Source organism: Colossoma macropomum, unplaced genomic scaffold (assembly GCF_904425465.1).
Source record: "Colossoma macropomum unplaced genomic scaffold, Colossoma_macropomum, whole genome shotgun sequence".
Taxonomy (NCBI): Eukaryota; Metazoa; Chordata; class Actinopteri; order Characiformes; family Serrasalmidae; genus Colossoma; species Colossoma macropomum.
Window position 1 is genome coordinate 36,618,407 of NW_023494790.1, and position 71,294 is coordinate 36,689,700.

A 71,294-nucleotide genomic window follows, 5' to 3' on the forward strand; every position below is an offset into this window, starting at 1 on the left:
TATCATTCCATACACAATTTTCTTGTTCAGTATTTGCCTGAGGGTGAACTCATCAACATTGACACTAGCCAGTGTAAGAGAGGCCTTCAGATCCTTAGATGTTATCCTGGGTTTCTGTGTGATCTCCCAGATAATTATATGCCTTGCTCTGCTTTTTGTTCAAAAACCGCTCCTCTGGAGAGGAACAGTGGTGATGGATTTTCTTCACTTGTGCACTGACAAACATCAACGAATGTTGTTTCCGAGGTCCTCAGAAATCTTCTTTGACTGAGACAAGAAGTGCATTCACAAATATATGTGGTGAAAACCAAAGGTTCAATCACGCAATTGATTGAACTTTTTGACATTTGGCATTTAATGTTGGATCTCTTTGTTCAGAAAATAAAAGAAAGACAGTATAACTGTTTGTGTAGTTTTACTGAATATTCATCAGCAATTTAATTGAACCCTGCTACATAATGTTGACATAACCATATCATAAACATATCATAGCATAAGTCATGTGCTGCCATGCCAGATTTTGTTAAATTAATATAACAATATAACAATGTTTTGTTACCATTACAGGTAATTGTCATAACAGATACCATAACATTTAATGTCATAACAGCTTATATCACATGCTAATTTATGCCGTGCACCTTAAATATTATATTAGTCACATGACACTGTTATACTACTGGACATAATCCGTCATGACAGCTCATGACCACATATGACGTCTGCTATGACATTTATGGCATGGTTATGTCAACGTAGTTGCAACGTTCAAGGAAAGTCTTACCAGGTTCTTTTTATCTATTCTTATGATCTCCTACTTATGCAGAAATTGACAGAATGCTGAAAGGTTCACAAAATGTATAGTATGACTGTAGTGCTTTATCAAATGGCAAAAATTAAGAAATTAAATACAGAATTTGCCTGGGAATTAGACCTAGCGTTAGCGTATGAATTCATTGACTATAAGAATTTCTAATTACACAGCTGGATTTTCACATGGAATGTGGAACTGACAACATCTGCATCGACAACCTTAAAGTGGATTTCAACTTTTCTGGGTAAGGTCATTATTGATAATCTGCACACGTGACTTTTCTAGTGTTATTTTATTGTTAAGTATGCTATTGTTCTGTACACACACCGTATTAATGCTGTTGATTCGAAGTATTTCATTGACTCAGCAGATTTTGTTAGATCTTTGAGTCACTAATAGCGATTCCATTTAAAAAAATACTGCTTTACTTTATTCATATTTGTTTCAGATACATAGAAGCTGGAATAATGCAGGATATGAACATGACAGTCTTTGTGGAGAACAGAGGAGAAAACTCTTATGGCAGTCATGTCAAGGTCACGTATCCCTTTGGGCTTTCCTTCAGGAAAGTCACCAGCAAACAGGTAAGACCAGTGCTGTGAACTTTAAGGTCCAATGTCCAGAAAGGAAGGAAACACAACAATGTAGTTTAACAATGTGGTTTTTAACAGAGGAAAGAAATCTCTTGCCGGCCCGAGATCATGCGGGTGCCACGAGTGAGTGGAGAGCAAGTTCTCCTCGGTTCAGTCTTGGTTTGTCTCAAAGTTGACTGATACTGACTGATACAAACTCATATGAGTTTAAGAGTCAGCTCCAAGACAAAGGGTCACTATCAAGCTTTCCTGTAGTCCCAACTTTAGACTTTTCAACCAGGTACAGACCACCTCACATACACCACCACCTAATTCAGGCCACCTCACATACACCATCACCAATATTTGGATGTTGACATAGTTGTTGGTACACAGCGTACTGGAGTTGGAATGAAATAATGAGTATGAGCTTAATGTGCAGACTTTATAAATGACAAACTGAGAATCATTAATTAATTTGTCATTTTAGTACTTGGTTGGAAATCATTTGCATTCAATGACTGCTTGGACCCACAGACATCACCAGACACCGAGCTTCCAGGTCCTGAATTCCTAACCAATGGGAAAGCCAACTTAGCTGCAGCTACCTAGTTAACACATAAAATAAATTAATTGTGCATTTTAAAATTTTAACCCTTTTGTTTCCAATTTAAACTTAATAATGAAATGGAGGACAATGAATTTTTACTGTACAACAAGCAACAAGAAATACAACAAGCAGATTATATTACATAGATTCATCAAATAAAAAGGAACAAGAGATTACAGACATGTACTTTTTAGTTAACAGAAATCATTCGGGCTCCTCTGAAGGCCATGAGGGTTCTTCACTGACCTGTGCACTACTAGACTGGGCTATTTCTCTACATGAGCAGATCACAGAGATGTTTACTGTATGATTTTTTTTCTTTATGATACATTATCAGGGCAGAGTGGGGTGCGTATCTGTGGACAGTGATCAAAAAATGACATTGGGGATAACGACCTGCTACATTAATAAACCCATCTTCAGGGCGAATTCGTCGGTGAGTCACAACATCATTATTTATTTGGACAGACTCATCAACGGTTGCGCACTTAGCAAATTATGTATTAAAATTCAGTTGACGAATGTAGATAAGGCATCATTAGATGTTTGATTACTTCAATTTGAGATTGACTTACTTACAAAGAATGTTATCTCTGCACGTGGCTTCATGGATACGCATGGTAATCTCGTTTCTGTGCTCCTGTTTTAGGCTGTCTTTGAGATCACATATAGCACAAACAACGAAAGTAACTTTGACAGGATGGTAAGCTTCACTGCTACTGCTCGCAGGTATGACCTGATGTTATACTGATACACATATTATATTATCTGCATTACCTTATGAAATAAAAAAAAATCTAATTCTGGGCTACTTGTAATGGACCAGTGCCTAAGCGCTGTTGTCTAAGCACTTAGGTCGGCCCTGTTATCTAACACTTCTCATCAGGAGATTGCAAGCTTGATCCCCAGTGAGGTGAAAGAACACCTCTGGCCACTGGGTGGGTAGGATGGCCTGCCAGCAGCCAAAAAGATGTGGTGGCACTTCATATGACTTCAGAGGAATTTTGTGTTTGCCTTCGCCCTCCTAGCGCTGGTGGTGTTGTGTGATTAGGGGAGTCCTTACTAGTGAATGGAATTGGATACGACTAAATTGGGGTGAAAATTGGCCATGAGAGAGAGGATGGGATAAAGAGGGAAAGAGGGGGAGACAGAAAAAGAATGACGCCTCAACTTACAGGGGAGGTTTAACCAAAACTAAATTCAGTCCACTTCTAGTTTTGTACTGGAATCATCCGGTTTCCATGTAAATACATTATATGGTCAAAAGTATGTGGACACCGGATCATCACACATATATGGGCTTTCCCATTTCAAAACCATGGGCATTAATATTTGCGAGATCAGGTACTGATGTTGGATAAGATGGCCTGGCTCTCAATCAGCATTCAAATTCTAGTTCAATGGGGTTCAGGTTTGGGTTCTGTGCAGACCACTAGAGTTTCTCCACACCAGACTCGTCAAACCATGTCTTTATGGAGCTCACTTTGTGCACAGGGGCTCAGTCATGCTGGAAGGGTCTTCCCCAACTGCTGCCACAAAGCTGGAAGCATATAATTTTGCAAAACCTCTATGTGTGCTGTAGCATTAACAGGACTAGTTACGTCCACTTTGTAATGAAACAGTCAGTAAGTCAGTGTTCTGTGAGTACTGACAATATCCACAATATACTCTGAAAAGCATAGTATCACGATGACAATAAAATACGGTCATGTCCACCTCTAGGGTGAAGGCTAGCACATGCTTCCCCCGGAACAAGTGATCTTTTCAGACCGCAGCTATTGCAGCATTGGAGCACAACGCAACAGCTAATTCTGTTGTCAGCCAGTAGACATCTATGGCTAGCATCATGCTGAGTGATGGAGGAAGGGGGAGGATCATCCTCGATGACAGGGAGATGCTCCAATTAAATTTTTATTGAAGTCCCAACATATAGATGCAGTTTAACATGGGAACACAATGTATTTAAGCCTTTTCACATTTACCTACGTCTATTTACTGACTTACGTTTCCCAAACCTTACAGTGGCAATGATGAACACACAGCTGACAGCGAACTGTCCATAAATAAAACCGTCGGTGAGAAGTACGCCATCTACGTCACTCTAATAAGGTCAGTTCTCCCTGTTTACCCTCCTGTGTTCTTACTGCTGTTAGTTTTCTACTAACTCAGTCATCACCAGCTCCCAGTACAGTAGAGCTGTTTAGCCCCGTGTGACTGAGCTGTGGTGTCTCTGTCTGGTTGAAAGTCTCTCTGTAGCACCATTCAGTCCTCTCGATATCAGCTCAGTGACTGTTAATAACCTCCTTTTACTGATTTTGTAAAGGTACGGGAATTCCAGAATCCGCTTTAACATCACTGCAATGAAGAACAACCTTGAGAAACCTGTCAATCAAATATTCAAGGTATGAGGAACAAAGAACTGTGGAAGCCCATTCTCACCATGTGGAGGATTTTTGTATGTCAAAATATTCACTTTGTATATAGAAACAATGACTTTTTTTTTCTTAAAATATTTACTTAGTTTCTAATTATGACTAATTTATTTTCTCGAATTATGCAGTCAGTATCTCAAAATAATGACTTGTTGTTCTGAAATATTGACTTTATATCTCAAAATATGATTTAAAATTTTGACTTTATTTTGACTGTATTTTGAAATAATTATTTTCTTGAAATATTCATGTAATTCTAGATAAGTTAATTTCTAAATATTTTGAGATACTATTATAGTTCGATAAATTAATTTAAGAAAATAACTATTACTATTTTGGGATAATAATAAAATGTCTTTACTGTAAGATGCTTAATAATTATTTTGACGTAGTAAGTCAATATTTAAAGAACCTAAGTCATTATTTTGAGTCAAGTCAATATTTTGAGAAAATAAATCATTATTTTATGATATTTTATATGAAACTGCCACTGGGGTGGTACGCTTAAGGCTACATCTTCAGTACCTTTAGTTAGGGAATGTAATTGTACCACGTTCTATTACAATATTATTTTATTGTTCTGCTTTAAAAAATGAGTTTGTGAAAAGGTACAAATACATACTGACCCCATTTTGGGGGCAAACCCCATTTTACAAAAAGTTGGGACATTTTGTAGAATGCCATAAAAACAAGAATGTGTGATTTGTTAATTCTCTTGAAACTTTATTTAACTAATAAAAGTAAAAAATAAAAAGTCTGGAGATGAGATGGGGTGTGTGGAGTCGATAAAACTTAGAGAAAATAATTCCATTATCATTTTTGCACAGTTATGTTCCCTGACTAAAGGTACTGAGAGGGGAACTGCCCCAGTGACAGTTTCTTACCTTTATTTCTGAGAGTGCACAGTACTTTGTCTGATAGTTTAAGTCACTGCTTTGTGATTTTACTGCTGGAAACAGAATAAAATCAGTTTTTTCTCCTCTACCTGACAGAAATGGATTTTCATTAAAATGCTTTGGTATCAAAAAACAATGTATTTTTCAAATAAAAGAACAGTAGGGATATTCTGTTTTTGTTCTCTATCGCTCTGTCAGGTGGAGAATGACCTGAGGGATGTAAACCTCACGATTCTCATCAGAGTACCAATAAAACTCGGAGAGAAGGACATCTGGGCCAATAAGAACTTGCAGGTACAGTAGCATTATTAACAAAGACACACGGGGCAGATTAACTGATATGTGGTGGTCTTAACTAGATCTCTGTCTTATAACTTACATTACTTAGTGTTTTAAAGGGAACAAATGTCTGTCTCTTTAATTTAAAGCCCCTCGTCTCAATACTTTGTCATTTACTTCATAAGACAACTTATATCGGCTTGTGATTTCTGGAACAAGCTGTTCATATATATTAGAGTTTGCTTTATAATATGTTATTCAGTACATTTACTTGTGTTTACAGTCTCATTGTAGGCAGCCTTCAGGTAAAGTGTTACCCTTTAGTTTAAGGGCTCTTCTGTCAGTACAGTGTAACGTTCTGGGTCTACACCCCCCACCAAACAGTGTCCTTTACCTTATAAAAGTGAAATACTGACAGACGCTGTTCATAAACTGCTCTATGCCCTGTGCTGTGTTTTTAGATTCCAGACTGTAGCATAGACAGAGACGAGAAACCCACAATCCCTGATTTTGTGGAGGCACTAAAGAAACATCAGTCGGTGGTGAGTAACTGTTACACCTTTAGGCATCAGTATTCTTACCAGTCAGTTGTGTAATAAAAGCTTTGCAAATTCAATATTATAAACAGTTCCTTTATTGTGTGTGGAGTAATGTAACCAGTGGAAACTCTCTCTGTTGGGTGCAGAACTGCTCTGTGGCTGTGTGCAGACTGTTCAGGTGTAGTGCAAATCTCAAGAGACATGACCTGAAATTCTACAATATCTCTGCTAATGTCAGCTCTGGCTGGATTGAACAGGTACATTTATTTGAATGCATTACATATCTATCTATCTATCTATCTATCTGTCTGTCTGTCTCTCTGTCTATGTCTATATCTACATATCTGTTGCTAGATCTATCTATCTGTATAGTTATTTTCACTTATAAAATCAACAAAACATAATTTGACAGGGAGTATTCAAACTTTGGCAAATGACTGTTTATAAAGGTTAACACATTCTTTACAGAGGACACACTTACATTTGACATTTATTCAGCAAATTTAGTGCACAATTTCTATTTATTATTCTATTACAGCTTTGACACAGGCCATATTTTATGTCTTATTGTTTTTTTTTCTTCAATATATTAAACTCAGCAAATAAGCAGTAATTGTGCATTAAAATGTGTTTTCTCTGTAGAGGACATGTGAACTTATTTTCAGTTAGAAAATCAACCGCACATGGAATTTGAACAACTTATGTATGCCATATGCATGAATAGATAATATATATTTATACATTTCTTGTATCCTCTCTTAGACTGGACTCCGATCGGCAGTTTTTGAGCTGGTCAGCACAGCATCTCTGGAATATGACAAAAATAAATACTACTATTTTGATTCTCTCGACACTGCACATTTTGAGAAGGTAAGTGAACAGGCATAACCTTGTATTTAACTTAGCCATTCTCATAGACTTATTTCTGGAAGATTATTTGAAAGTGTGCTATGTAACAACTTTAATGACGTGTTGAGGAAGGACGCCAGGGAGCTTTTATCATTTATACACAACGCAAAACCCACTCGGCTTTTCAGCCCACAGATAAATTAAGACAAGGCGATCGCTGGGACTTTTCAGTCCTTTTTTTCTTTCTTGCTCAGCGCAGCTCAGCTCAATTCAATTCAACTCCGCTCTCACGCCTTCACGGGTCTCTCTCGGGGCTCTGCCACCTACCAAAGGAAGAGATGACTATAAGTAGGCTGGCAGAAACAAGGCACAGGTGAACAACATCATTAAACCAGTTCAGAGTGGGAAGGGGGAAGAGGTAGTGAGTGATGTGTTCACAAGCCTAATGGCCTTTGAATAGAAACTGTTTGTCAGTCTTGTAGTCTTGTAGGACTTCACACTCCTGTAGCGTTTGCCTGAAGGTAGGAGTGTGAAGAGTCTGTGCTGGGGGTGTGTACTCTCCCTGATTATGTTGTGGGCCCTCCTGATGACCCTGGTGTGATAAATGTCCTGTAGTGAGGGGAAGGCTGCTCCTGAGATGGACTGTGCAGTTTTGATCACACGCTGGAGAGTCTTTCTGTCCTGAGCAGTGCAGTTTCCATACCAGACTGTGATGGAGCTGGTAAGAACACTCTCGATCATACTCCTGTAGAAGGTGCTGAGAATTTTGGCTGGCATGCCAAATTTCCTCAGCCTTCTCAGAAAGTACAGTTGCTGCTGGGACTTCCTGATGATGAGGTGTGTGTTGTGAGACCAGGTGAGATCCTCACTGATGTGAACGCCAAGGAATTTGAAGGTTTTCACCCGTCTCCACCTCTGTCTCACCTATGTGTGTGCGCAGCTCCCGCTTCCTCCTTGGATCAACAATCATTTCCTTAGTTTTGTCTGCATTCAACAAAAGATTGTTGTCATGACACCAGGCCACCAGCTCAGCCACCTCCTTCCTGTACGCTGTCTCTTCCCCACCAGTGATCAGTCCAATGACAGTAGTATCATCAGCAAACTTGATGATGCTGGTGTTGTTCTGGGAGGCCACGCAGTCGTACGTGAAGAGCGTGTACAGAAGGTGGCTCAGCACACAGCCCTGGGGGACCCGTGCTCACTGTTCTTGTGCTGGATGTGTGGCTGCCGACTCTGACTGACTGGGGTCTGTCTGTTAGAAAATTCAGCACCCAGTTGCAGTGGGCGGGTGTCAGTCCGAGGGTGAGGAGCTTTTCTGCGAGTTTGTGTGGGATGACCGTGTTAAATGCTGAGCTGTAGTCAATAAAGAGCATTCTGACATACATGTCCTTGCCCTCCAGGTGTGTGAGGGCTGTGTGAAGGGCAGTGTTGACTGCGTCGTCTGTGGATCTGTTCCGACGGTATGCAAACTGAAGAGGATCTATAGTGTTCGGAATGGTCTCCTGGATATGAGTCCCAAAGCACTTCATCACGATTGGGGTGAGTGCAACGGGGCGATCAAAACGCTTGTCTTTGGGAGGGGCATGATGGTGGTGGTCTTGAAGCAGGATGGCACAAAAGCTTGCCCGAGTGACAGATTGAATATGTCCACAGTTCTGATGAGCAAACCCTGAGTGCACGCCCAGGGATGTTGTCTGGGCCGGCTGCTCTCCGTGGGTTTAGTCTCTTCAAGTTCCTGCGCACATCTACTAATGTCACAGTGAGCGATGTGTTCTGTGTGCTCTCCTTGGCCGTAACGTCTCTCAGTCGGCCAGGGCTGAGGGCCTCAAAGCGAGCATAGAACTCATTCAACTCATCAGGTAGTGTAGAGTGACTTGTTGTGACCACCCTGCTCGCCTGTTGGTAGTTGGTGATGTGCTGCAGTCCTTGCCATATGCGGATCAACAGTACCATCCTCTCTCACAGCAGCAGTTCTGAACACATCCCAGTTTGTACTGTCAAAGCAGTCCTCAAGCACTAAATCAGTTTCTTCATTCCACAGTTTGATAGTTTTACTCACTGGAATTGCTTGCTTGAGGAGTTGTCTGTGTGCTGGGTAGATGAACACGGAGATGTGGTCGGACTCTCCGAAGTACAGTCAAGACGGCTCTGTAGGCCCCCCTCACGTTGCTGTAGACTTGGTCGAGTGTGTTGCTCTCCCTCGTCACAAAGCTCACGTGCTGATGATACTTGGGGAGGACAGTCCTCAGGTTGCAGTGGTTGAAGTCGCCGGCAACAATGAACACAGCGTCCGGGTGTGTGGTCTCTTGTTTACTAATGGCGTCATGCAGCAGCCCCAGCGCCGTGGCCGAGTTCGCGCGTGGTGGAATGTAAGCAGCCAGAATAAACACAGCGCTGAACTCTCTTGGCAGATAGAGGAGTCTGCACTTCACCATCAGCAGCTCTAAGTCAGCTGAACAGTGTTTTTCAACAGTCTTTACGTCTGAACACCACCTGTTGTTCACGTAGATGCAGACACCGCCGCCTTTGTTCTACCCCGACGCTGCCGTGTGGTCCCCGCGGTAGACAGAGTGCGTTTCTAACTGGATCACTGATTCTGGCATGCTGTCTGAGAGCCAGGTTTCCGTGAGAATAAGAGCACAGCACTCTCTGATCTCACGCTGTGTTGTTATTCTGGTTCTCAGCTCATCCAGCTTGTTTTCGAGGGAGCGAACATTAGCTAGCAACAGGCTAGGTAGTGATGGTCGCGTAGCCCTAGCCTTTAGCCTAGCATGTAGCCCACCACTCTTGCCCTGCTTCCGCTTTGGCTGCTCTGTTTGTCGGCTGCGCCGCTCACCCGAGGCCGGTACTGCTGGGCCTTGCTGGCTGGTGCTGGTGGAGTATGAGCGTAAAAGAAAGTTGAAGACAGAAAGGCTTAAGATAAGTTCTTGATGAACTTTACCGATATCCAGGAGTGCCTCTCTACTGTAACTAACTGTTCCGTAGGTATACTGCACATTTAAAATAAATACTAAAGTTAAAATAAATAATAAATAGCGTTGGTTGAAGGAGGAACACACAAAGACGTCTGCCACGGTGGGCGCCATCTTACTGATGAGCCCCCGGCCTGTGAATCACTTCAAATCTAAAGAGTTGGAGAGCTAGATTACCAACAAGTGATTCTGGAGTTGGAGTCCTTCATGCAGTGGAGCCACTGGAGAGGGGCGTGGTCGGAACAGAAGGGTGAAAGGGTACCCCAATAGGTAATGGCAGAGGGTGAGGACCGCCCATTTGATGGCGATTTTTTTTTCAATGGTGCTGTACTTAGTCACCCGAGGCGATAATTTTCGACTTATGTACAGCATGGGGCGATCCTCCCCGTGCAGCAGCGGGCCCCCACAGAGAGCCGCCTTAACACGGTTTATAGCCTGTTGGCACTGCTCCATCCACTGGACTGGATCTGGTCCTCCCTTTTTAGTGAGATCAGTCAGCAGGCTGGTGACGTCCAAATAATTAGGTATGAACCTACGATAATAGCCACAATTGCTGCCGTCTTATCAATTTGGGGACACACCTGTCCATGACCCAAGTGGAAGCCCAGATACCGTACCTCCACCCATCCAATCGCACACTTCTTTGGATTAGCCATAAGCCCCGCCCAGCCTCAGCGATCTCAGAATCTCCCCTCAAATGTTGCATGTGCCACTGCCAATCATTGCTGTATATGATAACATCATCTAAATAGGCAGCAGCATAAGCACAGTGGGAGCGGAGAATTCTATCCATGAGTCGCTGAAATGTGGCCAGTGCTCCAAATAACCCAAAAGGGAGGGTGACGAATTGGTGTAACCCAAACAGAGTGGAGAAAGCTGTTTTTTCTCGGGATACTGGAGTCAAGGAGATCTGCCAGTAGCCCTTGGTCATATCCAGTGTCGAGTAAAAAACCGAGCAGCACCTAACCGATCGAGCAGTTCATCAATACGTGGCATTGGATAGGCATTGACCTCAAAGGGTCCTTGCCATTTGGCAAGCAATTTGGAGTTCGATGTGGGGAGTAAAACGAGTACTTTGTCTCCCGGTGAAAACCTATGCAGCTGAGTGCCCCTGTTGTCGGTGCGGCTCTGACATTCTTGAGCCTGGAGCAAATTCTCCTGAGTTAAGTGCCCCAGTGCTTGGAGTTTTGCTCTCAGGTCAAGAATGTACTGGATTTCATTTTTGCTGTTTGAAGGTCCCTCCTCCCAGTACTCTTTAATAACGTCTAGGATGCCCCTGGCTCTCCTCCTATACAATAATTGAAAAGGAGAAAACCCGAAGGGGCTTGTGGGACCTCTCGCATTACAAACAACAGGGGTTCTAGCCAATTATCCCAATTTTTAGCATCCTTGTGAACGAACACCCGAATCATAATTTTAAGGGTTTGGTTGAAGCGTTCGACCAGTCCATCTGTTTGGGGGTGATAAACACTGGTACAAATCGATTTAATGCCCAACAATTCGTATAGTTCACGTAAAGTCTGCGACATGAACGTTGTGCCCTGATTAGTCAAGATCTCTTTCGGGATCCCAGCTCGGGAGATCACTTTGAAGAGTGCCTCTGCAACGGTACGTGCTGAAATGTTGCGAAGAGGCACCGCCTCTGGATGTCGCGTTGCATAATCTACTAAAACCAATACAAAGCGATACCCATGTGCGCTTCGATCCAATGGTCCGACGAGGTCTATGCCAATTCTTTCGAATAGGACCTCGATTAATGGGAGGGGGCGCAAAGGCGCTTTTGGGATGGCCGGAGGGTTTACGAGCTGGCCAGCAGAAGCGGACCATTAGACGATTAAGTGTCTTCACTTGTCCCAGATGCCCTGCCATGGGATTATTATGAGCCGCATGGAATAACATTTCCCTACGGCTTTTCGGTACTAAAACTGGGTTGAAACCTTTGATGTTTGAGTGTCTCAAGTCACTCTGTATAGTCTATCTTTAATGAGTGAAAAATGTGGATATGACAGGGGCTATCCCGGCTCAAGCAACTGACCATCAATAACTTTCACTTGGTCAAAGGCGTGCTTCAGTGAATCGTCACGTGACTGCTCCAGAGGGAAATCCCCAAGGGGAGCCAGGTGGGTAACCCCGGAGGCGCGGCCACACTCTTGCCCCCCCCTCGCTCAGAAGCTGTCACAGATGGATGCGGAAGCCTGCCTGACTCGAGTGCGGCACGTGCCCCCTTCCTTATAGTACTGTATGACCCATCCTCTACCAAAGCCTTCACTAACACCCCAAACTGCGGCCAATTTGTCCCCAAAATCAGAATACTCACTGGTATGCGGTATGCTCCAGCTTAATCAGGGGAGGTGGGTGGCGACGTGGGAACCCGGACCAATGTTCCGACCTCCATGTGGTGGCACTGGTCCTGGAAATGTCCGGGCTCCCCACATCGCCAACACACCTGCACAGGCTTCACCCCAGCTCTTGTGGGCTCAGCTGTTGCCCCATGAGCAGAGAGAGAAGGTAGACCATGAGTAGCTGCAGGGGGGGTGCGGGAGGTAGAAAAGAGAGGGGTTGTGGGTAGGGCGAGAGCGGGGAAAGGGTTTGGGGGCTAGAGCTCCCTTCTTTCTGGGAGCAGGAATAGGGAGCGAGAGAGAAGGAGAGAGAGATATTGGCCGGGTGGGGGTTCCTGCCCCTGAATACGCCATCATGTGCGCCTCTGCCAGCTTTGTGGCCTCTGCCAGCTTTGTGGCCTCGTCCAGCAATTCCCGTTGGTGGCAATGGACCCAAGCTGCCGTGTCCTTGGGTAAGCAGGCGATGAACTGCTCCAGCACCACCAGGTCGAGTCCCTCTTTGGAATCGCGTTCTTCTGACAAGAGCCACCTCCTGCAGGAATCACGGAGCCATTGAGCCAGCACAAAGGGCGAGCCAGCACAAAGGACGCTCTCGGGAGCGTCAGTGTGCGGAACCGCTGACGGTGTTGCTCCAGAGTTCGACCAACCCTCTGGAGGACGGCCTTTTTCAGCTCATCACACTCCAGCTGTGACTGAGTGGGGAGTTGTTGGGCGGCAAACTGGGCTTCCCCTGTGAGCAGTGGCAGCAGTCGGATGGCCCAGTCCTTTTCCGGCCACCCCAGTCTTCCGCCGCTCTCTCAAAGAGCTCCACAAATGCTTCTGGGTCGTCTTGTGGAGTCATCTTCAAGATGGTTGTGTCTGCTGCAGGAGGGAGAGTGTCTTAACTATCTCTCCAAGCGGTGAGGACTCCTTAGCGACGTTCGTCCAGTCCATACGGGTTTCGGCACCACTGTAACAACTTTAATGATGTGTTGAGAAAGGACGCTGGGGTCAGGTGTGAAGACAGAGAGCTTTTATCATATATACACAATGCAAAACTCACTCGGCTTTTCAGCCCACAGATAAATTAAGGCAAGACGTTCGCTGGGACTTTTCAGTCCGGTTTTTTCTTTCTTGCTCAGCTCAGCTCAGCTCAGTTCAATTCAATACAATTCAACTCGGCTCTCACGCCTTCACGGGTCTCCTTCTTTCTCGGGGCTCTGCCACCTACTGAAGGAAGAGATGACTATAAGTAGGCTGGCAGAAACAAGGCACAGGAGTACATCAACTACTTAGCCCGCTGGTTCAGCCAGACCGGCTTCTCCATCCCACATTCGACGCTCGGCCAAGCCCCCTTCTCCACAGCTATATTTTCTTGTAGTGTTGGTCTTTAAAGCTATAGTCAGGGTGTTTTACAAACATAAATAATCACTGTCTGCATGTTTTAAGTCGTTTAATGTTTCATATATTATGACTGTGTACTAATATTTCATTTAATATATTACGGTTAAAAAATCAGTCATCTGAATCTCTGTACTGCAATATGCCCAGAATGAAGAAGTGACAGTTGATGTTGACAAATATAGGCAAAAGCCCAAAAAACATGCTGATTAGAACTTTAAGAACATACTATTTAAGGTAAGCTCTGATTGTGATCATGATGACTAGGTTGGGCACTGTGTTCTGTAAATGATGTTGAAATTCAGCTAAATAAAGTTAATTTTAGATTAGAAGTGGTACTTCTGTACTGCACCACTGCTGCTTGCACAGTGTTCCAGTAGTACCTGTTCCTGTCTTTACATGCACACCAGTGGCTTGATATTAGTGTAACTTATGTTTTTTTTTTTCAGCACAGAACGGTTACCAGTCTGTACCCAATCTATCTGTCTTGAGCACCTGTGTCTGTTTCTCTTCGCATAAGCCAACTGGGAAATCAACAGAGTTCTCTTTAGTTCATGTGGTCACATGATTTCTAAGGCATCTAGCATAAAACACAAAAAAGTAGCACCAACAGAAGAACTTTTCACTTTACTCTGCATTTGGTTTTATGTGAGAATCAGAGACAGCTATTCCGTCTTGCCAGTTGTTTGTGCTAGATGGAGTTGTTTGACTACAGTGACACCACATGTAGGTTCTGTTTGAGAAAAAGGTGGTTTTGTAATGGGGCTCACCCTGAGGTGGATTAGAAACCAGGCCTCTAGGTGTGGGACACGTGAGCTTTACTATTTCGGGTCCAAAATATATCAAGCTGGAACCCAAGACTGTTCCTCAGGGCCATACCTTACCCTGTCCTGCTCCAGACCCAGCGTGAGTCTAGAATGCACCTGACTGTATATGTAGGCAGCATCCAAATGCAGACCTGGGAGTTGTACAGTAGGTAAAAAGGACTATACAGTACTGGCTTCAGTTAGGAAACAGAAAATGTCAGGTTTACCAGCGTAGACCTGGAGAAAAGTAGCCTGAGCACTTTGAAGAGCCCCACATACTGGGGAGCCCGCTTCCTGGCAGATCCTTGGAAGACAGCCACATACCAAACTGGCATGTGATATCCCCGACTATGGGTACTATAAAGTGTTGTTGGCATAGTTAGTCCACAGCAAGTGCTCAGACCAAGAAGAGGGGTTGGACAGTGCCAGGCAGTGCAGAGTTCAAGAGCAGCATGGCTTCCAGTAGCCTTGGAGAAGCAGGCAACTACAAATAACTCTATTGTATTCCTTTGAGATCCTGGCAGTTTTTTTATGAAGTCCAAGGACAGATGTGTGACTCTTGTTCTGCTCACCCCTGAATGCCCAGTTAACTGTGACATGTGCCCCCATTGCAGTACCTTGGCCCTGGAATTTCTCAAGTGGTCCCTTTTCTGGATCAGACACACACTGGAGGGTCTCCTGAATAGCAGCATCAAGGTCCAAGGTCAATTGATGGGGGCTAGAATTGGTGTGGCTGGAAGGATGGGTTTGAGACTAGATTCAGAAGCAGGGGGTTCCCACTGTTGAGTGAGGACATTGGGCTTAAGGCTCTTGGTCCTCGGTTGATAAGATATAATAAAATCAAACTATTTGAAGAACAGAGCTCACCTGTTTTCTTGTACCAGACACTTAGCGTTCTGATTATAAGCCTTGTTTTTGTGGTTGGCCCAGACCATAAACTGATGTTTGGCCCTTTCCAGCCAGTGTCTCCACTCTTCCAAGACAAGCTTTATGGCTAGCAATTTCTGATTCTGAATGAGAGTAAAAGGCACAGGGATGGTACCAGATTTTTGCAAGAGAATAACTCCCACTCCCACATCAGAGGCATCCACTTCCACAATAAAAGGTACATTAGGATCTGGTAATCAGAGCCCCGGCACTGAGGTGAGCCTATGCAGAGGTCACTGACCCTGGGACTTTTGTGAGGTTGGTTAGAGGGGAGAAATTGCTAGAAGTAACCGGCAAAGCCCAGAAACTGTTGGACCAACGTGACAGAGGTGGGACAGGGCCAGTCCATAACAGCCTTGACTTTTGCAAGATCCCTATGCGTACTTCCCTTGCTCCTGTTGTGAGGTGGAAGGCTGTATGAAGCTTAAAGCCAGAGCTTAGGCGTCCTCACAGGTTTGCACTATTTGTGACTCCACCCATACATTCTTGCTTGGTACGCTTGGTACCCAAGAAAAGAGAAGCAACCAAATATGTGGTAAAATCCATCACTATCTTACTTAGTATTACAGCACATTACAGCTGGTTTGAGATGAACAGATGTCTAAGATTTTGAATTCATTAGCCAAAAAATTACATGTTTTGTGGTCATTTTATATTGTGTGCATGTGTGTGTACAGATTAATACCCAGGTGGAGGTGTATGAGGAGAGGAACCTGCTTCTGGAGATTATTGGAGGAGCAATAGGAGGGCTGCTGCTTTTGGCTCTCATCACCACTGGCCTCCTCAAGGTCAGTGTAGTTATCATTATCATTCACTACTCCCACCTCATTGTTTCCAGTATTAGAAGGCTCTGCTGGGCTCTACATAACAGGGCTTGTCTTATCACCTCTAGGTCGGCTTCTTCAACAGCCAGTATACACTGATATTGGAGAAACCTGAGGCCCCTGCAGAGTGACTACTCTAATTCTAAGCATATATTACCCATCTATATGAGTATGTAACGAAGCTTACGCCCAATTCATGCTATTAACATTTACAAAGAGTTTATACAGGAAATAACACACATGGACACTTTACATGGTCTTAAAACTCTTATGTTGACTCCACAGACCACCGCTTGACTGCTGTGATGCAGAACAAACACACCCATATCAGGAACTTTGCAAAACAACTGTGAACTGTTTTAATCATCTTATATCATTCAGGGTGGCCAGGCTGGATATGTAGATAATCACTGCATGTGCATTTTAACTGTAATAATCCTGGTTATCCCTTGAATTTTATGCTCTTGCATGATTAACTACACAATCACTACTATTAAAAAAAATGTTATATTCATTAAACAATGTACAAGTGATAAGCTAAACAAGATGTGTGGTTGAAAATTGTGAACTTATTGAGATATTAAGTTACCTCTAATTGGTATTTTTTTTCTTTTTTTTTGTTTTTATCATTTGAGTTCATTATTTACTTATGGTACTGTGCATCTGTCACTGGACTTTGAGAAAAATAAATAACCATCATTGCATCACAGCTTCCTGGTCCTGAGTCAGTTTGTCAGCCACCTCTCAGGTATCCTTAAACAGGGTGAGAGACAAATTTGTGAGATTTTGTTATTAGGATATGGTGAATTTTTGTCTCAGGTCATGAAAGGGCAGTGGGATTGTGGGAGCAGCAGTGGACTGAAGCAGGCGATGAGAGACAAAATATCATTGATAATTTTGTATTCATTTTTGAATTCATGGAACAATCTCAGAAGAATTACATGAACACAACCACTAACCAGTAAGAACAAGGAACAGCATAAAATAAATAAATAAAGATTTCAAATAAGGTTTTTCACATAGACTCAATATGTACTCTAAATGTGTTCTGAATATGTGGCTTTATGTATTGCAATGGAGAACACTACTGAATACATTTCAGACAGTGCACTCAGTATTCAGCCATCAGCCTGTTCGTAACTAGCTTACCATAGCAAACTCTTCACAAAGAAACACTTATAAAAAAACAGCAATCGACACATAAACATACCATTCTAGTTTACAGTTTGATGCTCTTATTGGTGATGTAATAGTGTTATAGTATGTAAAGTAATAGTGTGTAATAGTGACTTTATCTTCACATGGAAGAGTAAAGATGTCACTGTATTGTAGTTGGCTCAGCTCTAAGTGTTGTCAAAAACAGAGGACAGCACCCTCAGTTACCATTAGGTCATTGTGTGACAATCTAAAGTACTGAACTGAAGGCCAAAAGAAACAGCACAGTTCCTGTTTCCTGTTGCCAAAGGTTCCAGTTGTTTGTGCAGTGAAAAAACACCCTTACAGTGCTTCAGGGCCTGTAAAGGGTTAAAGGTTCCATATCTGAGTTTCTACTTTTTTTTTAAGATAAGATTTTGATGTCGTTTGTAAACATTGTTAAAGTTTCAAAACACACTGTTCACTCCTCAGTCTACATATGGAGACCTAGCAGCCCATTTTGAATGTATCGTTTTGTGATGACCAGCCTATTCAGCCATCATTCCACTGATTTGACAAATTTCTTTACAGTGGTGGTGATAGGAACCAGGGGTCGCCATGACTACAACACTAATATAGTCATTTTATTTACTATCCAGAACCACCAGTGAACCTACAGGAGTCTTCTGAGCTTATATGGAATGTTGATGATGGGAAAATTTGATAAGTTTTAGGCCAAAACCTTCACAAAACTATCATGAAACTGTCCCAGATGAAAGGAAATTCGTCTTGTAGGATTGGAGAAGGTCAGATAGGAAGGAGCAAGATTGTTCAGAGCTTTGTAAGTGAGAAGGATCTTAAACTGAATACTGTAGTTTATGGGAAGCCAACGGAGGTTTTGGAGAACAGGTATAAGATGGTGATGTGACCGGAGGTAAGTGAGGAGATGAGCAGCAGAGTTTTGACCTGTCTGAAGTTTGTGAAGTAATGAGGAGCTGATGCCTGCAAGGAGAGAACTGCAAAGAGAATCTTTCCTGTACAAAGCTTTTCTACAAGCACACCAAGTTCATTAATCACCTTATGTCTGTATGTCAGAGCAGAGCGTCCTGACCTGCAAGTGCATTTGTTTTGGCAGCCACGTCTTTCTCAGTCTCCTGTTTTCCCACATGACAGCTACTCTGCATTTTGCTCTCAGAAATCTTGTTTATCTCTGTAGTGGCCAACCACCAGCTATGTCTGCTTCTGAGTGTATAAAGATGCCCTTCTCTCCTGAAAATAAATGAGTGTGTCTCTGAACATCGATGAGTGTGTCTCTTGTTCTAGCGCACTCCCGGAGCTCCGACAGAGAACATCCAGATAGAGGGAGGTTAAGGTGGGACCAGAGAAAAGGACAAAGGAAACCGTTTCTCACACCAGACACCAGGCAGCGTATTCATAACCATAAGGTGAGGGAGCTTTTAGAGGTGGACGTCTGGTTCCTATCACCACCACTGTGAACAATTCTGACTCAGTAAGTTTCTCTAGAACAGAGCGTTTCACACCAAACCACTCTGAACCACTCTGTTTACACCTAAACGATAAATTATGCAGAGATTGTGAAAGTGATATAGTATAAAAATAAAAAAGTACTAACTTGCATATACGAGTACTGTTACAATTCTAAATTAATATCTATGGTCTCTTTCGTGCATCAGTCAAACAGTCAAACACAAAGACAGTGACCGCTGCCATGTTCTCTTCATATGAAGAAGCAGAACACAAGTAGTACAGAGAGCAGGAACAGAGATGAGGAAGATGATGCTGCACTTTGTGATCTGGTGGTCTCTTGAATAGAGGGTGCTGAGGTAGACTTTGGCATGTAGAGATGAAGATCAGTTACAGTTCTCTGGAGGAAGTCTCCAAACTCAGAGACCCTGGAGAAGACCTGCATTCCGGACTCTCGAACGGAATTCCCTTCCGAAACAGACATGATCACGCCGACCTGCTGCCAGGACAGACCGGACTTACACGTTAACACGCTTCCTAAATCTCCCTGCAGGAAACAGAAGAGGAGAGACAGCTGATTGAAGCATAACATAAAAGAGCTTATGTAGGTAATAGCATACAGTACTGTGAGAAAGTCTGAGACCCCCTTCATTTATTTAATCTGTAGGCAAAAGTACAAGTTATTTGTTTTTAGGCGATATTTCTGAGGAGATCAGATATAAGATAATCCCTTTAAATATGAAAGGTGAAAGTAAGTGGAAACACAGGAGTCTCCAAAACTGGACTTCAAAAAATGCTACAGAGAAAACTGATCTCCTAACAATCACCTGGAAGACCTGGTAGACCCCAAAACAGACCCCTTCAGATAAACAGCACTTAAAGCTTTCATCTTTGAGAGAGAGGAGAAAATCAAGCTGCTTCAGATCTGAAAACATCCACAGGTGTTTCTGTCCATCCTTCCACTGTGAGAAGACGACTCAGCGCTATGGGTCTGAAAGGATGTGTAGCTGTCAAGAAGCCCTTCACTGCTGTGTCTGATCTACTCGTACCAGCGCAACACATACTAACACACCACCGCCACATCAGTGTTACTGCAGTGCTGAGAATGATCCACCACCCAAATAGTACCTGCTCTGTGGGGGTCCTGTGGGGATCCTGACCACTGAAGAACAAGGTAACATAGTATGCAGAGAAACAGATGGACTACAGTCCTACAAAGTGCTCTTATATGGTCAGTGGAGCTGGTAAAATGGACAATGTAGAAACAAGGGGGTGGTTTTAATGTTATGGCTGATTGGTGTGTATCAGCTGCTGTTGGAATGATTCCACATGTGGCCAGAAAGTCAGAAACATGTTACCTCTTCTGTAGACAGTGCTTCAGTGCAGATGTGCTCAGAGGACGACTGGTTTCCACCACAGTCTACCAGAGTCGTCTGCTGCTCTTCCAACTCAAGACCAGCTGGAGACAGAGCAGAGCATCATATTACAGTGAATTTTAAACCAGTACAAGTAATCTGTGTTAATTTTATGCTCAGGAAGCTACAAAAATGACCTACACTTTTTCCTCTCATACTGCAAAGAGCTATTGTTATGATCTCTTAATGAAGCTCCATGAAGGTGCCTTCTTGCAGAAGAACTTACTAGCATTGCCATCCCTGTAGCCAGTGACCCAGCAGGTTAAGCCCGGAGGAAAGCTCCTCTGGTTGTCCGGGTCCACACATACAGGCTGGATGAGGTCACTCAACTCCACCGGCTCCTCCAGCTGCAGCACCGCAATGTTGGGCACATGGGTCAGGTTGCTGAGGGTGATGGCCACCACAGCCACAGAGTGCAGGAAAGTGTCTGAGCCGTTTCTGTCAGACCGATAGCCCAGAGACACTGTCCAGCTGCTGGCATTCTGGGGAGAACTACAACAAAGAGGGAAGGACGTCAGCCAATGTTGGTATGTATGTTTGTTAATATTTCGTTTCGTCGCAGTCCAAACGAAAACAACTATCTGCATTTTTGTGATTTTTAGTTTTCTTCATTATTTGACCTCAGCTGTCCTTTACGTTATGTTACAATTTTGTGATGATTGGACCAATAGAAATGCTCCAAATTTGCTTTGAATAAAATATAAACTTTCATTGAAAGTGAAGAAAGTTTTTGTCCTCTCCTGTAAAGTTACCATTGTGGAGATTCTTGTTTTTCTTTGGACAGAGACGATTTGTTCTAAAGAGGCTATTATAATTAGTATCACAGTTTGGACATGTGTGACCTGCTGCTCCTGAAGGGGAAAACTTTGCAAGTAGTTACCCGCTATGCATGTATGTTTTTTGAGTATTTTGTATCAAAATGTTGCTGAAATTGAAAAAAGATCATGAATTTTAAGGCATTACATTTAAAAAACGGCCCTTTCCTGTTAAAGTCGGTGGGTCTTCACCATGGTCAGCAACAGAATATACCACACTCTCTGACGAAAGGTAGAAGTCTAGCTTGCAAGACTGCTTTTTGACCCAGAACCACATTTTGAGTTTTATTCATCTGTGTAAAGAGTCTCAGCTTGCAGTGATGCCGATATTATTTTTGTACTCCAATATTAGATATCATAATATTTAACTCTCATCAAAAATGATGTACAACACACTCACTTAAGCAGATAAATGTGCAAGTGTCTCACTGCTGTATTTCACTGCTGTCGTATCTCCATTCTTCAGTTTTTGACATAATTTGAAAATGCCTGTTGCCCTTTACATTGTGTGTACAATTCTTGAAGAATGGATTAAAAGAAAAGCCCAAAATTACTTGGAAAGACATCTGGTTCCATTGACTTACATTAAAAGTAAAATAGGTTTTTTCCTTCTCCTGTAAAATTATCATTTCAGAGATACAAGGTTTTCTTCCGACAACGTATATTTACCCAAACTGTCCACTTATTAGCTAGGCCCGCTATCATATAATGCTACCAGGCTGTGAAAGTGAAGGCAAGCATGTTCTTCCTCTGAGCCACGTGAAGCTCCACCACATCATTTCAAACTACCGCTAGCATAACATCATTGGACAGCTCAACACGCTTGGAGGAGAACACTAACTGCTAATTCTGTCAACTAACAGACACGTGCATTGGCTAGCATTGATCTGAGTGATAGGGGGAGAGGGAGGACCATCCTGCCCCCCCAGAGAGAGAGAGGGGGGACAGTAATGCTGCCTCTGCCACAGATGGCTGTGACCTACAACCTCCTGGTGATACGGCCAACTCTTAGACTGAGTGTTTGAGTTTGAACTCTAGCTTCTACACAAATCACTGTGATGTTCAAAATGTAAGAAAGCGTTCACATCTTACTCTGATAAGCACAGCGCAGTCGTCATGACAAACTCTGCGCTTATTAGAGTGCCCGAACACATGTGCTGTCCATCCCACTGTAGGCTGACCATCCAGGGCCAGGTCCCATCTATGGTGGAGGTGTTTCCTCTGCTGCGAGAGTTGAGTGGGGCTTCACCACACACGTGCCGCTGTGGTGCTCTGGAGGTTGTTAATGAAGCGGTGGTGGGGCAGGTGTAGGTGCTGTCAGGATCAGCTCCACTGGAGAGGAACTGGACGAAGCCTGGAGGGTCACTGCTGATGTGAGAGCTGATCCAGGTTTGATAGCGAGACACTCTGGCGTAAACTCCGGGAAGCTCAGGCTGAGCGCAACCAAACCCAAAACTGACCACGCCCGCCTGAACCCACACCGAGTTCTGCTTGCTCACCATCGGACCTCCTGAATCCCCCTGGAAGCAGAGTTAAAATGTGTAATTTACGAATAACTTTTATGTTAATTTGTTTATGCCCAAGAAAGTACTAAACTGGAAAAGGACCATAGACCTCTGAAGTCATGTGATATTCTGAGGTCAGTATTATGCCCATATTAGGAACCTCAAGGCTAAGCAGATTTCTCTATGGGAGAAATGAATGGCATTTTTGAAAACTGCTGCAGACGCACCCTGTGATCAACCAAACAGATCCAGACCTGAAACATATCGTCCTACATACATCCCAGAACATCACTGGATCCTCTGAACTAGGGGGTGGTTTAGCAGTTGAAATACAAATTATAGCACACATTATAAGCAGCTCAGGCCCAGAGCTCCTAATATGCACATGACACTGACCAGGACTGCATTTCCCCAAAGCATCTTTGAGCAACCACCATGGTACCTGTGGAGAGAGAGTGTTCAAAATGAATGTCCCTCTATCATTTCACCTCAAACTGCAAACTGGTTGAGCTATTCTTAGGTTACAGAAGTGTGTAATAAGCTTGGGGCACGCTGGTGGGCCCTGACCATTTAAGGGGGTAACTATGGTAGTTGTTCAATGATGCTTTTGGAAAACACACCCCAGGTACATTTCTACATGTTTACCATCATAACGATGGCAAAGATATTTGAATGTGGATGGCAGAGGTGGGGACAAGTCACTAAGTTGCAAGTAACAAGTCTCAAGGTCTTGACACTCGAGTTCCAAGTCAAGTCCTGTCAAAATAAAATATCTAAAATAAAATAAGCCGAGCGTAACAGACATTTGAGGACATTGCTGTGCGTCAAATTTAGGTCAGAAAACAAATCCATTCCCATGAAAAGTAAGCGGCTGTGTAGAGTCCCATCTGCAGCCAAACACCTCTCCACATTTGTCGAATCAGGTGTCAAGTCATTAAATTTGTGACTTGAGTCGGAATCGAGTCTAAGTCATATGACTTAAGTCCCCAACTCTGGTGTTTGGTTACGCAAATTGGAAATGACCATTTCTTACTCCAGTCGAAGCCTCACCCCTTTCCCCACCACCGTGATTATACATGCTATTACTTTTAATGTGCTACACAATTACAATATGGCAAGAGGCAACACTGACCAAACGGTCATATCATATCTGTCAAAAAATACCGCAGTGTTTAAATTTGGAGTTAGTTTTTACTAGATAACATTATTTGCCTCAGTGAAACTTAAACTACCTAGCTAGCTAATGTTACTGACAGCAAGCAGCGAGTCTGGCCAATGTCGTTATCATGTTATTATTCTGTAATTAGAATAATTTAGTGTACTGCACCATAATATTTGAAATGTGAGTTGATATGTAACACCCCACCAATTCTGTGATATGAATGTCTCTGGATGAATCAGGGAGTCATGTGATCTGTGACTAAATTGGAAATGGCTATTTATTAGATGTAAAATTCACTATTGAGATGGTGAAGTTGTCATTTAAGGACTTGCATAGTGCACTTCACTAAGAGGAGGGAACCATTTGAGATTCAGGCTCTGCTTTCAAAAATGTCAAAATGTGAAATTGTTGCTGTGTGTAATAAATGTAACCGGTCAACCACCAATCTATATGATAATAATAGCCATGCAGGAGGAGTTAATCCATTTACAAAGCAGGAGGTCAGCAATAACTACATGGCAATTCTAAACATGTGAAGTACAATAATGACCAATATAAAAGAGTGATTATATCCTGTACCTGGCAGGAGTCTTTGCCCCCTTCTAGTAGGCCAGCACAGATCATGTTGTTTGTGATTGCTCCAGTGTAGAGGCAGTTACACTGCCTGTTTCCTATTACTGGGATATCAACTTCCTGCAGGGTTTGAGGAGACGGAAGGGGCACTGAGAGAAAATGAGAGCAGAGAGAAAGTGAAAGAGTGAGAGACACTAAAGTGGAGAAAGTGGAGAAAGACCATGAACGTCACCCTGACAGCCAGTGTCATTTGAGTAGGGCAGGGGTGTCAAACTCAACCACTGAAAGGGCCATATTAAACAATCTAAACAAATCAGAGGGCCAAAATCAACAAATACACACACACACACCTTCTAAGCCATTCATCCTTCTGAAATATTACATGAAAACTTGAAATATTAAAAAAAAAGTCCTCAGGAGTCTTTTGAATGTACCTGTGTATTTGAATTAGCACACATTACATTGCAATGCATGTTGGGGATTGTAGTACAGCGCATTATGAAATGGGTAAAACTGTCTAATATTAATATAAAATCGAAATAATTTTGCGGGCCAGATAAGACCGTGGGCCTGATCTGGCCCACGGGCCTTGTGTTTGACATATAGGGACTAGGGGGCACCCAAACTGTTGCATATGACTGTATAACAGATATGGGTCATTCTACAGAAACGTCCACTTTTCTATCTCTCCATAGGAGTCACTGGTGTTACTGATCCTCACTGGTGTTACAGATAATAAAGGAACACCAGAGACTTTTTTAATGAACAATGCATTTTACAGAACAGCTGCTACAGAACATCAAACCACATGTTTGTCCATCATGGAATATCCACTAAAATATGTAATTTAATTCATTTGTATTCTATTTTTTCACAGTTTCCTCAGAATAAAGTCGGTCACACCAGTGACTTCAGCTAAAAGCTTCATATGAAATCATGAGCTGAATGAGAAAATCTCTGATAACTGAAAGACACAGTGGACTCACCATGTGCTTTTCTTCATAGATCCTCAGAAAACAGGTAAAAGGAAGTCAAGTGATGTCATCAGTGTGACTTTTATTTCAAAATAAGAGATTTTTTGTTTTTTTATGTCATTTAAATCATATATTTCATAGTCATGTATAGATTATTGTAGTTAAAATTGCAAAAAAATGTGTTTTTTACATCAAAATATGGCCTCACCGTTTACACATGACTGTGATGAGCCCAACTTAGTTTTATTTTAAAATATACATAAATGTTAACCTTAACATGTATTTTTTTTAATTGTAATATATCTGTAAACGCTAGGGACACAAACATGGACGTTTCTGTAGAATGACCCATATAAATTTGAGCATGGCAAAGGTTTGAAATTCAATTTTTATCATTTTCAGCAAAAAAGAGACAAAATGCTTGTACGTCACTCACAACACCCCAGGAATACTGAATACCATGGTAATGTTTGGAGACAAAAGGGGGACGCTGCCCAACTCACAGTCATCTACAGAAACACAGGTTTCGCGTGTTGTTTGCTGGATACAGCAACTGCCAGTTGGCTTCCACTGTAAGTGCTTATTGAGTCGACACACTTTCTGTTCCTGAGTGCTCCCTTAAGGCTCATCCACAAGGCGAAGTATGAGGCAAACTCACCGCCTTGGCTGACGTCCCCCCAGCCTGTGACCCAGCTGGCCGTGCCTGTGTTGAAAACACTATCTTCTGCTGCCAGACACACAGGCCTGACATAGTCAGTGAAGGAAACTGGAGCGTCCAGCTTGACGAGAGCCACGTCGTTCTCTTTTACATCACTGTTGTAATTGGGGTGCAAAACTATCACTGAGACGTTTCTGGACACTTCATTGGGGTTGCTGCCCTCTTGGCTCTGTCGACCCAGATACACAGTCCACTCAAACGTGCTGGAGCTGAGGAGAGACAACAGCTATTAGACAAACACATAAGATTCTCTGTAAATTCATATTTTATTTCACTTCAGCTGTGAAAGCTTTTACACTGACCCCTCGAAGCAGTGAGCAGCAGACAGCACCCAGTCTTTATTGATGAGGGAACCTCCACAAGCATGTGCTTCAAAGAGATGCAGACTCGCCTGCCAAGGCCAACTTCCAGCTGTAGCATCATGACCTCCGACTATCCTGGAGCTGAAGAACGTGGTGCCGCACACTGTGGAGTGGAGAACAAAGATGTGGACAAGATAAACCATAACTCTCCAGTTGAGTTACTTGTTTGGAAATACAAATTTTTCTTTGAAATAGCCACAGAACAAATGTGTATATATATATATATATATCTGCTGTCAGAACAAAACCTTGTATCTCTGTTTTTCAGTTTTTGATATCATTTGAAAATGCCTGTTGCCTTTTACATTATATTTAAAGTTTATGATCAAAGGACCAGAAGAAACGGACCAAAATTACATCAAAAAAAAGTCTGGTTCCATTGACATTAAAGGTAAAGTATGTTTTTCCCTTCTGTATAGTTACCATTTTGGAGATACAAGGTTTAGTTCCAACAGCAGCGAGATATATATATATATATATATATATATATAAAACCCTCCATTTTTGTTGTTTTTCAGTTTTTGACATTATCTGAAAATGCCTTTTGTCCTTTACAATGTATGTAAATTTCAGGATGAATGGACCAAAAGAAATGGCCTAAAATGTCTTGGAAAAAATTCTGGTTCCATTGACTTACATTGAAAGTAAAGAATGTTTTTTCCTTCTCCTGTAAAGTTACCATTTTGGAGATACAATTTGCATTGCATTGCAAATGGTTCTTCAGGTTAATGATGGAGAATGTGTGGCATATGGTTCTCTATGGATCCTTTTTCGAAAAGGGTTCTACATAGCACCAGAAAGCATTCTCTTATTATTACGATACAAGTTTGTTACAGTAGAAGAACCGATCGAAAAATTATATATAAAAATTCAATATAAAATTAGGGCACTAGAAGAAATATTTTATGATGCAAAGAACCCGTTAATCATGCAAAGGGTCCTTTGAGTTTTCATGCCCTATATAGAACCATTTTCTTTACTAAATAACCCTCACAGCTGTGTATATATATATATATAAACACACACACACACACACACACACACATATATATATATATATATATATATAGAGAGAGAGAGAGAGAGAGAGAGAGAGAGCTGAATTGAATTTAACAGACTTTTTTTTCCTCCAACATGTGAAATTCAGCAAATATACAGTATCTGTGCATTAAAGTGTGTGCTGGAGCGTCTCTGTAGAGGATGTGTTCACTTATTTACACTTAGAAAATCACTATGATCCCGTTCTTGCTACAGCAATGGAGATGCCAAATCTGCACAACTAAGCTGTACATGTGGATTGTGAGAATATTGATATATATATTGATCTCATCATGGATGTTGATTTCACACACAGCACATGTTATTAATGACAGTATTGACCTTATGATTTCTAACAGTGTACCTTCAGCAGAGGAACTGGAAGAGGAGTTCGTTTTACTGGAGTTTTCAGGTCCGGTGGTCACTGACAGTGGCAGGGCAGGGCAGGTGTAGGTGCTGTCAGGATCAGCTCCACTGGAGAGGAACTGGACGAAGCCTGGAGGGTCACTGCTGATGTGAGAGCTGATCCAGGTTTGATAGCGAGACACTCTGGCGTAAACTCCGGGAAGCTCAGGCTGAGCGCAACCAGTCCCGAAACTGACCACGCCCGCCTGAACCCACACCGAGTTCTGCTTGCTCACCATCGGACCTCCTGAATCCCCCTGGAAACGAGGAGTTTACCAGTCAGTTAGTGAAATTGAAGAAGTTGATGACGTAAAGATTTCAAATCACAAATCTGTTTTTTACAGATATTTACAGGCGGCAGTCTTATTACACACTTCTATAACCTGGGAATATCTCAGCCAGTTTGCGTTGAAGTGCCTGTAGTTACTCAATAATAAGCCTTAGTGTGTAATAAGACTGAGATTTTAAGCGGTTAATTAAATTTACAGGTGTTTAAGTGACTCTGTCCAAACTGTAAAATGCAATCTCTACATCTGTTGTAAACACACCTGCCCACCTACCACAGTGGTGCTGTATAGACTGTAGAGAGAGATTTTATAGGTTAAAGAATAGGACTGCCCCCTTTCTGGTGATGTATCTTGAAGGTGGGATGGGCTTTAGACAAACTACAAGCTCGTTTTGAGATACTCTGAGGGGGGCTTTTTTGTTTCTGTGTGTTGTTCTGGCCCACAAATGCATGAAGGAAGCCAGGTCGATGATGGTGCTGCTAGGAAGCCAAATGTCTGTACTGATTAGCCTCTACATTTCTTTGTTGCAATCGTGGGGATTCTCAGTGGTTATACGATGTGTTTGCATGATGCATGCTGGGTATTGTAGTGAGAGAACACATGGGACAGGATGCAAAACTGAATTCTGTCAAACCGAAGAGGAAATAACACATTAGATGCTAGTTTTAGGCCAAAACGAGCCTTTAATGCAAGTTTTACTTATTACAGTAATGAAATGTATGTGTGAATGTATCTCGTACCTGGCATGAGTCCTTGCCTCCTTCTAGTAGACCAGCACAGATCATGTTGTTTGTGATTTCTTCAACACTATACAGGCACCTACACTGTCTGTTTCCTATCACTGGAACCTTGACTTCCTGTAGAGTCTGAGGCAGTGGAAGAGACACTGAGAGAAAGAGAAAGAAGAGTATTTTCTGCCTCATTTTCTTACAGAGAGCACTGGTGAATTCATTTCAATCCAATTCCATTAGCTTCTGCCTTTACTCTCACCTCCCTCATTAACGTCCCCCCATCCAGTGACCCAGCTGTCTGTTCCACTGTGAAAAACACTGTTATTAGCTGCCAGGCATGCCGGCCTGATGTAGCTGGTAAAACTGACCGGAGTGCCCAGTTTGAGTAGAGCGACGTCGTTATCGTTAGAGTTACTGTCATAATCAGGGTGCAGGATTATCGTAGAGACTCCTCTGGAAACTTCGTTTGGGTTGTCGCCTTCCTGATTCTGCCGGCCCAGATACACGGTCCAGCTGGACGTGCTGGAACTTTTGACCAAGGGGAACAAAAATAGACACAGGGATTATGTACAGTTGTATGGAAAACTTTGAACAGTTACAGCTTTTGTTGAAAAATGAGCTCAGCTCAGGTTTAACCGTCTAGGGACTTTGTGGATTTGTGCATATCTTCTTAAACTCTCCATTAAAGGCTCTTCATATAACATGATACTCATATCGCTGTTGTTGGAAGAAAACCTCGTATCTCCAAAATGGTAACTTTACAGGAGAAGGAAAAAACATACTTTACTTTTAATGTAAGTCAATGGAACCAGACTTTTTTCCAAGTCATTTTGGGTCGTTTCTTTTACACCATTCATCATGAAACTTACATACAATACAAGGGGGAACAGGTCATTTGAAATTATGTCAAAAACTGAAAAACGTCAAAAACGGACATACAAGGTTTTCTTCCAATAACAGCAACATGTTATATATCAAAACGCTCCATTATCTTCATCACTACTTTCCAAAACCGCTGTAAACTCTCTGCACGCCATTTCACATGTGTCTCTGATTTGGACTGAATGAAGAACGAAGGGTTTCCGGCGTGATGGTCAGTTCTTAGTGATTTCCTAAATGTCCATTGGTCAGTTTCACACAGAATGTAGACGGACACACGAATCCACCAGTTCCACACGGTGAGAGGCAGATGACGTGTATCTCAGCCCCTCTTCATAGGCTCATAACTCCGGATGTGAGTATTGAATGATCTCGTGATAAGATGGAATGGAAAGGTCGACTCTACAGATTCAAGAAATGATTGAACCGTCTTTCTATTCATTTGCTGATGAATAATTATTATTATTTGCAATGAAATGCAGGCTGTAAACCACACCAGGCAGTTTTTTTAAAAGCTGCCTTATCTGATAGCAAAATGTTTGTTGATTGACATGCAAAATGACTAATCACAGATACATGTGCACAACAAAAACTTTTGTTAAATAAACTGGAGAACCAGCCTTCTTACTTACTCACTGCCACAGTTTTGAACATAATTCAGGAATAACGTCTTCAAATGCAATGGTGTGAAGGATTCTTCATACAATGAGGCCTATATTTCACTCTGAATGGCTTACTGGTGAGTAGAGATGCGACCGCTTGCTACTAGCAAATCTACGGCGACTCATATTTAACAGTCAGACTGATAAAACCAGTGCACGAAGCACTGAAGCAGGTATAACTTCTCTATGAGAGGTGAGATTCTGAGAGCTGTGGTGATTTTAGCCTTCAGTTTACATCAGACAGTCTGTGTACTTCTGTGTGCAGAGTGCCTGAGACTGAAACTTACTGACATACAACAAAAACTCTTCTGCAGTGCACAAACTGCAGCGTCCACCTCTAGAACCATCCCTATTAGCAAGCCTGGAACACATTTTTTCTAATATGGTAATGTCGACTAGTCAGCTATTGTTGACTGACTAGTCACTCAGAGAAATGTAGTAGTCCAGCCTTCAGTTCAGTTGCAGATAAACACGTATGACTTTATTGAGATCTCGACCAAAACCCATGTGAGGTTACTGACAGCAGGAAAGACTGGAGCAACAGTCTCCTTTGTCCTTCCATCTGATCTAACTGAGTGTGTTTACATGCACTTAATTATCCGATAACTGCAGAAAATCAGATTTTGTCAGTAATCCGATCAACATGTTTACATGCACTTCAGTAATCAGATAATGTGGAAACTCTAGGTCTACATGAGTCAGACAGTAATCAGATTTCTGCTTTACAACCAGCCAATAAACTCACAGAAGAAGACCAGACGTGAACGTACCGTAAAACTCAAACTTCATGTCGCGGCTTTTTTTTAAACATCGCCCACTTTACCTGAAAATATGAACAAACATCATCTAGAAGATGAAGAATATTTAAATCCTTTTTGTCAAGCATGTATTTGGTTTCAGCATCGCTCCAAAAGTGTTCTGCTGCGTCTCACGGCAACACTGCTCACTTATTTCCGGTACCACAGTCTGTTTTCACACAGACTGAGAAATCCGAAAGAAATCAGAGTAAGGGTCTACAGCACTGAGAAATCTGATTACTGAGCTAAAATCCAGCTCAGATCAGATTTCTTAATCAGATTTGTAGACCTTACTCCGATCTAAGAAATCAGAGTGTGCTGTTTACACAACTGTTTGAATATATCAGATAACTGCAGAAATATGAATATGATCAGATTATTGAACGCATGTAAACACACTCATTGTTGTCTAGGAGAAATGACTGAGATGTTAAGGAGAGTTCTGATTTTTCTTCTAGAAGCCTCAACAGCTTCCATTCTATTCAGGAGATTCACTTCCAGAAATTTGATATTACGTTTAAAGATAAACAGCCCTTTGTTGGCCACATGAGACTGAACCCGAGTAAAAATGTTGTGCGGAACACTGACATTAACCAACGATGTTCATCAGTGTTTTAACTGCGTTCACAGCGTTAGCTCAGTTAGGAACAAACCTCGTGAAGAAAAAGCAGTGAGCAGCAGACAGCACCCATTCTTTATTGATGAGGGAACCTCCACAAACATGTCTTCCAAAGAAATGCAGACTCGCCTGCCAAGGCCAATTTCCTGCTGGAGCATCATGACCTCCGACTATCCTGGAGTTGAAGAACGTGGTGCCGCACACTGAGACAGAAGAGAAATGGACAGTGGTAAATAGTAGTCAGTATGTTTGAAATGGTTGGAGTTGTGGTGTATACTGGAGAACAATGACCACTTACCATCCAACTGACCATAAGAGCCTAAAATCAATGAGAGGAAAACATGAGTCAGTTTACATCTCTATAAACAAATACAATACAAATTACATCATTTTCATTCCAGTCATTCAGTCCAGTTTTCTGGGGAATACCATTTACTCATACATGTGAAAAGTATCTTTTAATTAAACTGTATTCCTGAACAGGGAATACACCATAAAATCCAACAAACCCTGCTTAATGTTGCTCCATTTCTCTTCTCTGGACTCGAGCTCATCTGAATGGATATTGTGTTCTCTGGGCCAAAGAAGAAAAAGACCATCCAGGATGTTACCAGAGTAAAGCTAATAGTCAGAGTTTGGGGGTGTTGGGTAGGTGCCATTAATGCTGAAAGACACACTATATAGCCAAAAGTAGCTTCTGGGAAGCTTTCTACAAATTTTGGAGAGTCTGTGGGAATTCTTGCCCATTCATCCAGAAGAGCATCTGTGAGGTCAGACACTGATGTTGGACGAGAGGGTCTGGATCACAATCTCCATTCTAGTTCATCCCAAAGGTGTTGGATGGGGTTGAGGTCAGGGCTCTGTGAGGGCCAGTCAAGTTCTTCCAAACCAAACTCACCCAGTCAGGCCTTTATGGAGCTGCTTTGTGCTCTGGGTCTCAGTCATGGTGGAACAGGAAAGGTTCTTCCCCAAACTGTTCACACAAAGTTGGTAGTGTACACTTGTCCAAAATGTCTTGATCTGCTGAAGCATTAAGATTTCCCTTCACTGGAACTGAGGGTTCTAGACCGACCCCTGAAAAACAGCCCCATATCATCATCCCTCCTCCACCAAACTTTACAGTTGGCACAGTGCAGTCAGGCAGGTAACGTTCTCCTGGCATTCGCCAAACCCAGACTCCTCTGTCAGACTGACAGATAGAGAAGCTGATTCACTCCACAGAATACGTTTCCACTGCTCCAGAGTCCAGTGATGGCGCTTTACTCCACTCCATTTGTACATAGGTAAAACATCAAATATTGTGTTTTTGTACCATTTTCAGTTTAATACAGGTCAAACTTAATTTACTAATCACTACTTTCTGTTTTCATTAGCATCTCACATACTGTCTTAACAGCATGCAACAGAGTGGTCCATATAAGATTATTCCATGAAAAGGGCAGTAGTTTTTAATAATGTTTTATTGCTGAATTTTGTAAATGTATATATATATATCAAATAACTCACCGAGTGAAAGAAGACTAGCCAGTATCAGCACATAAACCCAATCCATTTCAGTCACTGTAACCCGATGAAGCGTTTACGAAGCAAAACGTCTTATAAATTAACTGTCCGTCTGCCTGACTTTATAACCGGCCCACAGACACTGCCCTCTCACACCTCTTTAAACAGCTCCAGTGCTTTTTACACTGATTTACTTCCTTGTTCATTCAAGGTTCATATTTAAGCTGGGTGCGTGTCGTTAAACATAGAACCGCTCCATGTCCATCTATTGCTTAATAAACCACTAGAGTGAATGAAAGCCTCACAGTACCTACATACACAGTCAGAGGTGCGGCTCATATGAGACACTTCATCCTAGAACACAGAAACACAGACAGCAGAACATTTAGGCCCTTTGTTGGTATGTGTGCTCACATTTACTGACGTTTGACATGACTTATATCCCTCTCTGCAGTGCATCAGGAAAAGAAGGGGATAAAAAAAAGAAGTAAAACCCAAATCTTTCATCTAATCAGCACAGCTGGCCTTGAAATAACTGCCTTTGTTTAATTACTTAAAGTACTATTTTTTTAAAATTTCTGCATAATTAAATAGTGAAGATGTAAACAAAGTCGTTCAGAGCGGTTTGGTGTGAAATGGTTCAGATGTCTTTACAGTGGTGGTGATAGGAACCAGGGGTCGCCATGACTACAACACAAATATAGACATTTTATTTACTATCCAAAACCACCAGTGAACCTACACGAGTCTTCTGAGTTTATATGGAATGTTGATGATGGAAAATAGTGAAAAATCTGAAATAATAAGTCTTCTTTGGGGACTATTTGGCCTTATTACACCCTGTATGTACATATGTACCTCTCCACCATGAATGCATTAAAAATATGTTTCAGACCAAAACCATTGTAAAACAGTGTCTCAGTCATCAGGCAGTGAATTCATAACCATTTCATGTAGTAACTTTCTCTGTTTCTGGTTCCCATCACCACCACTGTGAACAATTCTGACTCTGTAAGTCAGAGTTTCACACCAAACCACTCTGAATGGCTCTGTTTATATCTAAACAGATTAATTATGTAGAAGATTTTGAAAAATCAGTGGAAGACTCCTTTAACCAAGCCATTGTTTCATTACACACACAAAACACTGAGCCAGTTAACCTTTAACCACGATAAAAGAATCATTATGTCCTTAAATCATTAATTCAAGCAGGGTGCTTCACTGAGCTCCGGAAAAGTGCTGCTCATCAGGCTTTCACATGACCAGAAACATCAATAATTAAATAACAATGATATTTTCACCTGTTTTGTATCTGTTATTGTATGTCTAGTGTTCTATTTCAGTGCTCGGACCACCCAGACATCGACCTTCGTCCTGTGAGTCAGGAAATTATAGTGAGGAATGGCAACATTTTCCTGAGGCAAATAAAACTGTCTGTAGTGACGCCACTGCACTACACCCTTACAAATAAAATGGCTTTTCAAGGTTACATTGGTAAAGGTGGTGGTCACAGAGCTGTAAAGACTCAAAGAACCATTTGAATAAATACGGCTGTCTCAAAGATGAACCACCTGCTGTATATGGCTGTTTAAAGAGCCCATATCATGGCAAACTGTGTTTTTTGACTGTATATCTAGTACTATAAGTGGAACCCCTGGGATACGAAAGAACTAGAAAAATGTAGGACACGGGCCCTTTAAAGAGTTTTTCAAAATGGTTCTTTCTAACAAATATAAATAATAATAATCATAGTATGTCAGGGGGTCGCAACCCAAATGTTAAGAAGAGCCCTTTCAGTAAAATTCAGTCCACCTTAATATAACCATAATATAAACAAAAACGCAGACTCACTTTGCTCTGCTTTAAGCTTTAGCTCAGCTATAGCCACTTTTCTCACATCTCTGATAGGAAACCTTTCCTCAAAAGTAGAAGTTTCTTGTAAAATGTCTCTCAACGTTCGACTTTTTATGAATCAAAGTCGCTTCTTGTTCAAATTTTCCTATTCCACCTTAAATGGTGTCTGAGGCCCCAGAATGTCACTGCTGCACCATTTAAGGTGGAACGGGAAAATTCAAACAAGAAACTGACTTCAGCTTTGTAACTTTTTAGTTATAGAGTGATTATAAACACAAATAAGTCCATTAATCTCTAAATTATGGATGTTCGTCTTAAATCTCTCTCTTTGCCGTTTCGTTAGCTACTAGCTAGGCGAGATTGTTGTCTGCGTTGCTATGGTGACCAGCAGTCTGCGCTGATCTTCAGGGTTAAAGGGTTAATTAGCAGTTCTACATTAACTCCAGAGTTTAAGACCATTTATTGTTAAACTGTGTTGAACGATCAGCAGAGCTTTATTTTACTGTAAAGGAGGATTATTTTATTTTTACCTACAAATCTAATGTTGCTGCATGTTGCCGACCCCTGAACTATGTAGAACCCTTTTTGATAAGAATAAACCTTCCATTACTCACTCCAGTAAGGTTTGCATTGTTTACCATGTTATTATCTAATGATAAGCCTAAGCAAGTAGCTTAGACATGAAAAGGGTTAACAAAACATTTTGCATCATGTTAGCTATAAAAAAAATCACCTGCTAAATTTGTGATACACTACACTGTAATTACTAACATTAAAAGATCCTGAAATAATAATAACAATAAAAATAATAATAATAATAATAATAAAAATAATAATAATAATACATGATCAACAGTGTGCAAAACATCAGCATGCAGCACTTAAAAGCTTCTCTCTCTTCTTCATTTACCTTCACAGACAGGTTTGATTGATTTTTATTGGCTCCACTCTGAACCTGCCTGTTGCTGGCTGTGTAAGAGGCTGTGAGTGATGACCATGATGGACTGCAGTGTTAATGACCTCAAACATCATGCCCTCTCTCCTCTATCAGCACTGAGGACTTTAAATAACCTGAAGTACAAACTGCAGCCCTTCATCTTACATGTGAGTGATCAGGAGACAAAGGCCCTCTCAGAGTCTGAGAGCTTACATAACCACTCATACATCACATTCAGTACGACTGACTGACTCTAATAATACAGGTGCTGTAACTGAAGAAGCTCACGGTTAGTGTTTCGTAAAAAAGCAGCATCTTTCACAATTTTAACAGGTTCATTGTGAGATACCAGATCATAAGTGTGAAGAGGAAAAAGGCATGGCGACAGCACCGAGCCCTGAGGCACACCTGTGCTAAGTGACAAACACTGTGACGTTAAATTATTGAATTTTGACAGTGTTTCCTTCCGCTTAAAAAGGCATAAAGCTGGGTTAATTTAAATCCAATACCTTTTGAAAGCACTTGGTGAGATTTGTTTCCTTATTTAAGGAGTGAGGAGTAAATGCTTTGTTTTAAAACCTTAACAATGTCCATATGCTACATCAAAATCTTTCATTTTAAAAAATCAATGATATAGTCCATTTAAAGAAATATCTCAGAATCTCATGCACAGTGGCTCATATTTTGTCCTACCTTTAGCACAATGCTAGTGGAAATAAGTGAATAACTGATATGGATTTGATCATTTGATGCTTTTTTTCCCTCTAGTGTCATTAGAGTTTCTAATTCATTATAAAATAAATACTAATTACTGAATTTTCAGAAAGAATTTCTAATGTTCGTGCCCTCTAAAGTGAAGTGCTGAATTATTCAGCCTTTTTAATCATTCTTTACCAAAATGGCCCTCATTCTTTAGGCCCCACGAGGCCGGAGGTGAATGATAAGAGCAACATGACTAATAAAGAAACCAGACTTTCTCAACATCATACGCAACCGGACCCGTTCACTGCTGCTGTTGTTCCTAACAGCAAAAACAATAACTGTAAAAGTATGAAGAATGTTTTCTTGAACAGAAGTGTTTCTGTGTTTTATGTCACAAAGACGTTCTCATTCATCGACTCACATGACACTCTCTATAAAGTCGGGCGTGTGACGTGGGATCCAGAGAAAGTTCATGTTCCAGATAAAAGGACAAAACTTTTCCTTCTTCCTGGAAAATCACTACAAACTCTCCTCGTTTTCTTTCCTCTCTGTGACAATGAAGGTGTGAGACGCCTCTTTCAAAGCTCTGCATTGTTATTACTACAAAAGAGTAACAGGTGTTTCCTGATTAGATTATACAGGCCTGTGTTCACCTGTAGTGTGCCTGTACACAGCCACATGCGAAAGTTTTAACACCCTCCAGGCATATTACACGGTTTGTTGGAAATCAGTGAAACTTTGTTAACTCACCCATTTCAGAGAGCACACTTAAATTATTAGTTATTATTAGTATTTTTTTATTTTACTTCTAGTTATTTGCTGAGTTTGACCAAAGATTATAGATTATATAAGGTAAACCAATATGGCGCATGCCTATCGGGCAAAAAGGGGTTCGGTCAAAGCTGGTTTATGAGGAGTCTGGCCTCTTCCTATTTCCCCCTTTATATCAAAAACATGACTGCAAAACACCAGAGGGCGCCCGCGAGCGAGTCCTCAATGAGTGTGGTGAATGGAGCTAAATGGCTAAAAACGAAAAGTTAAAATGGTTTTTAATGGACTACTGTAGTCGTGCGTCATTCTGTAGTCCTCATTATGCCCATATTAGGAGCTCCGGGTCTGAGCTCCATTTCTCTATGGCCAGAATGAAGAGGGTTTTCAAAAAATCGCCTCTAGCGCCCCCTGTGTTAAATAAACACGTTCAGAACCCGATACGTTTTGTCCTGTGAACATTCTTCTCTTGAACATCACTGGATCCTCTGAATTATGAGGTCGTTAAAGAGCTGAAATATGAATATTGCTCCATGTGAGCTAAAGCTACTGCGCACTGAATTCACATCATTAGACTGTCAGCCTCCTTAAGCAGGTTTAGGCAGCGTACATTTCCATGTTCAGACTGAGGGCAGATGAAAAGGAGTCCGAACAAAATCAGCAGGTTTCCCTGCAGTTCTCTGTTCTTCACCTGATGCTCAGTGAAACCCGATAGATCTTTCCTTTTAGCTTGATTTGAAAAGCTCTATAAATGAACCTGAACTCAGCTTAATATCACTGCCCACCCTGATAAACTGATTTAGGCTCTCAGAATATCCTCATTATTATTTTAATGCTGGAAACATTTTCTGAGGACATTTTCTCAGGACATTCGCCAGGCGAAAAAGAAGCTGAGTTCAGCTTCATGGAGCTTCATAAGGTCTGATATGAGGAGGTTTCTCTATTTCCGCTGAACAGCTGAGTAACATTAAATCATTTTTGCCGTTTCACAGAACTAACAGGGTCAGTATTTTGTCTCGTTTGCTAATGTTTGTGATAGCTAGTCACAGCTGCTGCACTATTTAAGGTGGAACGGGGACATTCAAACAAGAAGCTGCGAAAAAAGAAGCTGAATTCAGCCTCGTAGTTTTCATACTGGTAGTATTTTTGATAAGGAGTTTTACACTATCAAAATATCCCACCCAGAGGTTTTATTTACGGGTATACCTGTAAATATGCGCTACGGTAGAACATTTCGATAAGGTAGCACAGCTGGTCAGAGCACCGCCACATCCCGTCTTAGTGTCGTGTAGCTTAGGCTACGTTTACACAGCAGGTAAAAGTGGCCCAAATCCGATCTTTTTCCTCATACGTGACACAGATGTGTCTGTGTGTCAGTGTGAACAGCAAAACACGCACTGAATCTGACATTTTCAATTCCGATTTGAGACGCTTTCATATGTGGTACTGAAATCCGATACGTATCCGATCTGCGGCAATGCGACTCGTCTGAACAGCCAGATCGGAATTCATGCGACTTTTACTTCAATCCATTTCGGCATTCGTCATAATTTCGCGCTGCTGAGACTCATAAACATTTAGTCTGATGTTTCTGTACTAAAACATTAGAAGAGACTCATCAGACCACTCCGTGCTCGAATAACGGGCCCTTTTTACGGCGAACTCGAACACATTCTGGGTGATGAGCCCAGCTGGAACCACTGAGACTTTATAATCGCTCCTGTGATGCTGGCGGAGACGAGACTGAAAGCTCCAGGAGCGACTGGCGTTCACTGGCTGTCGTGATTGTTTTCCTTTGGATGAGCCACGTGAAGCACTGTTCTTTTGCGCGTGTGGGTCAGTTTAGGAGCTGATCTGTCAGAGAACTTTTAGAGAGGAGAATGTCCACTCTGCAATGTCTTCCGGTTTTCTCAAACGCTAGAGGGCACTCCCGAGCCAGTCCAAAATGAATGGGGTTGATATGGAGCATTTGAGCAAAATCATAGTTTATAAATGATTAAACATTTTTAATGTAAAATAATACATTAATTTCCTGAACACAGAGCAGCATAAAACATTTTAACACTACTGTTATATTTTTCAGAGCTTTTAAACTCGAGTTATAGGAGATTAAAACAGCGCCTCATGTATATTAATGACGTCAGTGAGCGCGAACAGCCAATGAGCTGCTCCGCTCGCCAACCAATCATCACGCTCTAGCAGTAAAGCCCGCCTCCTGCTGCCCAAAACCCGTTTGCTGTAGAATAAAGGAAACATACAGGTGAGATTTCTTTGTTTATTTCGTGAAATCCATCCTTCTACTGTCTAAAACTAAAGGAAAGTTCTGGTTCAGTGATTAGAAACTATTTCAACTTTTCGTTTTTATCCGTTGAGCTCCATTCACTCCCATTCATTGAGGACTCACTCGCTGGCGCCCTCTGCTGTTCAGAAGTCCTGTTTCTGATATAAGGGGGGAAATAGGGAGTGGCCAGACTCCTCATAAACCGGCTCTGGATCTGTTCAGACTGATGTCGCATACAGATCGCATTTAAAAGATAATGTGAACAGCCAAACAAAAAAATCGGATTTGGTGAGAAAATCAGATTTGGGCCACTTTTACCTGCTGTGTAAACGTAGCCTTAGTGACATCAAATTGATGCGCAGTAGCTTTAGCTCGCATGTAGCAATATTAGTATTATAGCTCTTTAACAACCTCGTAATTCAGAGGATCCAGTGGTATGATATTCGGGTTCTGAACATTTTTATTTAACACAGGGGGCGATAGATAGACCCAGAGTTCCTAATATGGGCATAACGAGGACTACAGAACGACGCACGACCACAGTGGTCTATAACTGCCTGACGACGTTGCCAAGGTGGCCGCCGAGTGAGCAGACTTTGCTGTAAAGACTTTCTCTTGTCTTCATATATCTCTGCTATAACATATTAGAGATATAAAATGTGCCATAATTTTTGCACAGGCCAATTTTTTATGCTTTACTTTTTTCCTAATATGTCAAATTCAAAAAACAAACAGTAATTGTGTGTTGAAGTGGGCTGAAGTGTGTTCTCTGTACATGATGTATAACTTATTTACACTTAGCAAAATAAACAACACATCATTTGACTAGGGGCGCCCAAACTTATGCATATGACTGTACATGTAAAGGGGACAGAGACGAATGAGCCCTCACTACACTTTATCTGCCAGTACTGCTCTCTGTTTATGGATCACTGCCCCCTCTTGTGGCCTGAGATACGCATTACAGGCGTTTAGATGTGATGAGTTTCTCAAGTCCAAAACTGTCCAAAAGTCTCCAGACTCCAGCGTTTCTTATGAAATGAAGGTGTTAATAGTGAGTTTGTGCTGCAGTACCAGCCTCTACTCTTCTGGAAAGGCTTTACACTAGATGTTGGAACATTGCTGTGACGATTTGATTGATGTTGGATGGTCAGTTCTGGATCACTCCAACTCATCCCAAAAGTGTTGGATGGAGCTCAATCACTCCAGCAGGGGGCGCCACAGTTTATCATGCAGCTGCTTTGTGAATGCTGAGCCTTGTTTTGGAGAGGGACACATCACTGAGCATTCAGCCACGCTTTGACTGAAGCCGTCTTCATTTAACCACCCTATTATTTGTTTTATTATGATTTATTCACCAGAAGTCCTTACTGCCCTCTCGTATAATGACCCGCTCTATAATGTGTTTCACTATCAATGAAAGGTCTGCATGACCGTTCAAAAGTTTGGACTCACTAATAATGGTTGCAATATTATAAAACAGTATGGTGGCAGATAATGTATGAAATGATTCTAATTTCAACTTTTTTAAAATTATAATGAATACAGCTGTATATATATATATATATATATATATATATATATATATATTATATATGCACTGTGTCCACTCACTGTCCACTCTATTAGACACTCCTACCTTGTCAGTCCACCTTGTAGATGTAAAGTCAGAGACGATAGCTCATCTGCTGCTGCACAGTTTGTGTTGGTCATCCTCTAGTCCTTCATCAGTGGTCACAGGACGCTGCCCACAGGACGCTGTTGGCTGGATATTTTTGGTTGGTGGACTATTCTCAGTCCAGCAGCGACACTGAGGTGTTTAAAAACTCCAGCAGCACTGCTGTGTCTGATCCACTCGTACCAGCACAACACACACTAACACACCACCACCACGTCAGTGTTACTGCAGTGCTGAGATTGACCCACCACCCCAATAGGACCTGTTCTGTGAGGGTCCATGGGGGTCCTGACCACTGAAGAACAGGGTAAAAGGGGGCTAACAAAGTATCAGAGAAACAGATGGACTACAGTCTGTAACTGTAGAACTACAAAGTGCACCTATATAGTAAGTGGAGCTGATAAAATGGACAATGAGCGTAGAAACAAGGAGGTGGTCAAAATGTTATGCCTGATCGGTGTATATATATATATATATATATATATGTGTGTGTGTGTGTGTTTGTTAGAGCTGTAGATGTTTCTCAAATGGTGGTAATAAAATGTAATATCCATAATTCCTTGTATTGAGTTAATTCTCATGGTGGATAACTCGTGGTGGATAACTCGTGGCGATATGGTGAACAATATGGCAAAAATCTATGAGAAAACAGAACCAGTAGTGGTACATTTAAAAAAATGCTATCAAAAACTGTGAACACAGTCATTTTTATTCAATATTTGCCACTAAATCCAGTTAAACGGTGCCAACTTTGCAGTCTTTATAAAGAAACATGCAATGTTCTACACACTGGGTAGAACACTCTATAATATGGTTCTTTAAGGGTTCTTTAGTAAAGAAAATTGTTCTATATAGAACAAAGAACGCTTTGCATGATTAAAAGGTTCTTTGCATCTTGAAGTGGTTCTTCAGACTCATGGAGAATGTGCTGTAGATGGTTCTATATAGCACCTTTTTGTTCTAGTGTAACAAGCCTGACATCATAACAATAGAAGAACCCTTTTGGTGCTATATAGAACCCTAATCATGCGAAGGGTTATTTGAATGTTCATTTTCTTTACTAATGAACCCTTAAAGAACCCTTTAAGTGTGTACAGGTACTGATTATAGCCATGATATGTTCAGAAAAGCATAATGTATTGTACTAATCATTAATTACAGTTTATTTATCATTTAATAACATTTTGTAGTTCCCAAAATATTATAAAAACTATGTTTTGTTTTCTAGAGTATTTACATCTATACTGAAAAACATAAATGAATAATATTAAAATGTGATTCTAAACTTCTGAATGTTAGTGTTTATTGGTTTCCTGAAAAGCCAGTCGGCTTATTTCTGCCTCTTTTCATTATTACTACTATTTCATTATCATTTTCACCATCACTGAAAATACCTTCACACATCAGACTAGTTTATATGAGGTATTTGTGCTGCTTCAGCCGTATATCAGCAGCATATACACCAACACGAAGACATCAAGAACCAACAAGAAGGCTTTACTGTTGTAGTAAGTCTTTAATTAAGTAGGCAAAATAGTCAACTTATCACATCGTTTGTGCTTCTGTGTAACAATCTGACAGGCGAAGGATGCCGAACACTGCACAGCTTATCGTGTGGTACCATTTCAAACAGCTACAGTTCACATACATTATAAAAAATCACATCAGCTTTGACATTATACCCAATGCCCCTGTTGGTCTTAGCAGCTCCCATTAAAGGGCCCATACCCTTCACATATCAAGAACAGTCATAATTCATTTTTTCAACCTCTCTTTATCCCTTACACTGTTAGAAATAAAGGTTCTGTTCAGGAACATTTTCCATTCATCAAGGTACAAACAGTGTAAATGTTCCCTCAAAGCTCCAACAGTGGTTCTAAGGTCTGATTGTGAACCTTAAATAAGTTTTTCCACTCCATAAAAGTTCGTATTTGTACCTTTTCATAACCGAATGTTTTAAACAGAACAGTAAAATAAAAGCCTGGAGACGAGACGGGGTGTGTGGAGTCAGTACAGCTTAGAACATATCATTTCAGTGGATTATGGTTCAGTTGACAGTTTAGTACCTTTATTTCTAAGAGTGTAAAATTACTCAGGCTGTACCTTTAAGACTGATATATGTTAATGAGCTCTGTTCTGATAGGCTGGCCTGTACTGTATCACATTCTGAAAGCAATCTAGGTTAAAACCCTCCTTACAGCCTCAGCATGGATGATGGGGCTAAACAGCTGTAGGCTGAACAGGTGTATACATGCAAATGTGATGTTTTTTGTGACATCACAAAAGTAGAGAATTTAAAGGTTTAAAATGTTTTTGCAGCTTAGTTCCCATATATATAGACTGTATGTACTGGGAAGTAAATGGTACATTTAAAACCTTAAATTTTGAAAAGTCATGCAGTTTAAACTCTGTTTGAACTCTGTTCTCCACCAGAGGGCAGTCTAGAGCCTGCATCTGACGGCTTCTTATCTGTTTATTACAAAGAAGAGAGCATAGAAAGGTGACCACACACCTGCTGAGAAGCTCCATACTAGCTGCATCAGGTAGTACAAAGCATTTTTAAAAAAAATATATTATTATTGTTTCTTTTTTTAGAATAATGCCTTACATCCTATATTAAACTCTTATTTTAAAAACGTGAGGTAAAGTCAGTTTTTTAATGATATGGGCCCTTTAAGAGAGGCGTGACTCACACAGCGGGAGACCCCTCAGCCGGTCTTGTCTTTCTGAAGCCCTGTTCTTCTCTTCATGTTGGTGTACAGCAGAGCGAAGTTGATAATGTACGTTGAGACGCAAACCACGCAGAAATCACCAAGAACAAACGCCAGAATAGCAGCCAGATATACGGAGCCGGCTACTGACACCCAGGACATCATCACCAGGACCTGAGCTGCTGTACTGGACGCCATCTGACCTGCAAAAACACGAAACACCACCAAAGCACATTTTACTTCACTCAGAGGGGAACACTCGGGGCCTTCTATGACCTCAGAGAAGGTTTCTTTAGATCATTTTTATTTAATGGAATCTCCATGCTTGTTTTATTTAAAGGGGCCGGTTATGCACATTTTATTTTTGGGGTCTACTAAAATAGATTTACATGCTTCAGTTTTTTTCATTTTTCTTGTACTGTTCATCTCTATTCACTGAAGCACACTCCTGCGTCTTTAAGCCCCGCCTCCCAATGAGCCCAGTGTGCTCTGATTGGTCAGCCCATCAACTCTGTTCTGATTGGTCAACCTCAAGAGCAATCCGCCCCTGTCCTGCAGACAGACCCTTCTCTCCTGAGCAGCTGTAACTCCGCTGTGACAGTTTCTCCCGTGGCGTCGGTTCTGCCGGATTAGTTTGATCCAGAGTGGATCCTGAAAGTCCAGTCAGCGTCTCCACACAGATACAGCACTGAACACACTCTTCCTCCTCCAGTAGCCGCTGTGCACTGTGTGAGGGGGCCGAGCTCACCGGTAGGCAGGCAATAAGGACTGTGTTACGAGATGATGTCATCTTGTAACAAAGCAAAGGCAGGCAGCTGAGAAAAGTGGACTATGTGGGAGAGAGTTTCTCCCTCTGGAGGGAACGCTGAGCTTTGGGACTTTGCAGAACATTTACATGCAGAAAAAGACACAACACACTGAAGGGCAGAGACTAGAAAGGCATAATAGGCCCCCTTTAAACTGTGGAAGTATTGTAGGAATTCTCTTTTTCACTGTCATGTTTTGGTTGAAAAAAGTGTCAAAATCTTGAACCACCATACAGAAAACTATCCAATCAGGATTGTTTTCTCTGTAGTATTTAGGTAGATACAGCCAAGCTGCTCTCCCAATGGTTATGACTTCAGGAGCTGGACTGAAGGCCTAGTATAATTAGGAAGTGACAGAGGAATCAACCAATCATGCTTTGATTTACAATGGGTGAAAATTACAAACATGAGCAAGACCTGCATCTTTTAGTTCTCTCTTATACACTATGTGATATGGACAGTATTGATACTGTGGAAAATGAGTGTTGGTATCATTTGAGAATCAATATGTACTGAAAAAATCATTTTTGACAACACTAACTTGCACACAGGCTGATGAAACTGACTCAACACTCACCCAGGCCCAGCTGCAGGCTGTAGAAAACGATGCCCAGCAAACTGTTAGGCTGGTTAAGTGCACTGTCCTTGGCAACAACAAGCTGGACAAGTCCAAATCCACGTCCCCACCTGGCCAAAACCGTATAAAACATCACATATACTCGACATACTGTTTCTTCTTCACAGCAAAGAAGTGTTTGCTGTTCAAAAGGGAACAATTTGTTCATAATTTTTATCTGCACTGCACAGGGCTGGGCAATTAATCCTACTTTATTGTCAATTATGATTTTAGCTTCCAATAATTATGAAAACAAAATAATGGAGGTAAAATAATTATTGTTCTGTATTCCGCTTTGCAATGATGCTTTATTTTTTTCTTGTGTTATAAATCCAACACACCTCTTTCCTTTACAGCAATGTGTCACCCCTCCTAAAAAACCCAAACTCATCTAATTTATTTTGCTCTCATTTATTTATATTTATCACTTTCATGTATGTTAAGTGGGTGCAGTGTGTAGCGCTGTTGCCTCACAGTAAGAAGGACCTGGGTTCGATTCCCCGGCCGGGCAACCAGAGTCCATTTGTGTGGAGTTTGCATGTTCTCCCCGTGTCTGTGTGGGTTTCCTCATGCAGTCAGATGAGTTGGAGATGCTAAATTGCCCCTAGGTGTGTGTGTGCCTGCCCCGCGACCTGTCCAGTGTGTTTCCTGCCTTCTGCCTAATGAGCGCTCAGATAGGCTCCAGCGCCCCCTACAACCCAGATGATAAGCAGCTTAGATGGTGAGTGTATGTTTATTAGTTTTCAGTAAGTTGTGGGAATGCATTACAACATATTTGACTTTATTTTTATTTATTATTATTTATTATTGTTATTATTTTAAGTTCAATAAAAGCATAATGTTTCTAAGGTCAATAAGTAATCATGTTAAATAATCATGATCTCACTTTTGGCCAAAATAATTGTGATTATAAATTTCGACATAATCGAGCAGCCCGAGCACTGCATAAGACATTAGTATGCGTTATTTTATATACAATAACAACTTATACACTGTGGATTAAAATCTTGAATTATTATATAACAGCGGTCTCCAAACTTTTTGTCTTTTGGGGCCAAAGAAAAATATTTTCCGAAAAGACAAAAAAAATCTAATACTACACTATAATTATATATATATATATATATATATATATATATATATATATATATACACATATGTAAAAGTACAAGTAAGAATGTAATATAAAAATGTTCTCTCATTGAGTGAGGCAGTGGGGTTAGCTCTGTTTTACTCTATAAATTCTATAATTATCAATTTGTGATATTTTTGTCGTCATCTACCTCAATCAACACCTTTTAAAAACGAGACATTCTGAATATTTATTTTATTAGACTCATTTTCAGTCATTTTAAAACCATCTACAGCTCTGCTCATCTAACCTTTCTTTATTTGGTTAAAACTTCTCAGCTTAATATTAATTATCTGAAATCTGTGGTGCCCAGGACGAGCATACTGAGCTCATTTGGTACATTTATCTGAAACCAGTTTGTTTCTATCATTAAAAACACTTCTGTTTGTTTATATAAGGTGCGCTCAAGCATTATGGGAAATTACTGTGGTGAATTAATGGGCCTATTTAGACTGCACCGTTTCTGTTGGCTTATGACTGTCAGCTTAGAGCCCCCATAAAACCTGAGTCCACCCTGTAGTTATTTCTGAAAAGTCCAGCCTTTCGTTGTTACACGTGGCATCCAACTAGTGGGCTTTTGGATTGTTTTGACTGCTTTGCCTACAGCTTCTTGTTCGAATTCTCCGTTCCACCTTAAATAGCACTGCAGTTACATTCCAGCGCCTGTGGCGTTAGAACGCTGCTGCTGACCCATTTAAGGTGGACCGGAAAATTCAAATAAGAAGCTTCACAGCAGCGGAAAAAGGAGAAACATTGCTAAAAACACTTTGGACATCAGTGTCGATGCACAAAGGACGGGTTTACCTGGAGGTGAAGACTTTGGAGCAGCTCACCGACTCAGCCAGGTCACACATGGCTCGGTATTCGGGGTCGTTTTCCCGAGAAAGCTCAACGTGGAGCGCATAAACCGACAAAAACAAACCTAAAAAGCAAAGCAGAACACGAGCGAGCCCTTCCCACCTCGGCACTCCAGCAGGAGCTTTGCTCGGAGCCATACTGACCCAAAAATGACCGGAAAGTTCACTTATTTGTGCTGAAGAACCTCTACAATCAGAACCTTCAGGCTGTTTTACTCCTAAGCACAGCTGAGCTACGCTGAGGTGAATGAAAACCTCTGCAACGTGGAGGAGCGCAGAGAGGCGCTCTGATTGGACGGGCTGTGCCTGCTCTGATTGGACAGTGGGGACAGATGTGGCCAGCTGGGAAAAGCCACAAAGTAAGGACCGAGCAAATAACATTGAAATACCACTGCAAAATGGCAACACTAGGCGTTTTCTTTCTTTCTTTCTTTCTTTCTTTCTTATTTTTAATTTATGTATATTTTTGTTTATATTTGTATATATATATATATATATATATATATATATATATATATATATATATATATATATATTATTTATTCAAATATTACTTTTATTTTTATTTAACAGTTATTTGTAATATCGTAGTGCAACACCGTAGCAACCATCTAGCAACCGTTAAAGCTGCACAATACACTTTTCTCATTTATTTGTTTGTTTGTTATCACCAACTAGGAGTGGGAGAAAATTGATAAGTGCAATATCAACATATTTCAGGCTTTAAAAATAGTATCACTATACACGTATACATGTATCGATATTTTATTAGCATTTTCTTTTTCTTTTTTTCTTATTTTATTTTATTTATTTGGCCTTCTCAAAACTGCTGCCATACCATCTTGGAAACACATAAGTGTAAAATGTTCTTGTATGCTGTAGTTTTAACATCATCCTTCACTGGAACTGAGGGGCCCAAACCCTGATAAACAGCCCCAGCTCATCATCCCTCCTCCACCAAACTTTACTGTTGGCACTGTGCATTCCAGTAGGTAACGTTCTCCTGGCATCCACCAAACCCAGATTCATCCATCAGACTGTCAGATAGTGAAGCTGATTCATCACACCAGAGAACACGTTTCTACTGCTCCAGAGTCCAGTGGTGGCGCTTTACTCCACTCCAGCCGATGCTAGGCATTGGGCAAAGTGATTATAGGCTTGTGTGCAGCTGCTCAGCCATGGAAACCCATTTCATGAAGCTCCCAATGCACAGTTCTCGTGCTGATGTTGCTTCCAGAGGCTGTTTGGAGCTCAGCCTGAGTCAGTCCTGCTCTGTGAGTTTGACAGGTCTACCACAATGTGGCTGAGCTGTTTTTTGCTCCTAAGTGCTTCAATTTCACAACAATAGCACTTACAGTTGTCTGGGGCAGATCTAGCAGGGCAGAAATGTCACAATCCGACTTGTGGCAAAGGTGTCATCCTATGAAAGTGCCACGCTTAGAGTCACTGAGCTCTTCAGTATGACTCATCTCCTGTCAGTGTTTATATATGGAGATTTTATGGCTATTGATTTTATACACCTGTGTAGCTGAAACACCTGAACTCTATAATTAGGAGGGGTGTCCATATACTTTTGGTCATGTAGTGTACATTTTGGGTCAAACCCTTTATCGCAAAACTTTCATAAAACAGTGTCTCAGGCATCAGGCAGTGAATTCATAACCATTTTATGTAGTAACTTTCTGTGAGGGAGCTTTTAGAGGTGGACGTCTGGTTCCTATCACCACCACTGTGAACAGTTCTGACTCCGTAAGTTTCTCAAGAAAGGAGCGTTTCACACCAAACCACTCTGCATGGCTTTGTTTTCATCATAAACATTTAATTAGGCAGAAATTTTGGAAAATCGGTGGAGTTCCACTTTAACTGAGTTCTCCTGCTTTGTGCACACACAGACTATTGGACTCTGCTGCAGACCGAGGGGGAGGAGCCTCTGTCTGTCCTCACAGTGTACACATGTAAACACAGTTTAACGTTTACCAGGTGAACAAAGCGCTTTAAAAGCTCACGGCTTGTTCGTTTTGAGATAAAATCCGTTCAAATCCGTGTCAAACCGATAACCAGCCGGTAGGAGTAGTTCTGCTTTCTATTAAGATACTGTTAACGTTAGCTGAAGCTAATTTCTCACGACACCGCCCAAAGAATGGCCCTGTTCTACCGAGAAGGTCCCGCCCACTCAGCCAAGCGACAGACGCTATTGGCCACTCCTCGCGCAAAGCCGCATCCGATTGGCCGCTCACGCTGCCACTCATAGCCAACGCGAAAGAATACGAGGAAGTGGAGCAGGTTTACGGTTGCCTTAGTACGGATAGCTGACAGACATGGTTCTCCAGGAGCGTTCAGGATTATCGCGGCCCCGGTAGTTTTTCAGGTAAAAATAGTAGTCTGTTCTGGGTTTGGTTGTTATTTTAGTCTCGATGAAAAGGTAACAGGGGTTTACTTGTAACGAGGCTGAAGCTGGCTTTCTGTTCGCCAGCTTCTAGCTCGAATCCTCCCGTTCCACCTTAAATCGTGCAGCAGTTACATGCTGGTGCCTCTCTTATCTACAGCATCACATTATATTCCAGTTATTTCTGCACTCAGCTTCTTTAAAATATCAGATATGTTCTCAGACTGGTGCTCTATTCCAGCCTAGATAGTGACCTACGCCCAAATCTACGTCCAAAACTGTAAACAATAGAACCAGTTGTCTCAGTACAGTAGCTTACGGTGCAGTACACTCTTAAAAAGGTGGTTCTTCAAAGGTTCTTTAGTAGAGGATGTTCTGTATATAAGTATTACATACTTAAGTGGTTCTTTCCATAGTGGTTCTTCAGATTGATGGAGAATGTGTTATGTGTGGTTCTATAGAGAACCTTTTTGAAAATTGTGCTATATAGCACCAAAAATGGTTCTCCTATTGTAACAGGCTTGATATCGTAACAATAGAAGAACCCTTTTTGATTTTTCACAGAAACATATACAACAGATTTTCCATCAATCTGAGGCACTATTTCACTATGAAATGATTCTATATGGAACCCATGGTTCACAATGGAACCTTTGCCTTTAATAAAGAACCCTTAAAGAACCATAGTTTTCAAGAGTGTAGGCTGAGAGCAAATGTGGTGATACACTGGACAGCACCTGAATAGGCATTTTACACATCTAATATCTTGAATGGGCTGTTAGGTTTGGGGTTAGTGTTCTACTCTAGAGCAGATTTGGTTAAGTCACTCAAAGGAAAAGGGAAAATCCACCCATTTTTCAAAATTTCTGCATAATTGAGTGTTTGAGATGAGTAAGTCTGAGTGGTTTGGTGTGAAATGGTTCAGATGTCTTTACAGTGGTGGTGATAGGAACCAGGGGTCACCATGACTACAACACAAATATAGCCAGTTTACTTACTCTCCAGAACCACCAGTGAACCTACACGAGTCTTCTGAGTTTATATGGAATGTTGATGATGATTTGTCATACAGTACCCTCTTTTAAGCCAAAACCTTCTCAAAACTATCGTAAAACAATGTCAAGCTGTGTGTTCTTAACCATTTCATGTAATAACTTTCTGTCAGGGAGCTTTTAGAGGTGGACGTGTGGTTCCCATCATTACCACTATAAACAGTTCTGACTCGGTAAGGTTCTCTAGAACGGAGCGTTTCACACCGAACCACTCTGAATGACTTACATCACATCTTAACCATTTATTTAACGCAGATGTGTTGAAAAATTGGTGGAATTCCCCTTTAAGTGACTTTAGTGCTGGTTAATTATTACCAGGTGTTTAACACCTAATTTACTGGCCGAGGTGGTTACTGTATAACAGCCTGGCACCTGAGCTGTAACAGAAGTCTCACCCATTGTCTCCATACTGGATATGATGGCAAAGATAAACGGTGTCCACTGGTGTTACATTCTCTGTGTTCTGCCAGGTTTGATTCAGGATGTCGTCCAACGAGGTGGAGACCAAAAACAATGACTCAGTGTCAGTCTGTGACTCTGTAGACGCCAACAGCAAGAGAGAGAGCGACAGCGTCAAAAGCCGCCAAGGGTCTGTGGGAGAACTTCACACTCAGCCTGCTAGTGACGCATCTAGCAATGCAGACGCAAACACAGTGGCTGCTAAGAACCTGGCGCTGCTCAAAGCCCACTCCTTAGATGTGAAGTTTGAAGTTGGCGAGGAGTATGACATCATCGAAACCATCGGCACGGGCGCGTATGGTGTCGTCTCGTCCGCCAGGAGGCGGGACAATGGTAGGAACCCCTGTGCCAAGAATGCAGATGATGTTATAATAATGTTATACCTCAAACATAGCTGTTATACCGGCAAATCATAACTGAGTCATAACTTGGCCTGATGATATGCTGAGATCATCAGCAGCTTTGAGAAATGTTGAAATGAAATGAAGGCTACATAAAAAATTAGCCTTGGGCCGATAGTTGGTATTATTGAATGCTGGAAACTGAAAGCTGCTTTTGTTCAAATTAAAAGAAGTAGTGTTGCTGAGTCACTTTATTACTTGATTGTGTTTATTGTGTCCACCCTTTGCCTTTATTACAACATTCTTTTCTGGTGACTCACTTTCAGTTTGTCAAAGAAATCTGCAGACACATCTCCAAAGTTCAGTCTTAGAAGTTGGTTGCATTTTCTGCTTCTCACAATCCAAGTAATCATGTCATTCACCAAGTTTTGATGAGGTTCTCTTTAAATACTTTTTCAAAATAATCACAATCATCAGAAACATCCGCTCGGGAACAGGGCAGAGTCACAACCCACGTTACAAGATGTTCCTCCACATGTTCTGCAGTTACATGTTTCCACCAGAGAGGCCTTCAAATCCCCAAAACTTACATAGCATAGCTCGCATATTTTAAACATGCGAAATATCTAAAATTTTGACCTGAATTTTACAAATAATCTCAAACCTGAAAATATATATCATTATGGCCTAGTGCGCATACATACGGCATGTTTTCAGGTACTCTGTTTGTGCTGTATTGAAAAATGAGTTATAATATTGCAGGGGTGTCAAACTGACCCACTAAAAGGGTCATATTAAAATAAAAACTCAATAAGTCTGTGGGCCAGCTGTTTTATTTTATTTTTACTTACCATTTTGCCATGACCCCAACTGGCCATTGTTTGTTCAAAATATGCCAAAACTACACCTGCAAAAAATAGCCACTGAATAACGATTCAAAAATAATTTTAAAAGAACAAAGTGTTTTATTTAAAACAATACACTACATTAGCTGCAGATACTGTTAAACCTCTTTAAATGTCCCCACAGTAGTTTTTTTTTTTTTTAAAACTGGCCATTCGCTTGAACTAGACTGTGCTGTCCCATAGATCACTTTTGGGGAGGGGCTGGGAGCACACATTACGTTGCAGTGCATGCTGGGAACTGTATTATATATTAATATAATTATATACAGTCATAATAATTATATATTAGTACAAATTTAAAATAATTTTGCAGCCTGTATGGGATTGTGCCATGGGCCTGACTTGGCCCACGGGCCTTGTGTTTGAATTGAATTTTGAATTTTGTGACTGCACCTTTACTATGAGCAGTGAATGTTTTCATTCATTCATATTGCACATTTCTACTCAGGCCAGCAGGTGGCGATAAAGAAGATCCCAAATGCCTTCGAAGTGGTGACGAATGCTAAGCGCACGCTCCGAGAGCTCAAGATTCTGAAGCACTTTAAACACGACAACATCATCGCAATTAAGGACATTCTCCAGCCTGCTGTACCTCATTCGGCCTTCAAGTCTGTGTAAGTTTCAGACACTCGAGTTTTACGAGAATACTTGCCTCTTCGTACAGCTTCGTTTTCAATCTTCACAATCAAAACTTCTTTTCCTCATCTGCTCTTTCTAGCTATGTCGTCCTCGACCTCATGGAGAGTGACCTGCATCAGATCATCCACTCGAGGCAGCCACTGACCCCCGAGCACACGCGCTATTTCTTGTACCAGCTGCTGCGAGGCCTCAAGTACATCCACTCGGCCAACGTGATCCACCGTGACCTCAAACCGTCCAACCTTCTGGTGAACGAGAACTGCGAGCTGAAGATCGGCGACTTCGGCATGGCCCGAGGCCTGAGCGCCACACACCCAGAGGAGTCACGCTCCTTCATGACGGAGTATGTGGCCACTCGTTGGTACCGAGCGCCCGAGCTCATGCTGTCCCTTCACCACTACAGCCTGGCCATCGACCTCTGGTCAGTGGGCTGCATCTTCGCCGAGATGCTGGGCAGGAAGCAGCTATTCCCGGGCAAACACTACGTGCATCAGCTGCAGCTGATTCTGTCAGTTCTGGGCACTCCACCCGAGAGCATCGTAGGTGCCATCGGAGCCGAAAGGGTGCGTTCGTACGTCCAGAGCTTGCCGTCCAGAGCTCCGGTGCCCCTCTCCAGACTTTATCCTCAGGCCGAGCCGGCTGCACTGGACTTACTGGGCGCCATGCTGCACTTCGACCCTCGCGAGAGGATTAGCGTGTGCCAGGCTCTGGAGCACCCCTACCTGTCCAAGTACCACGACCCGGATGATGAGCCTGTGTGCGTTCCCGCCTTCGACTTCGAGTTTGACCGGCAGCCAATGGGCCGAGAGCAAATAAAAGAGGCCATCCTGGCTGAGATCCAGGACTTTCACCAGAAGAAGCAGGGCAACCGGAAAAAGATCCAGTTCAAACCCTTGCAGAGAGCCAGCAGTGCTAGCTCTGGTTCACCAGGGGGCGCCATGCCTAATAACACCCATTCAGCAGTGCCACAGACAAACACTACACATGCTCAGCAGCAGAAACAGAGTCAAAATTTGGCAGCCCCGCCGACTAACTCGGTTCCTCCGTTTTGTAAGCCAGCTGACCATCTCACTCATATTTTGCCTCCCTTGACCCAAACAGGAAGCTGCCAGGACGTGGACATGCCCAGTGCCAACTCTGACGGCCAACCGGAAACCATAGACCTCACCACGCCCACGTCAAGCCAGGGCACACCCCCCTGTGAGCCAATGAAAGAGTGCACAAAAAGAGAGCCTACTTCACCAGGTCAGGCTCCTCCCAGGCAGTCGCTCTCTCAGATGACCTCTACATCGCTCCCCAGCCTTCCTCAGTCCGGTCCCTCTCTCTCCCTCTCTCAGTCCCAGGCCCAGTCTCTCTCTCAGTCGCTTTCACGCTCGCTTGGAAAAGGGCCAAAAGCAACAACTGGGGAGACCACCAGGAAGGAAGGAGCGATTTCAGATGACACCAAGGCGGCCCTCAAGGCAGCTTTGCTTAAGTCAGCACTGAGACAGAAGGCACGAGGTATGTGGAACCGTACATGAATAACGTGTTACAGTCTCCGTTCAGATGCACTCTCAGTGACGGGGCTGCGGGTCGATTCCAAAAAGAGTCGATTATCCAGGCATTTAGGAATCGTCTCAAATGCTGAAACATATACCCTCTGAAAATTAGGGCTGCAACAAACAACCATTTTAATAGTCAAATAATCTGTGGATTCCTGAAACGAATAATCGATTATATGGATTATGAATCACTCAATTACCAAATAGCTCTGATGTAGCGATGAGGTTTTAAATTAGGCTTGAGGTTGTTTTATGCATTTGTTAACTAACAATGAAGACAAAGATAAATAACTTATTCAAAAATTCACTGTTTTAATAAACTTTCCTGCTAATACAAAAGATAATTAAAACTCTAATATCTTTTTCCGGGCAAATTATGATCAAAGCAGCAGCAATTAAATATAATTTAATCAAAGTAGCAGCAATAAAAATTAACAGAACCAAATCAGTGAGCCGATGTGTTTCCTCTTCAGATGCTCCAGCATGGACGATGCCAAGTCAGATTAAGGCCCAGTCCCATTTCTTCCTTTTACCCCTACCCCTTGTTTTCAAGTGTCACCCTTGCCCCTTGGACCTGAGTTACAGGGGGTCGTGGTTGAAATCTTCCTCTGAAATGGGACCCTCAAATAAAAAGAGCATCACTTCATTAACAGCTGCTAGCGCTGCTCTGTAGGCGACCCTGCCAGTCTGCAGTGACAGCAGAGGAGGGTAAAGTTCAGCTCCTCACTGCTGGGCTTTAGTTACATTTAGGGCATCATATGCCTTCAAAGAGGGGGGCAATTATTTATTATCACCAACCCCTAATTCTTCAGTGATATGAAGCTGAAGTCAGATGTTCACCAGCTTCTTGTTCGAATTTTCCCCTTCCGCCTTAAATGGAAGACATGAACGCGCAAATCAGAGGGCTAAGGGCTAAGTGGTAGGGGCGAGGGGTGAAATGGGATTGAGTCATGATCTACAGTCATATCAAATGAAGTATTTCAGTGGAATGCAGTAATATTTAAATACAGTGCTCCAGATAATTTGTAACTGCAAGAAGTGGAGAGGGAGTTAGTCTCATGTTTAAGCAGTAGAACACAGAGGTGTGTGTGTTATCGTGAAATAACATCACGGCTGTGATTTGGTCGCCGTAGATCATCACAGCCGTGATGTTATTGGCGATAACACACTCCTCGAGTGTTCTGTTGCTTTAATACAACATTTAAATAAATACAGTAATAAATTAATAAACTGGGCCGTGAACGCCGCGTTTAATATGTTTTAATGTTCGCAGTTCCTTCACCAAATTATAGTTCCTTAACGAGCAGCTTGTTGCTACGTCAGAGTAACGAGCTCCGCCCACTCGCTGCACAGCCGGCAGTTCGTTCTCCAGCTCCACACAGACAAACTGACCATTTGGGAATTTAGTGTAGTCAAAGTAACAAAGCACAAAGTAAGAAGTAAAAACGTTCAGATGGCTTGAGCGTCTCCTACAGCTGTCAAAGTTGTTGCTTAGCAACGGCGTCTCAGCAGAGTGATACAGTGTTTGTGAAAAACCTGTGATGTTATGGCGAAATAACAGCACGGTTAGAACACTTCTCAACCAATCAGCTTGCGTGGCCAGAACTGACTGTATATGTAATGTATAAGTGTGTGTGGGTGTCCTTCAGTTCAGTCCGTGGGAGCTGAGGAATCTGATGGCTTGCGGAAAGAAACCGTGCACCCATGCCAGCTGAGGTCAGCTTTACGAATAGCACAACTGGCAACCTTTTTTTCTGAGTTTAGCGTGAAATGCTCCCACACTTTTGAGGGTTCCTGAGGCTGCCATCGCGCTTTTGTTAACTGTCCATTAAGCGGTAATGTCAAAACGTTAGTGAGCATGAGAAACATGCGTGGTGACATCACCAACTAATCGACTATTAAATTAGTTGCCAACTAATTAGGTCAGCGATTTTAGTCGACTAAGTCGATTAATCGTCGCACCCCTACTGGAAAAACCAGGAACAATTTAGTTAGCCCACGATAGCCAGCTAAGGTAATTTGGTCAGCGTTTGCTCTCCAAATGTCCCTGTTAAAGTCATATGTCCTACTGTACTGCGCAAAAGTCTTAGCACAGTATTTAAAACCTTTTATATTGGCACTAAGTGCGCTTGTGCTTTTAAAAACTCCATAAACCATCATAAAAAACACAAAGATGAATACAGTAAGAAAGGGAACTACAATGTCTTGTTTTCAAAAAAGTAGTTGATTTCAGATAGTTTAAAGAACATAGCCTGAATTTAGACGTCTCCTTGACTATAGTACCTAGAACCTAGAAACATAAAAAATGTAAATAAAATATATATATATATATATATATATATATATATATATATATATATATATTTCTTTTTTAGGGAGCTTCTGTTCATAAAAACTATATCGTTGTTATAATGTAGTGGATTTTTGTAAAATGATGGAAAGTTGCGGTGACAGATTTTAAAAATGATAACGTTCTCCTGGTGATTTTAACTAAGTTTTATCTAAGATTAATGAGTCTATATTACACAAAGAGGTATATTATTTCATATCTACGAATATTGTACACTGTGGTATGACTTCTCATGCTATGAATATAATAGGGAAGCACAAAACCTTGCTGTTAATGTGTAGTAGGGGGTCCACAAGACTGCTGTTCACTGTGGTTTGGGGTGAAATGGTTGATTGTAGAGACTCAGATTTCTTTACAGTGGTGGTGATAGGAACCAGGGGTCGCCATGACTACAACACAAATATAGACATTTTATTTACTATCCAAAACCACCAGTGAACCTACACGAGTCTTCTGAGTTTATACAGAATGTTGATGATGGAAAAACAAAAACTATAGTTTTCCTTTGGGGGCTGTTTGGCTTTTTTATACGATTATTCTACTATTTTTAAGCATTAAACTCTTCAGATATTCCTGTCATGACCGCAGTGAACAATTCTGACTCCGTAAGCTTCTCTAGAACAGAGCGTTTCACACCAAGCCACTCTGAACGACTCTGTTTACATCTTAACAGTTTAATTAATCAGACCTTTTGAACGTTCAGTGGATTCTCCTTTCCCTTTAAAGAAATGTTTATTTTCTCTGATCTTCAGATGGGGGTTCTGCAGCCGTGGGCGTAGACCTTGGTGGAGGCTTTGGAGGCTCATCTTCCTTGCTTTCCTCCTCTGGTCCAGAACACAGGAGACCTGTTACTGCGCAAGAGAGGCAAAGAGAGAGGGAGGAGAAACGAAGGAAGCGCCAGGAGCGAGCGATGGAGCGAAAGAGGAAGCTTAAGGAGAAGGAGAAAAAGGAGGGCAAAAAAGGGGAGTCTTTGGGTGGGGTCTTGCTGAGCGACAACGACAAGAAGCTGTTGGAGCGGTGGGGGCGAATGATGGACGGCCGAGGGGACAAATCCCAGGCTGTGGACAACATCCCTGCCAAGACGAACGACAAAAAGGCAGGTTCTTGTCAAATACAGGCGGGCAAAGGCCTGATACAGATGCCCTCAGACACAGGAGACTCACTGCCCGCCAAACAGCCGAATGAGCTGCCAACCTTCAAACCGCCCCAACAGATTGTGCCTCAGATCGGACAGTGTGTGGCGTCTGGAATGTTCCATCCACCTACGACCTTCAGTTCCCTGCCAATCTCCCTGGGTTCGACTCAAAATGGGGACGTAGGGATGGTAGCCATTGGTGGAGGTGTGGGTGTGGTCGATGGTGGAGGGGCTCTGAGCATAGTTGGAGGTGGGACTATTGGTGTGATGGCAGCTCCGTGTGCCTTTGCCAAAAGCAACATGCTTAAACCTCAACCCCAAGCTCCGTTCCTTGGGGGCGGGACCGTATTCACCTCCCTAGAGAACTGGACAGGAGCCCAGGCCACTGTAGGAACGTCTCAGCAGGTCCAGCCTCCCCCTCCACGACTGAGCCATCCGGCCCACACAAACTTCCCCCAGCAGCCAACTCAGATCCCTCAAACCCAGCCTCTTCAGCACCCTCAACAAACGCCCGCTCGTAACCCTCCTGTCAAGCTGCTCCCCTCGGACACCTTCATCTCCAAGCCTCCATCCCTCACCCCCAACGGGACGACCACAAGAGTTGGTTTGCAGGACACCAGCACACCTCTGCCTACCCAGGACCCTGTAGGTGCTCCTCAGTCTCTGGACAAGCTCTGTTCCGTCCTCGCCGAGCAGCAGAACGGTGCTAATTCACAGGGGCCTTCTCACACAGCTGGAACATCAGCCCAGCCCTGCCTGAGTCTCTCCGACACGGGACCACCTGGGACCAGCAGGGCGCTGGACATCCATACGGTTACACTACAGCTTTCCAAGTCACAGGTGTGTTGTCGTGGAAACACTGGGACTATCTTATCATTTTTTCATATCATCTGTTATGGATACTGCCTGTAATTATTATATGCATTTCCTAATGTTCAGGTTTAGATTCTGATTATTCTGGCAAAATATAAGTATAAAATTCTATATGTACAGATACACCGATCAGGCATAACATCATGACCACCTCCTTGTTTCTACGCTCATTGTCCATTTTATCAGCTCCACTTACTATATAGGTGCACTTTGTAGTTCTACAGTTACAGACTGTAGTCCATCTGTTTCTCTGATACTTTATTAGCCCCCTTTTACCCTGTTCTTCAGTGGTCAGGACCCCCATGGACCCTCACAGAACAGGTACTATTTGGGTGGTGGATCATTCTCAGCACTGCAGTAACACTGAGTTAGTGTGTGTTGTGCTGGTGTGAGTGGATCAGACACAGCAGTGCTACTGGATTTTTTAAACACTGTGTCCACTCACTGTCCACTCTATTAGACACTCCTACCTTGTCAGTCCACCTTGTAGATGTAAAGTCAGAGACGATAGCTCATCTGCTGCTGCACAGTTTGTGTTGGTCATCCTCTAGTCCTTCATCAGTGGTCACAGGACGCTGCCCACAGGACGCTGTTGGCTGGATATTGGTAGGTGGACTATTCTCAGTCCAGCAGTGACACAGGTGTTTAAAAACTCCAGCAGCACTGCTGTGTCTGATCCACTCAGACCAGCGCAACACACACTAACACACCACCACCACGTCAGTGTTACTGCAGTGCTGAGAATGACCCACCACCCAAATAGTACCTGCTCTGTGAGGGTCCATGGGGGTCCTGACCACTGAAGAACAGGGTAAAAGGGGGCTAACAAAGTATGCAGAGAAACAGATGGACTACAGTCTGTAACTGTAGAACTACAAAGTGCACCTATATAGTAAGTGGAGCTGATAAAATGGACAATGAGCGTAGAAACAAGGAGGTGGTCAGAATGTTATGCCTGATCGGCGTATATGTACAGTTTATGTAAAGGTATAAGCACCAAATTTTGTTGAGGTGAAAATAATTAAACACATCCTCTACAGAGACACACTTCTGCCAATTTTAATGCACGGTTGCGGTTTATTTACTGAATTTAACACATTGGAAAAAATAATAAAGCATAAAATGGCCTGTGAAAAGTTATGGTTCATTTTATTTTATTTTTTCCAGTATGTTAAACCGAGCAAGTAAATAGAAGTTGTGCATTAAAATGTGCAGAAAGTGTGTTTCCTGTAGAGGATGGGTTTATCTTATGTACTATATCTGCTACCGTCTCTTGCCGTATTAACATTTTTTTATTTCCATACAATAATAGCTTATACAATGTGGAAAATATTATAAACTATTCACCAAAAGATATTTTAGGTGTTATTAAATTCTAAATATTCCATAATCATATGTTTACATTCATTTTTTGTAGTTATCTGCCTTCAGATTTGATCTTCAGTTTTGATACATGATTAATTCTCAGTATTCATTTTATTATTACTATACTCTCGATGTTCTACAGCTTTCTCAGCCTTTTTAGAATCATCTGCATTCTGGACGCACCTGACGTTTCATTTTTAAAGTTCTTAATACAGTTTTATGAAAAGGTTTAGGGACTTTTGGTCAAATTACACATTTTGTTGATTTTCTAAGTGAGAAATTACACCACATCTGTGTAGGACAAACTTAAAGGTGACATATTTCTGGACATATTGATATGAAAACAAAACATAAAATGTGTAATTTGACCATGGGTGCCCAAACTTTTGTACACTACTGTAATTATGACACTATATGAGGCCTTTGAAGTTGCACAGGATGAGCACATAGAGCCATTTTAGACGCTTTTGCAACCAAAGTGATTTTATATTATTGACACTTTTTCCAAACATTTGAATGGTTAGTTTCTTTATACATACATTATATATCACTGCAAAACCTCGTATCCCCATTTTTGTCGTTTTTCAGTTTTTGACATAATTTGAAAATACCTGTTGTCCTTTACATTGTGTGTAAATTTCATGATGAATGGACCAAAAGAAACAGCCCTAAATGACTTGGAAAAAAGTCTGGTTCCATTGACTTACATTAAAAGTAAAGTAGGTTTTTTCCTTCTCCTGTGAAGTTGCCATTTTGGAGATACAAGGTTTTCTTCCGACAACAGCTATAAATATATATAAATTTCACATAAACCTTATTTTATATATATATATATATATATATATATATATACACACACACATATATATATATATATATATAAGGCTGAGAAAGCTGTAGAACATCGAGAGTATAGTAATAATAAAATGAATACTGAGAATTAATCATGTATCAAAACTGAAGATCAAATCTGAAGGCAGATAACTACAAAAAATTAATGTAAACATATGATTATGGAATATTTAGATTTATATATATAAAATAAGGTTTATGTGAAATTTAGAAATGAAAAGATGAAAGGAGAATGTCGCCACCTAGTGTTGCAAAGCAGCAACTGTTCAGCACTCAGGCAGGACCGAGGAACAGAACAGTCCATAATCCATGATACTGATCCTGAAAAATGACCATCATCAGTGATGTACATGTTTGTTTCACTGTGTTGTCTCTCATCATCGTCTCTGTCACTGAATGTGAAACTCTGCTCTTTTCTCTGCCAGGTTGAGGATATTCTGCCCCCAGTTTTCTCAGTGACTCCTAAAGGCAGCGGGGCAGGATATGGGGTCGGCTTCGACCTCGACGACCTCCTCACTCAGTCTCTCACTGACTTCCAGCACTCGGACCTCAGGGAAAGGTCAGTCAAATGTCCAGAAATAAATTACTAAAGCGTTTTTTTGTCTCTGTTATGATCCAGTGAGATGCATTTACAGCCTTTACAGTACTTAAAGGGACAGTTCAGTGTTTACAGCTTCATCTTCACCTGCTGCATCTCTGTCAGACTGCTGATTGCAGTTATTTCACTGTATAGAAACTTGAAACTCTGTTATAACAGAAGCCGATGGGCAGCTTTTTCTTGACAATGGTGGCGAAAGGAACCAGGGCGTCACAGATGTAGCCATTCTATTTACCATCCAAGGCAATCAGTGAACCTACACAAGTCTTCTGAGATTTTATATAATGTTGATGGAAAAATAGTAAAAAATCTTTGAGGACTGTTTTCTTTGGAGACTGTTTTGCCTCACAGTGCCTAACGTACCTCTCCATCAGAAATAAATATATAAAAATACATATTTTAGGCCAAAATCCTATATAAAAGCTTTATATCTAAAGTAGAACTATGTCTGAGGCATCAGGCAGTGAATTCATTTTGTTTAACTCCTTTCTGTGAGGGAGGTTTTGGAGGTGGACGTCTGGTTCCTATCACCACCACTGTGAACAATTCTGAGTTTCTCCAGAATGAAGCGTTTTACACCAAATCACTCTGATTTTGCTTTGTACATATCTTAAAGTTTTAAAATCCTAACTTTATTGTATTGGAAGGTAATGGATTTCCCCTTTTAAAATGTTGTCAGAGTTTTTAATGATTAAAAATATGTTTAAAAATATGTTAAAATCTCTTTTCACATCAGCCACAATGACTCTGCCCCCCTCTCCGCATCCTTGCTCTCTGATTGGCTGGAAGTCCACCGCATGACGCCCGCTGACCTGGAATCACTCCAGCAGGAGCTTCAGCTTGGATCTCCCATGATCCTGTCTGATAACTCCACCCTCCCTGAGACCTGATGACTGCATTCCTCTGCTCACCCCTCCTTTATGGGTCTACTGAAGTGAGAATGTGAACAATAACAGCACAGAGGCATCTCTACCAGCGTGTTAGCACAGCCTGGACCTTCCGGTTCTGTAGATTAAGTGTTTTTCCTTCTCAGCACCTTATGTTCCACTCAAGCTCATGTACTGTACATCCTCAATAAGTGCCAACTGGACTCCATACGCAGTCTGACATCATGTTTAAAGGGTAGCTAGTCTTTTTCAACCAAACCTCTCTCCTATCTGTGGATTGCTGTTGTTTACCTTGCGTAACTGTTCACATGTTTCCTTTTATAAGTGTGTTCTTCCTCTGGCCTTACATGTTAGGCTCAGGCTTTACCTCTGTTAATCAGTGGTTAAAGGGAAGTACAACTGATTTTTCAAAATTGCTCATTCAGTGTCATAAACAATGTCAGACACCAGGCAGCGAATTCATAACCATTTGGTGTAATAACTTTCTGAGGGAGCTTTTAGAGGTGGACGTCTGGTTCCCTTCACCACCACTGTGAACCATTCTTACTCTAAGTTTCTCTAGAACAGAGCGTTTCACACCAAACCACTCTGAACCACTCTGTTTACCTCTTAACGGTTCAATTGTGGAGAAATTTTGAAAAATCGATGGACTTCCCCTTTTATAGGTGCACAATTTTTGATGCATTCTCACCCATGACCAGTTATGAAGACAGTTTAGACTTTGCTAGCATTTTTGGTGCTAATATGACAGCAGTCTAATCACAGGTACGAAAACAGAAGCTTTAGGTTGAAAAACACCCTCATTTAACACCCTCAACACAAGATATGAATAACTGACGTGGTCGATGTCAAATTTCTGCCGTCTGTAGTTTAAACTGGGGCCCGACCGATACTAAAATGAGCTGAAAAGTCTGACAACTGATAATATCAACTGATATATTTTTATATTTGTTAGTCATTTGTTAGTAATGAAAACATCCAAAACCCTGAAATTCAGGATTGAAACCAAAATAAAGTTTTTAAATTATTTTTAACAAGTCTTAATTATTTATTTACCATTTTATTTATTCTTTTCAATTAATGGGCTAAACAAAACTACAAGGGATTAATGAGAATACACTTTTATTATTGATAAAAATCAACTTTTAATGACTAAACTGATTGCATTAAATAAGAACAGTTCACATAAAGGCGTCATCCAGGTCATCCAAGGCGATTGGTATGTATATATATATATATATATATATATATATATATATATATATATAGCTGATAGTTTTAGTGTTTGTCCACTGCGGCTCAAACTGCTTGATGGTGTTTGTGCTGAGGGTGCAGGAAAGTGGGGAAAAAAAGCATTATTATTCAGCATTTCTCATTTTTATTACCATTAAAATGACTTGTAAAGTGTTGTTGTGGCACAGCAGTCTAAGGTTTTATCATCAGGAGATCATCAGTATTTTTACTGATACCGGAAAAAGCAGGTCATCAGCATCGGCTGATCTTATCGGCCAGCGAGTACATCGGTCGGGCCCTACTTGAACCAGTTCATGTCTAAATCTTCAGGGCAAAAACAAAAGATCTGCCCATTTAGTGGCAAAATCTAGAAGGTAAAAAGGGTAAAAGCTGTAGAAAGACAGTGTCTGAACTCGTCTGCTCAACAAACTGCAAGAGTGGCACCAAGGTCACTCAGAGTGCAGACGGGAAAACATCAAGGCAGCGACCGGCGGCCCCGCAATCACTGTGAAAGCCAACACAGCCCAGCACACTCCAGACCGCTGGAACCCCGACTGGTGACGCCCGAGTGCAGTATTCAGCACGGACTAGTCAGACTTCAGAGTACATCGATTTGCATTTGGATAACCGATTTTGCACCAGCATCACAATGAACGTGTTTAAAATAAAGGAACCAAAAGGACAAAACAGTGTCGGTGCGGTTTCCTGATGAGAGTGCAGTTTCACATCTGTTTTCGTGTTAAAGCAAAGTCACAAAGCAAATTTACAGTTTTAACACAAATGTAGTTCATCATGGGTCTCTGAAGTTTGCATCTTTAGTTTTAGCACTGGAGCTGCGAGGCTAATGTAGCTAACAAGTAATACCAATTAGCACCTTGCTAACTGCATGACTAATTTATCACACGCTTGCCTCAAAACACATCATAGGTTTCAAGATGGCTCCAACTACTGCAGTGATACCTTTATTCATTTTGTACAACAATTTTTTTGTTGTCATACAGTGTCAGAAACCACAGTCAGTGGCTTGTTCAGTTTGAACTGTGTTCAGCTGAAATCTGGCAAGCTGGACATTTTATTACCATCAAGCAGTAACTTTACCTTGCCTCGCAATTTCCCATACATGTACATACTTAGATGGGGTGTTGGGTCCATTCAGGCACGTCAACGGCGCCGCCATTTTAGGGAGGTCAACACCGCTGCTGGACTGCATTCAGTACCATTACAGAGCGGCAGTTTAAGAAAGATACTGTCCAAAATTACACTATTTCAGGAATATTACACTCAGAAAGTGGGATAGGATTATATAACGGAGGGAACGCAGTGATCCACACTCATGTCTGTGTGATGCGTATTGTTTGTGTGGTGTTTGTGTAGATATGGCCGTGTGGTTGGTGAAGCACAGAGAATCTGCTGATGTGATTGTTTTTCTCTGGTTTTATATGAAGCTTATTTCATTTAATAGTCTATTCAGGGGGTCTTGACTTGATGTAGTAGTTATTTATTTACAATGATGGTTAAAGCTTTGTAGCAGTAAATTACAGCATTCCTTAATCCGTGTAGATATTCATAATAGATTAACGTTAGCACCTTCTTACACGAGGCTGAAATTAGCTTCTTTCCCAGCTTCTTATTCAAATTTTCCCGTTCCACCTTAAATGCTGCAGCTTCAGACACCAGAAAGTGACTGCTGCACCATTTAAGGTGGAACGGGAAAACTCGAACAAGAAGCTGGCGAATAGGAAGCCAAGTCTACTGTGTTTTGGGGGGTTTATTTTATTTTTATGTGTATTAAGATTAGAAGTGATTCACACATTGATGGATTTGCTGATGTGTGATTATGTTTCTTGCGCTACACTCGGTTTTTAACGTCCGGTACAGACTGAATACTCTCCTGTTGGTCTGGACAGCTAATTATCACGATCGGTTATTAAAGTAAAAGCTACCGAGAGCAGATCCGTGGAGCCCAGATTAATCTGTGTCTGAGGATTATAACTAAACAAATGTGGTGAAAATCGGTTGAGTAATAAGGAAGCTGTGGCCGATTTAATCCTGAGACTCGTCGTCTCTCAATAAAAGTGAATCTGTTCATAAGCGGATCTTGACCTCTCCAACATGGTGGACTCAGCTAGAGAACAACAGGCAACATGGCATCTAGATATGGATATCTATGGGTAATACCAGTTAGCGTCATGCTAACTGCATGACTATCACGCTTGCCTCAAAACACAATTTAGGTTTCAGGATAGTTCTTACTACTGCAGTGATACTTTTATCCATTTTTGTACAACCAATTTTTGTTGTCATTCAATGTCAGAAACCACAATCGAAGGCTTGTTCAGGTTGAACTGTGTCTCATCTTGATGGTCAGCGAGAGCAGCTGGTTACAAAGCTGAAATTTGGCAAGCTGGACATTTTTTTTACCACCAAGCACTACCTTGCCTCGCCATTTCCCCTCGGTTGAATCCTTGATACCACCTTAATAACTGCTCCGTTATTACATTAGCTTACATGAAGTTTTTAGGTGATCCAGAGGGGCGAGGAATTGAATGGACATTAGCATCAATATCAGCAGCAGAACTTGCCTAGAAATTAAGACCCGATACTCTTTTCAAACCCTAACAAATGGCAGACAAAGCTATTTATAAGCCATAGTAATGAAATAATGCTTAATATTTCACAACCATAACAGCGGATTTGTTCAGACTGGGCTGTAGGTAGCAAACGACATCACTTTGCTACCTTGCTAGGTAGCAAGCTAAAGGCTACATAGCCAGCAGCAACACGCCTGCAAAGCTTAGAGCCAGACAAAACATTTATTAATGGCATTAATGAACACGGTGTTCGTATTTTAAAGAAAAGGTCAAGTAATGGAGGATTCTGCCCATTAGCGTTGTGCTAACGACATGCCTAAATCACTGCTTCAAAACACACAAGTGGCCAGAAGTAGACAAAATTCAGGCTTCAAGATGGCTCCTACTACTGTCTCTAGCTATGATACTTTTACTCATTTTAGTAGTTGCCACAGCTGTACCGTGCTGCTCCGCCGTGTCCTCGGTGTGCTGGTGTGAGTGGATCAGACACAGCAGTGCTGCTGGAGTTTTTAAACACCTCAGTGTCACTGCTGGACTGAGAACCAAAAATATCCAGCCAACAGCGTCCTGTGGGCAGCGTCCTGTGACCACTGACGAAGGACTAGAGGATGACCAACACAAACTGTGCAGCAGCAGATGAGCTATCGTCTCTGACTTTACATCTACAAGGTGGACTGACAAGGTAGGAGTGTCTAATAGAGTGGACAGTGAGTGGACACAGTGTTTAAAAACTCCAGCAGCACTGCTGTGTCTGATCCACTCAGAGCAGCGCAACACACACTAACACACCACCACCACGTCAGTGTTACTGCAGTGCTGAGAATGATCCACCACCCAAATAGTACCTGCTCTGTGAGGGTCCATGGGGGTCCTGACCACTGAAGAACAGGGTAAAAGGGGGCTAACAAAGTATGCAGAGAAACAGATGGACTACAGTCTGTAACTGTAGAACTACAGAGTGAAACTATATGGTCAGTGCAAAAGTGACTGATTACAATTGGGGGGTGGGGGGTGGACCGTAGTTTTTCATTTTTGGCTGAAAATGACTTGAAAGTAAAGAGTTGACCAGTCAGTGCCCTAGATACGTATGGGCAGGTGCTTCACTCTTAAAAATGGAAAATATTCTCAAAAAATAGAGAGTTTACAGTACAAAGTTTCACTTTATAAGACTTTATTTACAACAACTGATTTAAAACATTGTAAAAAAGCCAGTTACATTCAAAATACATGGATATATTTTTTTTAATAAATATTTGATCCCATATTGTTCTTAAACTGCTAGATAATTTTCCTTATAGTGGTGTCAATTTAAGTTCCTTGACTTTCCATAATGTACAGTTTAAAATGTGCAGACATCATATCAGTTGTGACTAAATTCATTACTGTTCTCTAATGTTTATCAGACAAACTACGCTAGTCATGAGAAATTTATCCAGTGGACGCAAAGACAAAGTAAAAAAATGAACAATAATCACAGTTTGCATTACCTCTTCATATCTGGCTGCCCTGAGCTTTATTCATTTTTCCTTCTTTTGGTATTATGCAAGGTGAATTTATCTCAGTAGCTGTGCCATGGTCAGTGCGAGTATAGTCCTGGTCAGCATTATAACCCAGCCAGCCCAGTTCTGTCCCGTTCCACTGTAGAGTCGGAGTCCCTTTACGTTGGTCTGGATGAAGGTGGAAAACGCAGACACCCTGGCGTAGACCCCTGGCCGGTTGGGCTGAGCGCAGCCCAGACCGAAACTAACAATGCCAGCCTGGAGCCAAGTGCCATTCGACGACAGACACACCAGTGGACCACCAGAATCTCCCTGAACGAACACACACACACACACACACACACACACACACACACACACACACACAAGTACACGGGAAAGAGTTAGACGTTTGCTGACACTGATACTGACCGGCCACTTTATCAGAAACCCCTCTCTTGTAGCTCCACCTCGCTGGTGTACAGTTAGACACTCATCTGTTGATGCACAGTTTATCTTAACCATTCTCTAATGCTTCATCAGGGGTCAGTTTCTAACCACAGTCACCACCACTCAAATAATGTCTGGTCAGCGACTGACCAATGATTAGAAACTGACCAATGATGAATTGGGTAAAGGGGACTGATCAGCAGCAGATGATTCAAAGTCTGTAAGTGTTCACCTACACAGTGGACCTGTAAGGTAGGTGTTTCATATGCTAGTAAAAAAACGCACAAGAAAGGTGTTTCTAATAAAGTGGCCAGTTAGTGGAAGTACAAGGTTGGTGTTTCTAATGAAGTGGCCAGTACGTAGAAGTACAAAGTAGGTGTTTCTAATAAAGTGGCCAATGAGTGGAAGCAAAAGGTAGGTGTTTCTAATAAAGTGGCCAAGTGAGTGGACGCACAAGGTGGGAGTTTCTAATAAAGTGGATGGTATAATCCTATTCTGTCATTTTGTAAACACATTGTGAACAGTAAAACATAAATTAATAAAATCAATCTTACTGATTACATATGAAACAAAAATAAGAGAGATGCATTGATGGTTTCAATCATAAAAGCAGAACAAGCATGTCTGTGTGGCTCAGCTATGATGACAGTGTTCCCTCTTTCAATAAACAGATATCTCCTCTCACCTGGCAGGAGTCTTTGCCCCCCTCCTTGAAGCCAGCACAGAGCATGTCATAGCGGATGTTAACTTCCTCAGTGGGTTGGGTCTGAAACATTTCCTGACAGGCAGATTGATCGATGATTGGCACTTGCACCTGCTGCAGCGTCCCCACCCCCTGCAGAGAGACTACAGCCACACAGAGACTGAACATTGATGCACAGACAGGCTGAGAGTTAACAGTTAACAGACAACAGACAACAGACCCATACAGTCCAGCCGGAGTCTGACTCTGAAGATCAAATTAGACTGACTGTGTTTATTAGTACTGTGTTTTTATCCCTTTTAGGTCTATAAAACCACCTGATATTATACAGATTTATAGTCAATGTATGCATTCGGCAGACATTCTTATCCAGAGTTTAATCACGTTATAGATGAATTAAGAGTCTTCCTGAGTACCGTTATTGGTGTAGCATGGTGTGCTTGCCTGGTTTTTGAAACGAACCCCAGTCTACTGTGAGGAGGAGTCACATTAGTCTAGCATTAGCCTTTACGGAGGCTGAACTCTGAAGTCCAGCAGGGTTAAAGGAGCAGTAAAAAAAAAAATTTCCCACTTTTCTCAGATGCCAAGACATGTTTGGTGTCCAAATTATGCTTTTTTAGGTTTAGTTCTTCAGTTTTAGTTACAAGGCTAACATTACTATCTTTACTGTTAATATATTCTCAACCAGTTTAAACTACATCCAGCTCTTCATTAAGGTCGCGTAGACTGACGATGTGGTTTATGACGCAGTATGATGTCCTGTGGACTACAAAAATATAAAAAACTTCACTGTTTGACTGAAGGCTGCAGGCGTTGGGTGACTATCAACATGTTTGTTAGCAATGTAGCTCTAGCATTTAGCTAAAGAAGCTAAGGATGCATCCCAATTGCACACTTAATACTAATAGTAACACTAGCACTAACTAGGGTTCGAGTATGCTGTATAGCTACAAGCGTCAAAGTTGAGTATACTTAGAAATGGTGTGTAAATGTGAGTTCATCTCAAATCTGTTAAATATTCAATAAAAAACAAATATGTTCTATGTATTTATTTGTTAGCGTTTCTGTAAGAAATTTGTAGACGCACGTAAATTCGTTAGCTTGCCTCACCAGCCATCTAGGCATAGAACAGCTTTCAGAAGCAGCTAACTTGCTAATAATTAAGCAATAGAACACTCGAGGTTGTGTGTTATCTCGAAATAACATCACGGCTGTGATTTGGTCGCCGTAGATCATCACAGCCGCGATGTTATTGGCGATAACACACTCCTCGAGTGTTCTATTGCTTTAATACAACAGTTAAATAAATACAGTAATAAATTAATAAACTGGGCCGTGAACGCGGCGTTTAATATGTTTTAATGTTCGCAGTTCCTTCACCAAATTATAGTTCCTTAACGAGCAGCTGGTTGCTACGCCAGAGCAACGAACTCCGCCCACTCGCTGCACAGTCTGCTGTAAGCCTCGCCTTTTGAAGTACAGACTGAGCCATAAAACCGCTGAAATATCAAGTTCAGCTCAGTTTTGTCAGTTTTTGCCAGATCATTATTAATGTTGTTTTGTTCCAGCCAGTCTGTAAAGCATCTTACAGCCCATTTAGTTTGGCGAATGGTGTTGGGTTCATTTCTGGCTGATTCCAGGTTGTTCAGCTGTTCTTCTGTCACAGCTGCCAACTGAAAAGCTGCTCAGTGGTGATGACAGTTTGGGAATTTAGTGTCGTCTCATCTTCAGAGTCTGACCAAATCGGCTGTCGGTCAAATGTGATCTTAAAAGTGTCCATTTTCTGTTTGTGGCAAAGTAAGAAGTAAAAA

General features: G+C 41.7%; 5 protein-coding genes across 5 annotated transcripts in view; 2 read left to right on the forward strand and 3 right to left on the reverse strand.

Moving 5' to 3' along the window:
- The first annotated feature begins 976 nt into the window (after window positions 1–976).
- On the forward strand, window positions 977–16,370 carry LOC118808773 (integrin alpha-M-like). The gene is made up of 12 exons (XM_036571650.1): window positions 977–1,058; window positions 1,263–1,398; window positions 2,334–2,432; window positions 2,646–2,725; window positions 4,019–4,105; window positions 4,320–4,398; window positions 5,523–5,618; window positions 6,065–6,145; window positions 6,289–6,399; window positions 6,905–7,012; window positions 16,093–16,203; window positions 16,308–16,370. The coding sequence occupies exons 1-12, from the start codon at window positions 997–999 to the stop codon at window positions 16,368–16,370; spliced, it is 1,113 nt and encodes a 370-aa protein (XP_036427543.1). The 5' UTR covers window positions 977–996.
- Window positions 16,371–17,122: 752 nt separating this feature from the next.
- On the reverse strand, window positions 17,123–33,474 carry LOC118809728 (transmembrane protease serine 9-like). Its single transcript, XM_036573265.1, has 13 exons — window positions 33,307–33,474; window positions 32,099–32,119; window positions 31,835–32,003; window positions 29,103–29,371; window positions 28,853–28,998; window positions 27,785–28,082; window positions 26,323–26,485; window positions 25,961–26,229; window positions 24,335–24,477; window positions 22,181–22,608; window positions 20,500–20,765; window positions 20,217–20,317; window positions 17,123–19,405 (listed from the first exon to the last, which is right to left on the reverse strand). Exons 1-13 carry the CDS (start codon window positions 33,350–33,352, stop codon window positions 19,112–19,114), a joined length of 2,613 nt encoding a protein of 870 aa, XP_036429158.1. The 5' UTR covers window positions 33,353–33,474; the 3' UTR covers window positions 17,123–19,111.
- A 9,545-nt stretch (window positions 33,475–43,019) lies between these two features.
- vkorc1 (vitamin K epoxide reductase complex, subunit 1) lies at window positions 43,020–47,920 on the reverse strand. The gene is made up of 3 exons (XM_036573268.1): window positions 47,593–47,920; window positions 45,618–45,727; window positions 43,020–44,437 (listed from the first exon to the last, which is right to left on the reverse strand). Exons 1-3 carry the CDS (start codon window positions 47,781–47,783, stop codon window positions 44,232–44,234), a joined length of 507 nt encoding a protein of 168 aa, XP_036429161.1. The 5' UTR covers window positions 47,784–47,920; the 3' UTR covers window positions 43,020–44,231.
- Window positions 47,921–49,600: 1,680 nt separating this feature from the next.
- On the forward strand, window positions 49,601–64,942 carry mapk7 (mitogen-activated protein kinase 7). The gene is made up of 7 exons (XM_036573264.1): window positions 49,601–50,013; window positions 51,554–51,875; window positions 53,237–53,402; window positions 53,507–54,927; window positions 58,071–59,293; window positions 61,969–62,102; window positions 62,878–64,942. The coding sequence occupies exons 2-7, from the start codon at window positions 51,566–51,568 to the stop codon at window positions 63,029–63,031; spliced, it is 3,408 nt and encodes a 1,135-aa protein (XP_036429157.1). The 5' UTR covers window positions 49,601–50,013; window positions 51,554–51,565; the 3' UTR covers window positions 63,032–64,942.
- A 3,064-nt stretch (window positions 64,943–68,006) lies between these two features.
- Window positions 68,007–71,294, reverse strand: part of zgc:92313 (uncharacterized protein LOC436869 homolog) — a 13,734-nt gene continuing 10,446 nt past the window's right edge. Inside the window, exons 6-7 of the mRNA XM_036573267.1 lie at window positions 69,466–69,626; window positions 68,007–68,663 (exon numbers count right to left, since the gene is read on the reverse strand). Coding sequence (XP_036429160.1) covers window positions 68,406–68,663; window positions 69,466–69,626 — 419 coding nt within the window. The 3' untranslated portion in view covers window positions 68,007–68,405. The remainder of the gene's footprint in view (window positions 68,664–69,465; window positions 69,627–71,294) is intronic.

What these genes read in the sequence shown, in the direction of transcription:
- LOC118808773 (XM_036571650.1), top strand. Translation starts at nt 997, where the DNA reads ATGGAATGTGGAACTGACAACATCTGCATCGACAACCTTAAAGTGGAT. An exon ending in TTCACTGCTACTGCTCGCAG is followed by an intron (nt 2,726 to 4,018) that starts GTATGACCTGAT and finishes CAAACCTTACAG; the next exon opens with TGGCAATGATGAACACACAG. An exon ending in GGGCCAATAAGAACTTGCAG is followed by an intron (nt 5,619 to 6,064) that starts GTACAGTAGCAT and finishes CTGTGTTTTTAG; the next exon opens with ATTCCAGACTGTAGCATAGA.
- LOC118809728 (XM_036573265.1), bottom strand. Translation starts at nt 33,352, where the DNA reads ATGGATTGGGTTTATGTGCTGATACTGGCTAGTCTTCTTTCACTCG. An exon ending in CTCTTATGGTCAGTTGGATG is followed by an intron (nt 32,004 to 32,098) that starts GTAAGTGGTCAT and finishes CTTCTGTCTCAG; the next exon opens with TGTGCGGCACCACGTTCTTC. An exon ending in CTACAGGGATGGCAATGCTA is followed by an intron (nt 20,318 to 20,499) that starts GTAAGTTCTTCT and finishes CTCTGTCTCCAG; the next exon opens with CTGGTCTTGAGTTGGAAGAG.
- vkorc1 (XM_036573268.1), bottom strand. Translation starts at nt 47,783, where the DNA reads ATGGCTCCGAGCAAAGCTCCTGCTGGAGTGCCGAGGTGGGAAGGGCTC. An exon ending in TCCAAAGTCTTCACCTCCAG is followed by an intron (nt 45,728 to 47,592) that starts GTAAACCCGTCC and finishes GGTTTTGGCCAG; the next exon opens with GTGGGGACGTGGATTTGGAC. An exon ending in CAGCCTGCAGCTGGGCCTGG is followed by an intron (nt 44,438 to 45,617) that starts GTGAGTGTTGAG and finishes GTGTTTTTGCAG; the next exon opens with GTCAGATGGCGTCCAGTACA.
- mapk7 (XM_036573264.1), top strand. Translation starts at nt 51,566, where the DNA reads ATGTCGTCCAACGAGGTGGAGACCAAAAACAATGACTCAGTGTCAGTC. An exon ending in CATTCGGCCTTCAAGTCTGT is followed by an intron (nt 53,403 to 53,506) that starts GTAAGTTTCAGA and finishes TGCTCTTTCTAG; the next exon opens with CTATGTCGTCCTCGACCTCA. An exon ending in ACTGAGACAGAAGGCACGAG is followed by an intron (nt 54,928 to 58,070) that starts GTATGTGGAACC and finishes TCTGATCTTCAG; the next exon opens with ATGGGGGTTCTGCAGCCGTG.